Source organism: Cavia porcellus, unplaced genomic scaffold (assembly GCF_034190915.1).
Source record: "Cavia porcellus strain 051 isolate PalLab524CR breed Dunkin Hartley unplaced genomic scaffold, mCavPor4.1 scaffold_3, whole genome shotgun sequence".
Classification (NCBI taxonomy): Eukaryota; Metazoa; Chordata; class Mammalia; order Rodentia; family Caviidae; genus Cavia; species Cavia porcellus.
This window is the reverse complement of record NW_026947486.1, coordinates 62,667,480-62,739,568: the sequence shown is the minus strand read 5'-3', so window position 1 is coordinate 62,739,568 and position 72,089 is coordinate 62,667,480. Positions and strand designations below refer to the sequence as shown.

The 72,089-nt window shown below is 39.3% G+C and overlaps 2 protein-coding genes and 1 long non-coding RNA gene across 5 annotated transcripts; 2 read left to right on the top strand and 1 right to left on the bottom strand.

Annotated features, from left to right (window-relative positions):
- Window positions 1-16,012: 16,012 nt before the first annotated feature.
- Window positions 16,013-43,963, top strand: LOC100723095 (glycine receptor subunit alpha-4). 3 transcript variants are annotated; one of them, XM_063246225.1, is made up of 9 exons: window positions 16,016-16,531; window positions 20,127-20,257; window positions 20,495-20,562; window positions 21,157-21,380; window positions 21,498-21,580; window positions 23,094-23,234; window positions 26,703-26,917; window positions 31,836-31,985; window positions 40,931-43,963. In XM_063246225.1, exons 1-9 carry the CDS (start codon window positions 16,461-16,463, stop codon window positions 41,096-41,098), a joined length of 1,251 nt encoding a protein of 416 aa, XP_063102295.1. In that variant the 5' UTR covers window positions 16,016-16,460; the 3' UTR covers window positions 41,099-43,963. The 3 variants fall into 3 exon arrangements, with proteins under 3 accessions (XP_063102294.1, XP_063102295.1, XP_003471021.1); XM_003470973.5 differs by lacking the exon at window positions 40,931-43,963 and adding an exon at window positions 38,409-40,530 and having other exon boundaries at window positions 16,017-16,531; XM_063246224.1 differs by lacking the exon at window positions 40,931-43,963 and adding an exon at window positions 38,409-40,530 and having other exon boundaries at window positions 16,013-16,531; window positions 21,157-21,580.
- LOC106027936 (uncharacterized) lies at window positions 32,476-56,299 on the bottom strand. Its single transcript, XR_001201513.2, has 3 exons — window positions 56,064-56,299; window positions 51,516-51,682; window positions 32,476-32,593 (listed from the first exon to the last, which is right to left on the bottom strand). It is a non-coding gene; the product is annotated as an uncharacterized LOC106027936 (long non-coding RNA).
- Window positions 56,300-56,603: 304 nt separating this feature from the next.
- Morf4l2 (mortality factor 4 like 2) lies at window positions 56,604-68,543 on the top strand. Its single transcript, XM_003470976.5, has 4 exons — window positions 56,604-56,754; window positions 58,056-58,146; window positions 65,371-65,468; window positions 66,915-68,543. Exon 4 carries the CDS (start codon window positions 66,939-66,941, stop codon window positions 67,803-67,805), a length of 867 nt encoding a protein of 288 aa, XP_003471024.1. The 5' UTR covers window positions 56,604-56,754; window positions 58,056-58,146; window positions 65,371-65,468; window positions 66,915-66,938; the 3' UTR covers window positions 67,806-68,543.
- The last annotated feature ends 3,546 nt before the right edge of the window (window positions 68,544-72,089 follow it).

Genomic DNA, 72,089 nt, shown 5'->3' with positions numbered 1-72,089 from the left:
AGAATTTTTTTTTAAAAAATTAAATTTTTTTTAAATTAAACCTATTGTGTGTTTAATCTCAGAGTTTGTTAATCATGTGAAATATTAAAAGCATATACAGCCCTTATTTATTAAAAAACTATTACACGCCTGGGCACATATTAAGTAGATTATATCCAAAATCTAACTTAAAATTTAGAACAACCATGAGAGATAGCAATGATGATCAATTTCATTCTACAGATGAGAATGATGACTCTCAAGGATGCTAATTTTTCCAAACTCACATAGATAACAAATGGCATAGTCTGGTGCTAAACTCAGATCACTTGGACTCCAAAGTCTCCCTCAGCTATACATCTGGAGATAATGAAAGTGTCACTGAGACTAAGGTCACTATTTGGCTTCCTGAAAACCAGTTAAATTTGCACAGATACAGTTCCTTGAGCACATTCTTTGCTCACAACATTAACAAATTAGTTTTCCAAAGGGGCCTACATGAGTGCTTGTGGGTTGATGATTATATCTTTCTGCTTATAAATATCCCTGATATAAGTACATTTTTATAGTGTACAAAATCATATGAAGTGCTGTTACCTAGTACTCATTTTTCAAATAAGAACACTGAGGTTCAGAAAGATTATACCAATTGCCCTGGATGACTCAAACAGTAGTAGAGCTGGTGCTAGAATTCTAGAATACCAGATTCTAGTACATCAACTTCCAAGCCCCTGGATACCTATTCATATAAAGCACTGGAAACTTTGCTTTGTGTAATATGGTAACTCTAGCTAAGAGACTGGGATGTGCTAGGGCAACAGTGGTGTGTCTCCAATTCTCAATTGAAAAGAAGGCTTACATCTTCCATTATATGAGAATGAGAAATATCTCATCTCGCAGGAAAGACTCTTATATGCCTTTTCCTCAAATATGGTATCTAGGGGGCTGGGGATTTAGCTCAGCGGCATAAGTACCTGCCTTGCAAGCAGGCGGTTGTGAGTTCGATCCCCGGTACCTATAAAAATGAAAAAGACAAAAAAATACTGTATCTAATAATTACCCCGTACATTACGACTGTCCACTGACAACAGCAGAAAGACATATGCTCATATGCAGTATAAATTGGAAAATAGTTTCTGGGATGTTTCCCCCTCTTAACACCTAGATGAGCATTAATGATACAAGTTATTCTTTCCTTCCATCTGCACTATTACCTCTTGTAGCACTCTTAATCATTTTCCAAGTCCAGTTAATAAAGAAGACAGACCACCACTCTTAGATATGACAATGTTACTTTTTGAGTAGGTACGGGTCATGAAGAGATCACTCGTTCATGGGGTAAAAGGCACTAAATTACTGAGTATTTTGCTCTAGCATAAGTAGGTTTAACTCCTAAGTGGCAAAGAAGTTTTAACAAGGATCCTTTAGAGTTCTGCTAGGGATTACATGTGGTCTTCCTCCTGCTGCTGACCTCTTCTGCTAGCACATCACTCCTCTCCATATTCCTCCCATAATCACCTTCAGTGGCTGTCTGGCTCTCCCACTTCAAGGGACACTTCTTGAAAGAATAATATTTCCCTGACTTTCTTCACTGAATTATTCATATTTGTTGCCTGGGCATGACAGACTTCTCATTAAAAGCCTGGGGTGGGAATAACCTACCTGACACAGTCCCCAAAGCTAGCCAGAGGTATAGAATGACAGGTGTGGGAGCTGCCTGCAGTGGGCATGTGAGGGGCAGCCCTGAGGCCACAGCCTCAGGACAGAGGACAGAACCTCTAGAGTGTCAAGGCCATTTAAAGACCACAGTATTGATTTGGACTGTCATCCTCCACCAAAGCTGTGGTCCAACCCCAGAAAGCCTACTCCCTTCCATTGCTTCCTGATCCTAGGACCTTCTTAGTGCTGAGTAGTCAGAGAAAATCCAGCCATAAAATTGAAGAGACCTCAGCCTTCTGTCTGAGCCACTTTGACTCTGCATGACCAGCACTATGGGACAAGTTATCCCTACCTGTAGCTAGAGGGCCCAGAGCCACATAGGGAGGAGAGCCTGAAGGGGGAGAGGAAATGGAGCTGCAGGTGCCAGGCCTGTCAGTAAAAGACTGGCAGGTCCACGGCACTGTCAGCATTCCCTTCACTGGAGTCCTCCCTGTAGGAGGCAGGTGGCCCTCTAGAGTACAGGCTGTAGGCCTAGACCATGGGATTCACTCCCAGCTGTGCTTCCTCCAGGGTGTCAGACAATGACCACCATTTAGCCTGACAAAGCTTCAGACTCGTTATCTCTAAAACAGGAACAACAATATTGCCTACCTCAAACCACCACCTAAAACACAAGTAAAATTGTTAACAGTTGGCCCAAATGAGAAATAAACATTGGGTATTGGTCTCAACAGATACCCTTGTTCTCCAAAACTTTGACCTGCTAAGCAATGCACCTTTGGGCCTATCCTCAGGTAGAACATGACATTTTCTTGCAGTTTTCCTGAGATAACACTTCAGAATATATGTAGATCCATACCTGACCTGTAAGATTTCATGCAAATGCACATGAGACCACTCATGCCCTAGGCAACCTTAGAAACTGCCAATGTTTCCACCAATGTCTCCACCACTTACCCAGGCTCTGCACACAGCAAGTGCAGACAAGGTCTGAAGACCCCATCAAGGATGCAGGAAAGCTGGGAAGCCAGGCCAAGAGAAGCAGACAAAACCAGGGGCTCTCCTTCCCCTTAGCCTTGGATATCCAGCTAGCCAGCTGGCGGCATGGCCCTTCTCCTGGCCATTGACCCAAGACCTGGCTGCTTTAGCTTTGATGTTTGCTGTGCACTTTTAGAGTGACTTAAGATCCTGCCTAAACATTGCAACCTATGGAGATGGAGCCCAGTCCCTCACTTAGTCTGCTCTCAAGCCACTAGGGGTTGATATGACCTGAATGTTTTTGAAATTCCTGTGTTGAACCCCAGACCCCCAAGACCCACCATGATGCCATTCGAAGATGGGACACTTGAGAGGTACTTAGGTTCACATGAAGTCATGAATGTGGTGACCCCACAATGGGTCCCCATAGCAACCAGAAGGTACTAGAGTACTTGAACTTATATTCTCTCTCTCTCTCTCTCTCTCTCTCTCTCCCTCTCCCTCTCCCCCTCTGCCCCGTCCCCCTCTCCCCCTCCCCCCGTCTCTGAAACAGTGAGCTGGTAGCCATCTACCAGCAAGAAGAGGAGGGACTCACCAGGACCCAATAATACCCATATCCTTGATCTCAGGTGTGATAAATGCTAGAACTGTAAGGAAAATTTTGCTGTGATAGTGACCTTGCCAACTGAGCACTTAGCACTGGCTCCATGGAGGCACAGCCACTCAGCCATTGTCAGGTAGTGGTGGGCACTAGCACCTGCCATACATTCTTCTTTTGTGCATTCATTCAACAGTACTTAGCCACCATGTGCCCTGTGCCCAACCCTGTGCTAGATGCTATAGGGTACACAGCAATGAGATGAGCAGACCCAGCCTCCATCTCATAGAAGTTCAAGTCTAGTAGGAAAGGGCATCTATGAAGAACCATTCACAGGAATGTGAGATTACAAATTGTGTGAAACACAAGAAAATGAAGAAATTGAGTGCTGTGAGTACCTGATGTGATTGGCTAGGAGGCAAGGAAAGAACTCAAAGGTGGTGGTGTTTAAGCTTCAACCTCAAGAGAGAAAAAAACATCAGCCAGGCTGCAGTGCAGGAGAGATTGGTGTAGGTAGAAGTGAGGTTTATCCCTGCCAGAAGTGGGTTTCTGTCCCAGGCTTGGATATTTGGAAACTTCTTTTGTTTTGGCAGAGCCACAGTCTCTGAGGTCTGGATGCCTATTAGGTTTCACTCATTTATCAAATTCTCTGCTGCCACGTAGACCTTTTCAATCCCTGACCCTTGGGCCACAAGTGTCACAGTCACTACAAAGACTTCAGGAGGAATTGGTGCCTGAAATGCACTGCCCTAGAGTCAGTGACTAAGCAGATCTGGGTGGGGGCCACTAATGGACTTGCTTTTTCGTCAAGGTCCCCATGCGGTTCTGCTATTGCATAAAGTTGAACATTTCCTTTACTTACTACATACATGTTGGGGAAGACAATTTGGTGACAAAATCCTAGGTGGTAAATCAGGGCCTATGTTTTGGATTCTGAGTTCATAGTGACTTTCTCATATATGCAATCTTTACTCTGTGCACATCAGTTTTTAAGATATCAGGCTCTGAAGAGCATGGATCCTCTTCAGTTTGAAATTTTTGAGCACTTTTCTTTAGGTTGATTCATGATACTAGTATGCCTTGTACCTTCTGAGTTTCAGCATCAAAAGTTCCCAGGAAAACCATCAGTTCTGAGATAACCAAGATTATTGATCACCTTAGCTTCTCCCAGAAGTAGGCCAAGAAGCTCTGCACCTGCTGATATCCCCTTGTCTTTCACCTACAGAGAGGTGCACAGAAGGCTTCTGCCTCCAGCTAACTAGTATGTACTCTCTCTTTCTCTATTTTCTTCCTCCACAGGTATAATATCAAAAAGGAGCTGTGGCAACAACCTAGTAGATCCCAGAACATAATCAAAGTCCTGGAAGTGCAGTCACAAATGCTTCACCAAGCACTAAGACCTGGTCTCAGAAACTCAGCTGGCAGATTGACAGGGTAATAGAAAAGAAGACATACAGCATCACCATGGCAATCAGCCTCCTCAGGTCTCCAGCACCTGCCTCTTTCTACATCAGATTTTCCCAAACATAGATATTTCTTACTTTCTTCTTTTTCTTTTCAATAAACATTCTAATTTTATTTTGCCTCATTTGTGCTTAATGTACCATGAATAATTTAGCTTCTCCTCAGCAATTCTAGCTCCTAACTCTCTCTTTAAACCTTTCTTTCTGTCTCCTTATCTGTCTTTTTCCCTAATGTCTCTCCATTTTTTCTCCTTGTTCCCACACTTTCTTCCTTTCTCCCATCAGTATTTCTATTTTTTTGAATAGCTAAGCCCTCATCATGGATGCCCCAGCAGCTGCAGGTCTAATGACCGAGTACTAACACATTACTTTTCACTCTGGGCATGCTTTAGTGCCCACATCCTCTGTTCTGGTATCCCATTCACTCACAAGCTGGACAACACAGTGCATTTGTCGCTTAGCCCACAGAGCAAATGAAGGTAAAGAAGAGATCTGGTTTCAAGAATATTAATAGAACTAATGTGCTTTCATTGTTTGATCATTTTTTCATGCCTCTATCTTATAATTTGAGCAACTACTTTGAGGATAACAATATGCAATATGTTAACCATTGCTAATCTCCCATTATGTTGATTTGAAATTAGGTATCATTGGGTTTACTTATTTTAAAAATTTAAAAAAATTAAACAAAGCAGTCTATCCTGCCCATTTATGACTACTTTCAAAAGAGATTTCAGGAGGAAGATCTTCTGTGACTCATTGGATGAGAAGAATGGGGCTCAGAAAAGCCCTATGCTCAGCATTATATAAAGTGTGTTTGGTCAGTAAAGAGGCCCTTGTGAAAGCACATACAAATGTGTGTGTGCGCGTGTATCTTCTGCTTGAGTCCACAGGAGTAGTGGAGCAGAAAATGAAATGAAGTGGTGAAGAAGTCCTCACTGTGAGTCTTTCAAATATTCAGATGTTAATCCCATTCATATTTAGCCAACATTTTTTTATTTATTTGTTTGTTTTTTATTTTAAGGAGAATAAAACAAAACAAAACAGATCAAAGCAGATCAGAACAAAACAATGCACTCAACACAGGACTTCAAAACAAGACAATAGGAATTCAACAGTGGTTACCATGTTAGCCAAAATTTCTTCTAAGAGTCTCTGTTCAGCTTATCCAGAGGCCTTGAAATATTTAAGAGAAACTGTTAGAAGTAAATAACCTTGTCCATGAAGCCTAGCTCTTCATTTGCTACTCTGAGCCTGATTCTGGAAATAATACTTATGAATTGACCAAAAATAAGTCCACAGAAGTAGTGAATGTGATGCCTGTCACAGAAGGGTCAAGTTTGTAGAAGCTAAACATTTCTACATGGCAAAGATTCATTAACACAAATGCGAAGTGCTAAATTTTTCCAGCAGTAAGATGAGTATGGAGATACTGAGTCCAGTTTCCTTAGGGTGGGTTTTTAAGGCTGGGGGACCCAAGGATGCCCACACCATGTCTCTTTTTGTCTACTGGAGAAGGTAGTCTGTGCTTTCCAGATCATTTATCTCTTGTGCTAAAAGTGACCATCCCGCTGTTAATAAATAAAGTACAGCATTTGATTCTAAATCAGTCTTCCAGGCTAACAAGGTCACTGGTTAAGATGCTAGGACATTATTGTCATTATACTGAGACAATGCCCAAGTTTACAAGTGAAAGTGGTTCCACCACTATAAAGAAACAGTTTGATTTAGGGGACAGAATACCAAAATAATTGCCCAGAAGTCTGACCATTTCTATTTTTCTTACCTATCCTCTCTTCATTTCCATCTTTTGGAGAATGAGCTAGTGAGTAAACAGTAAGAGAAACAGCCTGAATGTATATAATTTACCTGACTCTGGATTTATATAAAGAGACTTTCCTGACCTTACTGCTGAACCTTTACTGCAAAGTGACAACTTGGGAAGACTAGATTGCCTAATCAGTGTACCACCAAGAAGAGCTCATGGCTACAAGGTACAGTGCAGAGTATAGGTGTGCAAAGGTATGTCTTGTGGGAAAGGGAACAGGGGGAATATTATAGTCCATAAAGCAAAGGACCAGTTTAGACTAGCAGGGAACAATGTGACAGCTTTCTTGGGAGCCAAAGTTTCTGAGATCTAATCTGAGCTCTGTACCAAGACTCTGGATAACAGTGAGCCTTTCATTTCACTCTTCTGGTCCCTGTTACAGCCTTCAGAAGGAGGAGCTTATGCATGATCTACGATATACAATCATTTCTACATCTTGGTGGTTTCACATGAAATTTTGAGGGCTACAAAGGATTCTAGCCTTTCTTCTTCTATCCCACTCAATCCTCTCCTCTCAAATTTCAGTTCTATACCAATTCCTTACTAAATCAATATGTTCCAGGTACTAAGTAGAAGCCATAAGGTACTTTTAAGTCACTTAAGAGTATAGTTAAGGCTGATGCCATGTCTCCTCATTGTAGAGGTAGGCCAAGCTACAGAGCAGGGTTCAAAAGAACTGGTGCCAAGGGGCAGGAGGCTGTGGAGCAAAAAAGAAGGCTTTTATTTAAAAAGAAGAACTCCCCTCCCGCAAAAAAGGGGGAAAAACCCCTTGTGTTCACTTCATGTGTGATTAGAGGGATAGATAAAAAGATTCCCTCACTGGGATGAAGACGATTTCATTAAGTGACCATAGCAGTTTGATTTGGAAAGAGGTATTGATAATTATCCACTATCCTTTAATCTCAAGGAAATTTAAAGATCTAGTTTGTTCTCTCTTGACAGGACAGAGTTAGTTGGAGCTTACCTTCCATTTTCTCCTAAATTGATGGCCAGCTTGTTTGATCTTTGGGGAATAGGCCTATTCCTGGAAAAACTTCATGGAATGCAGGCTATAGAAAGCACAGTTTCTTGCCATAAAAGCCCCCAGACTATCTTTTGATTTTTAAGAATACTTGTCCCTCCTCCACTTTGTACTCTGCTCCTGAGACTAGGGAGAGCTGCACAGGAGAAATCAAATCTGACAATGAACCAGTCACTCTGTACTTCTTATTATCCTTTTCCTCTTAAAATGAAGAGATCAACTTTTGACCCTCTCTGGGTGTAAGGAGACCTGAGTTCATATCTAGAAGATGACACTGTGAACATGGTGGTTAGAATACTAGTATAATTTCTGCTCTAGTCTACCTTGATTTTCACCAACTTATAAACGTGATATAGTTGTGTTTAGAAAAACGAAGGTAAGATGAGAGTGAAAATACAAGATGACAAGTAGACAATACAGAGATAATGCAGTGTTATGGGTCTCACTTCTCTCATCTGTAAAGTGGATCTAGGAAACACCAAATATATTAGATCAGGTTGAAACAAGAAACTCAGCATGCTGAAATGGATCAAATCAAAGTTCTGCCTCCCACTAACGTAACAAATTATCTTCCCTATTTCTGACAAGTTAAATACTCTCCAATGCCAGAAATTTCTTTCTCATAGTATCTAGAATGCCTTTCTAGTTTGCACAGGGATGGGAAAATTTCCGTAGGGCAAAAACGTAGCGATGACCTTTTGGTGTCATTAGAATATGTGGCAGACTCAGGTCTATACCAGTATTCAGTCAACACAATGAAGATGACCTAAGACTCCCAAGGCTCTGATCTTTTCATTATGGATTAATATCTTCTCCTAGATTTGTTCTCTGATAACTTATCTCTAACATATCTCTATTTTATCTTTAACTTTCACTTCTGACTGCAGCTGATCTTAAATGCTTGTTGCTTGATTTTGAATTGAATCACAACAAATGTTTTGTCAGAATCGGAGCCATTAAAAAACAAGAGGCCAACTCAAATTCTCTTCCTTAAGTAACTCAAGATGAACTAAGCTCTGCTGTTTTCACTCTGGTTTCCTTCTGGATGCTTTGCTGACATGCCAAAATATCCACCCCTACTCTTTGAATCTAGTAAATGGTCCTCTACTCCATTCTACCCTGTCACGGACCTGATTCTTTACATGGAGAAAATATAACCTCCCAAGTACTTTTACCTAGGTGGTAAAAAAATGAGCAGATTTCTTGGCTCTGTGCTACTGCTTGCCTTAAAATGTTAAGAGTTTAGCATCCTATTTGCCTCTCTGAACCTGGACCACAATTGAGGCTAGTTGTACTAGGTTTGTAGTTGTGAAATAACATCTGTCTTTGACTTAGCAGTGGATACAATGCTGTGGAAAGTGAGGGGATTATAGAAGACCTGGGATACAATGTATGGCATAAAGGCAATGTAAAGGTTGCAGAAAGAATCTGACAATGGGCAGAAGAGACAAGTCACATTTCTCAGAGCAACACTCCATGTCTGATGATGATGTTGCTGACAGTGCAAGAGTGAGTGGGAGCAAAAGCTGCTGTATGTGATCTGCTGATGTTTGGTGTAGCCTGTTGTCTGATTAGCAGCTCTGGTGCCTTTTTAGGAGTATCTGTCATTGATTAGAATTTGTCATTTTTATCAATATAGAGCATAACTTTATAAAATGAAATCCTTCCATACAAAAAGAAGTGGTTCAACTTGGTACCATACATAAAGATTACAATTATTCTGGGTAAGTGACTGGCTAGAAGGGCTTTGTTGTTACAACACATGTAGAAGTCACAAACACAAATCAAAAGGACTACTCATCACACCCAAGTTTTTTCAACCATAATCACACTCTTGGACAATAATTGCTAGCAGCATGGGCATCATCTTCAGATTATGAAGGTGAGTTTTCTTCTATGTATGTGTTTGTCTGCAGTCAAACATATGAGAATACTCAGACGATGAACCCTACAGCAGTACAAGGTTAGGTTAATGCATTGTTCATAATATTAACATTGTAATTCTAAGTATATAAAGTTTTCAGAGTTAACTATATCTATATTGTTAGTATAGTTAATGCAAATTCAGCTTTCCATGTAATTCTGTTACTTTTCACTACTTTAGTATCCACTGTCCTACTGCAGCAGATTTTGAATTTATTCAAGTTAAAACCAAAAAAGAAAAAAAAAACAGAAGATAATACAGGAGACTAGGCAGACAGAAAGAAGAACTAAAAAAAAAATTTATGGAAATGAGTAGAAGAAGTAATAAAAAAGAGACAGAAGGAGACTCATAAATAATTGGAGACCACTTAGTAAAGCCCCAAAGCTAAGAGGATTGTTAATTCCACATAACTCTACAGTGAAGAAGGTGTTTATTAGCAGTATGTACCACCAGAGTCTGAATCATGATTCAGACTTATGTGTTCTATAGGTTTGGATTAATAGAGGCTAAATTTCTTGAGAGGGTATGGATTTTGTGATGGATAGAAATGCAACTCATTTCTGACTGCTGAAAATTATTATGTTTTTTAGGCCATAGAGTAAATGCCTTGTTCAAATGCTGTGAGAGACACTCAGGTCCTGGAGGTGACAACCCATGCAGAAATCTTCTTTGAGAAGGAAACAAGTGCATTACAAATCTACTAGATCGGTGGGGCTTCACAACAAGATGATAGTAAATCAGCACTAGCTATTATGATGACTTATTGGTTTTATCATGATGAGTCTTGCTGGATTTTATTATATGTGAGGGTATAAACAAAAATTGTTATAGGCAAAGAGATAAAATAGAAGCCATTGTTCATTTTCTGTTGGTTGGTTCTAAAAACCCTGCAATGCTTTCATCCACTTGAATGGTTTTACACTGACTTGATATGTTTGAAGCTATAGTATATGAAGTTATATTCAAATATTATTTTTTATGACTTTTTTAATTAAGGGGAAAAACCAAAAAATTAGCAGAATATATTATAGTAACTTATTTGATTTCCTATTAACTTGATTTGAAGTCCTGTAATACTCCCACTATCTTGTTTTGACTGATTAGACGCTGTTCCGTTCTGTATGATAGTATTAAGTTTGAGAGTATAGGGCAACTACTTTGAAGGCAATAAGATTCACTATGATGCCCATTCTGGTTTGACTGTTATCTTCTTTGGAAGTCCTGTAGTGTTTACAAGGTTTAGGTTTTATTGGTCTTGTTCTCTACTGTTTTGTTCAACTTTATAATACCTTATGAGATAGACAATTCTTTTTAAGGAAGCAAGAGGCATTATGGTAACCATTGTTGATAACCTTGTACTCTGTTTGTACATCATGTGCTATGTCTACCCTAGGTTTTGACTGACAGCTTTGTTTTGCCATATTTGACTTTATTCTCTTCCAAAAAAAAGTAATAAGAGCTAAGGAGTAATAAAACCCAAAATGTGTAAATTTTGTTGTAAAAAAGAGAGGGAAAAAAGTGCTCTAAAGTATATAACTGCAAGTATGTTTAGGGGTGTTAAATAGATGACCATATTAATGTTTTTGGTTGGATCATTGAACACAACTGTTTGCAGTCTCACTGTTTGAATGTCCATTTTGTATGTTTTGATACTGTGACTTAAGCAACTATCTCTAAGATGATAACTATAATCTATTAACTGGTGATTTCTTACTGTTTTTTTGTAGCTCTGATTAATTGTATCCTTACACTGCTTTGTTTTGTTTTTTTTTTCTTTTTCCTTTTAAATAAAATTAAAAAAACAAATCTACTAGAATATAAGCTAACTGAGGCACTGACTTCTGCTCTGTTCACTATTGTATCTCTGGCACCTAGAAAAACTTAGCATTTTATTTTCACTTACTACATATTTATTGAATGCATGCATGAATTAGTGGAAATTAAATCCATCCCATACAGTAAATGTTATTCATTTTTCCTAGTCCTCTTGGTTTTGTTATATAAGGGCTTAGGGTGGATTATCACAATCCCCAAATGAGTGAAATAAGATATTCATGGACATGATAACAATCAAAAGCCAATTTACCTTTGAGGAGAGGCATGACATGGTCCTACCATCCTCAAAGAAGAAAAATGCAAAGTTACAAGACTAAGAGACAAAAAGACACAGTGTAAACTCTGTGGAAACCTTGATAAAAAATATTCTGCATAGCTAGTGAATTGTTCTAACGTGGCTAATGGGATAGGTGATGATTCTGAAAGTCCAGCAGGGGAAAAATGATTCATACATAGATGCTAGTTGACACAAATTTCCTAACTGGACCACCCTCACTCTGTTGTGCTCTGGACATTGAACAAAGAAGCCAGCAACAAAGGCAACAAGGCCTTGCTCACAGGTGCTAATACTGGTTTGTCTTTGAGGAGGTGGAGGAGCTCAGTTAACCCCTCCACTGCCTCCCCCTTTCAGACAACCCAGGTTTTGTCTGTAAAACCCAAAACCCTGAAATAATCCATAAAAAGAATGAGGTCAAGTCTTTGAGGCATCAAACTTGAACTTGTCACTCTCCAAAAGTCAAGACAGTGTTAATGTCTCTAACACATGTTTGATTTTGTTTTTTCTTACTCCAGCTGAGTCTTGGACTGTGAACCCAACCCCACCCCCCACTGCTCTCCTAAAACACTCTGCCCCAGCTCCTGAAGTCTAGGGGACTAAAGAGCTTCCTACTTCTGCCAATAATCATCCTGAGTACCAGAGGTTGAACTTTCATTTTCAGGTAAACTGTCATATATTTAGAAGTTGAAAATGGCCCTGAAAATGATGCACTCTTGTTCCTTAGAAGTCCAACTGATAGGCCTCAGTAATCATTGGCAAATATTTTAAAGGGTATCAGTCTTATTTCAAAACCTCTTCAAATTCTTTATCCAGTGATTTTGAGCTAAAGCTCTTAGAGATTCCTCAGACTAGGGACATGGTTCCTCTTAGCCTATTTTATACCTCAATAAGTGAGACAGACATTATAGAGACTATGACATCTGAGTAACTGAAGTTGGATCAGGGTGATATGCCAAATGATTCTCCAACATTGTCCTTCAAAAGTGCATCCCTAATGTTGGGCCCAGTGGTATATCCCTATAATCTCTGAGGAAAAAAGACCACAAATTCCAGGTCAGCGTGGGTAATTAGGCAAAAACCTATTTCGAAATTAAAAAATAAAAGGGATGTGGATATATTCAGTGATACAGCATTTGTGCAGCATATACAAAGTCCTGGGTTCAGTCCTCAATATTAAAAAAAACAACAACAAAAATAATTCAACCCTAGAAGTTACTGGACTTACAAATAATGTCCATTTCAACCCAGGCATGCTGTTATTCAGATAGTGTTTAGAAGGTCTGCTTACTAGCAGGGACAGTTGCAATTTTCCCTGCATAGGGCTGAAATATGATGGATGCGTTCCTAGAAAATATTTATGAAAATGTGTTTAATCCACTTTTAGAGTTCAGTAGTTTTTCATGACAAAATAACATATTTCATCCTGAAAAAAATATGCTGCCTAGTGTTGCTTCTATACCACCTCAGTACTGCCATGAAATCAGTTTTCAGACCAGTGAGGCAGCCAATTCCAAATAGGAAACACTATAATAGATTTTGGTATATGGAGATTCATATACACCATACTTTTATAGAGAAGGAAAAAAGGTTATATGACAAAGTTGTACATAGCATTACACCCTTCTCTAGCAGAAGGGTCTTCCTGTTAACATAGGAAACTCTTTGAGGTATGGCAGTTCCTAGCAGCAGCTTACCTAGTTCTTTGTCCCCTTTCCTCTCTTCTTCACCTAAACAGTCTACTCTTAGTAGTACCCTAGGAAAACTGTATTCATTCATCATACCAGCCAAATATTTGCTTATTTCTATAGCCTCTCACAAGAAGGGATCTGTCTACCCAGAATGCTGACTCTGCCATGCTCTCAGCACTCAAGGATTCCACAGAGCACAAAGGAGGTGAGATCTGAGATAACAGACTAGTCGCCAAGACCAATCCTTTCCATCACCCAAGAATTCCAGATGACTGTTAGCCACAAACCAAGGGGCAATGAAATAAAAACTACTTCCTTATTTCTCTTTATTACTGATACCTCAGGCTGGTCTTCAAACTTACTATTCTTGTTTCACAATGGGATGCAGAAGCAGTGAGCTTAGGGAAGTGTTAATGGGTGTTAGGATGCATCTATTAACAAATGTTACTTAACTGCTTATAGTATATGGGGATTTTGTGGACATGTGTCTTGGCTCTCAGGGAGCTCTTGATATAGTAGAGGAGAGAAACATGTAAGCTGGCAACTGTAACTGGTAGAGTGTGACTATGCTAAGGAAGTGAGATGGAAAGTGTCCTGGGAAAATGGAACAGGAGGTCTTTTAACTCTACCCTGAAGGTAGTGAGGGGAGTTCAAAGTCTTCCTTGGCAAAATACCCAGGACTAGAAAAACAGAATAGTCAATTTTAGATAAGTCAGTGGAATGGGCAGAGTGAGCAAGTTATTCAAGATCTTGAATCACAGCCTGAGAGCAGTGGGGAACTACTGAGGCAGGGAAAGTGACATGATCAAGGTTGTCGGAGAGATGTTACACAGAGGAGACAGTGTAGCTCTTGGAATCTGGGCCTGAGCTTTGCCCTGAGAAGTCCTGTAAGGCTTGGTTCCTTCCCAAAGAGTAGGTAAGGACTGTGATACTTAGAGGAAACAAGGAGAAAAGGTAAGGAGGTAAAGGTGCAGCCAAAGATGTCTCTTGGATACTTAGTATTTTGCTTCCATGCATCATATAGGCATTAATTAAGGCTTGTAATACTCTTAGCCCCAAATCCAAAAGCTCAGCTCACTCATCAATACTTCAGCAAGAAAGGACTAGGGATACAGCTCAGCAGCACAATGCCTACCTGGCGGGCATGAGACTGTGAGTTCAATCCCCAGTACCAGATGAAAGAAAAAAAAAGAATACTTCAGTAAGTATCGATGAAAATTCTCTTCTTTCTTTTTCACTATGATTTGAAAATTCCTCTTCCTTGATAACTCAGCCAAAAAGGACATGCTGCACAAATTTCACATGTTGATACCTCCTTACTAATCTTTCTATATAGTGAGTGGGCTTCCAGATAAGAGCTTTCAATCCTCACAAACCCCTCTTGCAAGGTTGGGGACGTCCCAGTCACCTTAGGACTAATTCATGAAAAGTGGCACTCACCTCTCCCCTGTTCCCCAGTATACACTCAAATTCAGGACAGCTTGTGGGAGAATGACACTGAAGAACTGAAAACCATTTGGCTTCTCACTGCCATAATTTAGAAGACAGTGGGACACACAGTAGATATAGACGAGCTAAAGAGAAAACAGCCAGGCATGATGCACACCTATAATCTCAGCACTTCAGAGACAGGCAGGAGGATTGCCTCGAGTTTGAGGCCAGCCTGGGCTACTTAATAAGTTCAAGGACAGCCTGGACTACAAAGCATGAGATGCTATCTCAGAAAAAAAAAACAGAGAGAGACAGACAGACAGAGACAGAGAGACAATGAGATAGAGAGAAAGAGAGAGATAAAGTGATGGAGACAAGAGAGAGAAACAGACTCAGAGGGTGAGGCACAGAAAAGAAACAGAGACTGAGGACAAATGAAGGAAAACTTCAATGGGAGAGGCAGTCACAGAGAAGGAGAGGAGAAACAAAGAGGGCAGAAAAGTCACTCAGTCCCAGAGCTGTTTAGATGATGCACAGGAAACTTTGAGGAAGAGTCAGACATAAAAATAAATAGAGCTGACAAAGCCCCTTGATGCCGTAAGGAAATGTGCAGAAGACAAAGGAGGATGCCATCAGCTTCCTCTCTCCTCCATTTATGCCTGCAGCACCTAGGTCCTTGTTGCTTTTACCCCACAATTCCTCTGAAGCCAGCAAAAACTATTGTATCCAACCTTGCTCTGTTCTCCCTCTGCTCAGGATAGCAGTCTCTTCTCAGGAGCAGGACTGGGGAAGGGTTTGGAGGAAAAAGGATTTTGAGAACTACAAAGGGCCCCAATTTTCCCAGAGATGAACTGAGGGAGGGAAGCATTTAGGAATAAGAATACACAACTAGGAGGATGAAGGCGCTTGGAGGCAAGTAGATAGACTGACAGGCAGGCTGACCACATAGGAGAAGGGATTCAAAGTTCTTCTACATCATCTATGTCTGTACCTCCATCCAGAGGGTAGTGAAAAGCTGCGTCTGCTCTCAGCCTTCTGCCTACTTTCCCTCTTAAACCTGAAGCTGTAAGCTTAGGAAAAACTAGTGGCTCTGCCAAACCTGTGAGGTCTTTTTCCTTCCTTATAAAAATCATTAGGACTTTACTACTGGGCCCCAGCTTGGCTCTAGGCTAGTAGGAAAGCTGTTAGTTGGGGGACAGCAGGACTGCCTACGTGCTCTCCTCCAGCTGGAGAGTTGGAGGCTGGACAGAACACCTCAGGCAGGCTCTCCCCAAGCAGCAGCGGCAGCCCAAGCTCCTCCCTGGCACGTGGCACACAGACAGGCTCTGAACCACACTCTAGCCGCTGGCGACTGTGCCTTTAAATTGCTGCTTTTGGAGGGCGCATCTAGGGGGAGGTGGGAGGGAAGGAAACATCTTATTACTGGCCTCCCTCCTCCCTCCCTCCAAGACTCTCCAGGGTTTGGAGAGTGATTGCTGCCCAAAGAGAATCTTTTCTAGCTCCCTGGCGACAGGCCTTTTGTAGCCCAAGGCGAGCCTGAGCTGGAGCCGCTAGGGTTATCTGTGTCAGGATCATTTCCAGGGGAATAGTTCTGGCCCCTGACTGGTAAAGACAGGGCAGAGGAGAAGAGACAGAAGAGAGAGGGCACAACTTCAGCCCCTTTGCTCACTGTGAGCAGCCCGTGTTGGAGGAAGGCACTGTACTTTTGGCGTTCCCGCAGGGATCCCCCCTCTCACCTTGGCAGTCAGACTGAGAAAGGGCTCCAAGGTCCCCGTGGAATGACAACTCTTGTTCCTGCAACCCTCTCCTTCTTTCTCCTCTGGACTCTGCCAGGGCAGATCCTCCTCAGGTGAGCTGAGCAGGGGTGAGAAGGAGGTGCATGCAAACACTGGTGGGGGTAGGGGACTGGCAGGAGAGCTGGCACAGTTTCCTCTAAGTTTGCAGAAAGAACTCAGTTTGGAGGGCTGCAGGGAAGGACACACTATCCTACAATCAGGACCCAGGAGTTTTCCACTGGAGATGTCAGGGACCCAGTGCTGGTGGGAAGGCTTATGTGTGGGTGAGAGTTTTCTGGGCTTGTGTAGGGGTAGGGATGGGTGCCTTGGGAAGGGGCTGGGTAGCTGAGCCCGAAAATGCAGGCCATCTGTCCTGTGACCCAACTCTCCCTCCCTACCAGTTGGGCCACATACTGCTCAGATCCCCCAAAATGAGAACAACATCTTGTCAGTCAGATAGCATGGGTTTTCCCCAAGATCACATCAGGATGCAGCTGGGTCACCCAAGCCTTAGACTTTTGAAATCACTCTGCTTGTGAACACATGGTTGCTCACTGTCCCCCAAGGGGCAGTACATGGCAATAAAATCCTGGGCTTTCTGTAAAGGAATGATTTGGGCTCATTATAAATGTCCTCCAATTGTTTTTTTCTTATTAGAGAAGGAGTCAGTATAGGCTGACAGGTTGAGCAGATAAAGAAAGATGACTATAGCTTGGGCTGAGCTGGCCATCAGATGAGCAAGTTTTAAGGCAAAACAAGTGAGTGTCACCACAGTATCCTTCTCCTCTTCTTAATCCAAGGAGAACCCCAGAGCTTTTGCCTCTGAGGAGCTTCCTGTCGCACTGCTTGTGAGTTCACTGGCTGACTGTCAGCTAAAGATACAAGGCAGGACAGTAAAAAGAAGTTTAAAGTGGAATGACAGCTCCTGTATGACAGGAAATCAGACACCAAAGAGAGAACCCAGCTAGGTCTTGATGGCTCTCCTGGAGGGGATACTGAGCCAAGGTCCAAGCTCCAATGCTACCATTTCCACTTAGACTTAGGGACTGGAGGCAGTTAGAGGAAGATGGGTCCTTAAAGAATGTTGATTCCAACTTGTTTAATGTATATATGGAAACTAAAAAGGGGAAGTGACCTGTCCAAGGTTGCTCAGGTACCTAACTGAATCAGGGTTTTCCCCTCACCCAACCCCAGGGCTTTGCATAAAAAAAATAACATCCACTGTGGATCCTCCTATGTTCTGCCAGTGTTTGGAACTTTCCAGAAATGAAAGAGGAAGAAATGACTGTACATAGTGATTCCAGTGACAGGTGCTCAGACAAGGTACCCTGGAAGAGGGGGCCACAATAAGAAGCTGAAGACAGCTGAACCTACAGTCTAACTCAGAGTCCTAGGAGAGGTGGGAGAAGTAACCTGAGAGTGAGGCTAAAGACAGTGGAGAGGTCTGGTTTCTCCATGCACAAGGCCATGTGACCTCCAATCAGGCAGGTGGCTGGTGGCCAACAGCAGCAGCAGCACCTGGCTAGCATAGACGTCCTCTGTTGAAACTGCAAACTTCTGCTTGGTCCAACTTCCTGAGATTTTCACAGATGGTTTAGGCCACCTGCTCTCATCACTTGCTGAGATCTGGGGTGGCCTCTGTGCCTAGTGTAGGGCTTCTTCTTGCTTAGGAAATTCAAGGAGGCAGGACTCAAAGAGGTCAGAATGAGGCTGCCATTGGTCTTCCTCTACTCTGGTTCTTTGAATGGTCACCCTAGGCTGCTTGCATCATGTACTGTGGTACATAGATTCAGTCTTGAAGTAAATAACTCTAAGTTTGAAGTTTTGCTTTACCACTTACTGGCTATAGTATCATGAAGTCATTTTACCTCACTGATCCTCAACTACATACGTCAATTTTTCCATATCTATGGATTCTACATCTTTGGATTCAACCAATTACAGATCAAGAATATACATTTTTTAAAAAAAAATCATTGCTAAACTGAACACAGTCATGCATGCCTATAACCCAGTTACTTGGAAGACAGGCAGGATGACTGCAAGTTTGAGGCCAACCTAGGGAACTCAGTGAGATCTTGTCTCAAAATAAAATTTTCAAAGGACTGGAAGTGTAGTTCAGTGACAGAGCACTTACCTAGCATGTGCAAAATCCTGAATTCAGTCTCCAACACCATAAAACAAAATTGCACAAATGATAAATATCTACATACTTTTCTTGCCATTATTCCCTAAATGATACACTATAACAAGTATCTGTATAACATTTACATTGCATATGTTTCAAGTAATCCAGAGATGATTTCAGTACATGGGAGGATATATGTAGGTTATTTGCAAATACTATCTATTTTATATAAGATACTTGAGCAGCCATGAATTTTGGTATACATATGGGAGTCCTGGAATCAATCTTACTGGGACAACTATAATAGGGATAATCAGGACCTTGGTGAGAACTAAATAAGATAAGCTATGTGAAATGTTTAGTATGATGTTTTTCATTATTCCATTAGTTACTGCTTAATCCACAGACTTTCTAGGAAACAAAGAGCCACTAACTCAAAGGAAACCAGGACCCACAAAAATAGCAGTTACTGTGCTATCCAGCCCTACAGTGCAATAACAGAGCTGGCCATCATGCTTGACTCAGTTAGAACAGCAGGATAGAAGAGAATGAAGAAGTCCAGGAGTCCAGCCCGGGCTTGGTCCTGAGCTCTGTTCTTGCTCCCAAAGCTTTGTTTAGCTCCTGGTCCCTGGTCTATCTGTTAGCTGGTAAGCTAGTAAGCAGACATATGGAAGGAGCTTTCCCACTCTTAGAGGAAAACTCATCAGGAAAGAAGGCATCTATCTGGCTTACAGATCAGGCCAAATCATACTGGCACCTGCCTCAAAATCAAACTGTTAGCAGGGAAAAGGTGGGAGTTAATATTCTCAGTATTATGTGCCTACTGAGAGACTCTTGCATGTCCACAGAGACCTGCTTCCTTATATAGTTGAGTTCACCTGTCTGCAGTGGCCACAGCCCAGAATTAAATCATATCTCAACAGATAGTTTTCTGCTACAAATGCCAAGAGCCAAGCCTCTCTCTTTTCAGAAGCTGGATTCTAGATTCTAAGGAGTCTCACATGAAGCCAATTAACACCAAATCTCAGAGATGCAAGTTGTCCCTGATCCCTTTCCATCCTTGGCAAGGAGTGTAGGACACATGAACAAACCACTACAGTGAAATGTCACTTTTAAAGTGCTGTTTTGTTGGGTGCTTCTAAAGCACCTTCAGGAAGAGAACACTAGATGAAACTTTGGCCCAATACTTTAAATCCTAACACTGTCACTCACTAGCTCCGACATTTTGTACAAATCACTCATTTTTAAATCTCAGTTTTTCATCTGTAAAATGGAAATAACAGTCTACACTTCCATTTTACTGAAAATTGTGATAAAAAGATCTAATGTATGTGAAAGTCTTTTCCTAGGATAATTGGTGAGTTATCATGTTAGCTATGGTGCTTTTGTTTGTTCTCATTTTGCACATCAGCACCCAGAGGGTCATTCTTTCTTATCCTGCTACCTGATGCAGAGACCAGCCAGAGGTGGATGGGGAGGAGAAAGTCTGTGATAAATTCAAAATATAACTGGTGTCAGATCTCTTTGTCTCTCCTGTCCAGGGTGGCTTTGGCAAAGGAGGATGTCAGATCTGGGACCAAGGATTCGCAGCCCATGTCACCCTCTGATTTCCTAGACAAGCTTATGGGGCGAACATCTGGATATGATGCCAGGATTCGGCCCAATTTTAAAGGTAAGACACATTCATCCCACATACACCTTGACACTTTGGCAGCATACTATGCAGTCCTGCTCCCATAGTTTGCCCTGATGAAGGAGGCTGGAGGTTCAGGGCTAGTTCTTACATCTCTTTGTTGCCCATGAGTCTGTGTAGCTGGCACTGTCTTCTCCCACCAGTGCCCTCATATAAAACTCAGGGATCCCAGCTTCCTGGAATGCCCTGCCAATGAGTTGTGCTTTGCTACCATAGGCCCACCAGTGAATGTGACCTGCAACATCTTCATCAACAGTTTTGGCTCCGTCACTGAGACTACCATGGTAAGGGGTCTTCTATTTCCCCACTAATACTCCAGTGTGAATGGGGTAAGCTCATAAGACAGTAAGCATTTCCTCCCCAGCTAGTCTCTTCTTCTCTCAAGGTCTCAGCTAAAGTCATAGGATATCTGAAGTTAGGAATGAGAGACCATTTTTCCCCAGTTCCAGACTTCCATGGCTCAAGACAGACTAGTTTTAGTACCAGAGATCAAATGTGTAGTAGCTTGATGCAGAGAATAGACTTTGGAATCAGCAAAACCTGGGGTCAAATTCTGACTCTGCCATCTAATAGTTGTATTATGCAGATTTATTTGAGTCTCAGTTACTCATTCATGATAGCTGCATTCTCACAATATTGATGTGAGATTTAAATGAGATACAATAAAGCACTTATCAGAGCTGTCACACATTTGGTGCTTAAATAGATGCCTTTTCCTTTCCCATCTTTGCTATATCAGCCCATGGTAGGCTCCTTTTTCAGAAGAAAATTACTACTTCCAACATGTGGCTTCTAGTATGTCCTCCTCACTGCTCTGTTACCCATGTAGAGTTGTAATAGCGTTCTCTGTGACAGAGCCCATCTCTGCACCTTCCCAGGACTACCGAGTAAATGTCTTCTTGAGGCAGCAGTGGAACGACCCACGCCTGGCCTACCAAGAATATCCTGATGACTCACTAGACCTTGATCCCTCCATGCTGGACTCTATCTGGAAGCCAGACCTGTTCTTTGCTAATGAGAAAGGGGCCAATTTCCATGAGGTGACCACAGACAACAAGTTGCTGCGCATCTTCAAGAATGGCAATGTGCTCTACAGCATCAGGTACACCTGGTGGATGATCAGAGTTTCTATCAAAAGGAAGAAGCCAGATGGAGGCCGAAGGGTGGGAAGTCCCGAGTGCAGTAAGCTGATGTCATTTTTTCTTACTGTTCTTACCAGATTGACTCTTATTTTGTCCTGCCCGATGGACCTCAAGAACTTCCCCATGGACATCCAGACCTGCACAATGCAACTGGAAAGCTGTAAGTGTCTGTAGATTCACAGAACAAGTCCTAGAAAAACAGCTAGTTAGTCCTATCCCTTGATACTCTAGACAGGAGAAGGGTCACTGAGAGTGGGAAGGATTTATCCAAGCACACACACTCAATTATTGGCAGAGATGAGAGTAAAAGCCAAGGTTTCCCGACACACAACCTAGTATGTCCTTTTATTCCCATACTGTTTGCTAGTCTGGCTGTTTCACAAGGCTGAGGCATGGGAAGTACTAAATATGCTTGTGCTGTCTGTGAGGGATAGTTTGAAGAACTCCTTTCTCAAAGTTTATTTTCTCTCTTATAGTGCCTGAAGTAGTTTTGCCTTTCTTCCCCTGAGTTAGGACATTAAATATATCCATAAAATGACAGTGTTGTATAGGGCAGGAAGATTGAACACTAATTTCCAACAAACACAGATAAACATTATACGGAAGTAAGAAATAACAATTCCAAGGAGAGGACTGTGCCTAGAGAGAAGTCAGCCAAGGGATCCTCTGTGACAGAGGGTCAACCTATATGGACAGTCCAAATTGCACAATAGCCAAAGGATGGCAAGCTTGGGCTATCATCTATTTTTGTTCCTTCTCCATCCCCTGGATGTGGTGAGACTTCAAGATCAGGAGACATTCATAAGGTCTTCATAAAAGAATGCTTTTAAGACTGCTCTAGTATATATTAACAGTGATACACAGAACATGTCCTGTGGTCATCTTCTTAAAGTTCATAAACCACTTTCACATTCAGGTTCCCATTATCTATCCTTTATAACCCTTCAAAACCGCTTTGAGATAATGGTAGAGGAACTACTATTATTTTACAGAAGGGACTGTGACTTACCCATAGTTATACAGCTCCTTTGAGTCAAGGCCCTAAAGTGCATTCTTCAACCATGGTGATTCTGCTCCTATCTCTCCTGTGAATGTTTCCACATTCAGCATGAGTCTTCATAAACTTCTAGCTAACTTGGAGCCACTTGACATGTTCATATAATAACTATTGGATTATCCCAAATTAAGGTACTGGCTAGGAGTCTGTGGTATTTGCATTGTCCCATGCATGACTGCCAGGATATAAATAGCTCTCTCTTCCCTGAGGTAAAGAGACAGAATCCCTGGCTCTGAGGCTGATTCAGCTCTAGATATGTGGTCAGTACACATGCTTACTCCATTGGGGTTTAGCTATGTTTCCTGCTGGGGTCCTTGACATCTTTCCAACTCTCTTGGCCTATCTTCTAGGTCTGTCAGAATAATTTCTTTTTAAAACCTGTCTTAAGCCTGAAAACTGGATAGAAAATGAGTCTGGAGTCATCCCTCTTAGGATAGGCTCATTAGACAATTGACCAAGCACCCTCGTCAGAAGTTTCCCTTTTCAGGATGAGAATGCAGTCCCTAAGCCCCAGGCCTTACTCCTTATCAAGTCTTCTTCTGCCAGTTCTAACTCTACCTTTACCGCCACCCAACATCCACACTCTGCAGTTCTCTGCAATCTCTGTCATTTGCAGTTGGCTATACCATGAATGACCTCGTCTTTGAGTGGCTGGAAGATGCTCCAGCTGTCCAAGTAGCTGAGGGGCTGACTCTGCCCCAGTTTATTTTGCGGGATGAAAAGGATCTAGGCTATTGTACCAAGAACTACAACACAGGTAAGAACCAAGCTCTTTACTGGCTTTGAGGCACGGAAGGGCCTCCAGATAAGAGGCAAAGAAACAAGGCAGCTATTCTCTATTAGTCCTAACCTAGGCAGGATATGATGCTACATACTTCGTACACTTTATCTCATAACTTATGGCAATAGTGATCATCACCACCACTTTTTAGAAAGACAGGATCGAGATTCCAAGAGGTTAAGTCAGTTGTCCAAGTCATATAGCTAATATCTGGCAAATTTGGAATTTAATTGTAGATCCAACTCCACAGCCTATGGTTTTGTCCCTTTCACATTCTGCAGAGAAAATAGTCCTGCACAATGAGTGGCAGAAGTTCTACACTTCCTAGGGCCAAATTTGTTTGTGAGATGAGAAATTCACTTCTAAGAGTAGTAAATGGCTGTGCTGAACTGGGAAGGAGCAGGCCTGAAGGCAATAGCCAGCTTACCTTGCACTGCTACCAATGTCCAACTCTCCTAAACTGCTTGTTTTCCCAACCTGAAACTTGGCTAGCAAGTTGAGCAAGGCTGCTTTTTTACCATGAGCACCTGCCCTCTGCAGCTTCCCTAAGAGTTGTTACCCCAAACAATTTGAATGTGAGGAGGTGGGAGCCTAAGACAGACACAGCCTAAAGAGAGAGAGAGCCTGAGTCTCTCCTATGGGGTGCTGATATACTTTGGGTTCTTCTTATGCACATGTGCATGTGGGGGTGTAAGGGGTACGGGGAGTGGGGCAGAAGGACAGTTTGTTGCATTTAGAAAATGCAGCTGGGGATAGAAATTGGAATAGCCTTACGGAAATAAAATTGACAATTTGGATATAGGTCAGTCAGTGGTTTTCAAACTTTGGTATGCAATATATCCCCCTAGCGAGTCTGTTAAAACTGTCAATTCTACCTCTCAGAAAGTACAAGTACACATGCCAGGAGTAATGCCCATAAATTTGGATGTTAACAGACATCCTGATAGTTCTGATGTAGGTGGTCTAGGAGACATAGTTCTGGAAGAGACTTTAGTCTAAAAGCTTCATTTACCCTTCTATTTTCTCGTATCTACCAGCTCCTCAGAATGTATAATAAGTACATTAAATATTCCAAACTATCACATTGACTTTAGACCTCGAGGGCTGCTGGGTCACTATTTACATTACCAAACTTAAAATTATTTCAAACATCTACCAGTAGGGTGGAGGTTAAGTAAATTAGATAGTATTCTTCCTTGGTGTAATAGTGTGCAGATTTTAAAAAAGGATGCTAGGAAGGCACACAGATCCACATGGGTAAAAACGAATGAAAAAAGGTAAGGTTCAAAGTTGTAACACAGAATGATTATATTATGATGGAAGAATAAACCAAATAAATGTGCATTTAAAAATCCTTGGGGGCGTACTTTACCTGATTTATCCTCATTTACTAGACACAAGCATATTCTACAGAGCTAGTTTCTCCCTCATTCTTCGTTTCCACTTTTTCAAATAAACTTTGTCACTGCTTAAAAAAATCCTGGAAGGGAAATACTATCACTAAATATTTCTAAAGTTATGTGATACAAGGGATAAGAGCAAGAACTTTGGAGTCAAATAAACTCGTTTGGATTCTGGCTGCACTGTTTACTAGTTGTGGGCCCTTGAGAAACATAGCTTAATCCTTAATCTCTTCATGCTTTAATACTCTTATCTTTGAAATAGGAGATCATGACATTATCTGCCCAAAGAGTTGCTATAGGATTAAATGAGATAAAGTATATAAGGTCAGGGCACTTAATAGAGATTTGATAAATGTAAGTTTATGATATTATTCCTTATTTCGTTTTTTTCTATACTATGCAAGGGTTAATTTTGTAACTAAAACTAAAGCTTCAAAAAAAGGGACGAAGGCATGGAGGGAGGGAGGAAGGAAGAAAGAAAGGAAGAGAAGAAAAGAAGGAGGAAAAAGATAATATGCATACTTAGTAAAAGCAGGCCATAGTGAGAAGCGTGTGGTGGTATGAGGTGGGGTATACTTGGAACACTAGAAGGTAATAGTGTCATATAGCATGTCAGAACCTTAATCAGGTATTGATAAAATCACTGGCCTTGAGGAATTTGGTAGCCCTAATAAGGGTAAACCGAGACAAAAATAAAAATAACAACACACAGTCAACTCTCAATGTCCACAAGTTCTGCATCCAAAGAATTAATTAACTATAGAACAAATCTATTCATGAAAATAATTGTACCTGTGCTGAATATAAGCAGACTTTTCCTCTTGTAATTATTTTTTGTTTATTGTTTGTTTGTTTGTTTGGGACAGGGGGTCTCACTATCATTTACAGCTGCCTCAGCCTCCCTGCTTCAGCCTCCCATGTGCTGGCATTATAGGCATGTGCCACACCACCCGGCTGCAATTATTCCATCAACAATATACTATAACAAGTATTTACACACAGCATTAATATTTTTGTTAGGTATTATAACATAGAGAGTATTTAAAGTATACAAGAGGATGTACATAAGTTATATGCAAATACTATCCCCATTTTAAGAGACTTGACCATCCAGATTTTGGTATTTGCAGAAAGGTCCTGCAACAAACCCCTCACAGATACTAAGAGATGACTACATATATTCTCTCTTTTATTATGCCTCTGCTTCTGAGGGGAGCTGTGCACTACTGTTTTCTTAGGCTTAGAGCCATGGGAAGCATAGAAAAGTGAAGACTGCTGGCAGAGGAGGCAGGGCATTCATGCATGGCCCCATGCACTTTTTATTGATGGATTAGAATGCTGCTTCCTAATGCTCTATAGGAACCCACTGCTCACGGTCCAGAGCTGATCTCTGTTGAGTGTTGTTTGCAGAGGTTTTCTATGTGACTCTGCTCACTTGTTTAAGACACAGCAATGTTTACCACAACGCTGTTGTTAGAGAACTTCTGGGGTACTAGTAAGAGCAAGCAAGGCTGCTAAAATCTGAGTGGAGTCTGATTTTACCACTAATAACAATATAAAATATTAACAGCTACCTATGTATTCAATACCTCAAATTTATTGTCTCCTTCAATTTTTTCAAGATCTGGGTGATGGAGTTGATATTGCTATTACTGTTTTACAGGCAAGGAAACTGAAATTCAAAAGGCTTGGGTGTTTTGCTCAGTGTCACACAGCTAATAAATGAAAGGCTAGGATTCAGATTCAGACAGTCTTACTCTGGAGACCTCTTGCTCTTTATCTTTTTGCTGTGCTATCACTTATAGACCTTCTACTGAAAGCTAAACTGCCAGAAGAAAAGAGAAAGTCCTTTAAGGCTTCCCTGAGAGCTTTCTTACTACATACATTCCACTACTTGGGGTCATTTTGAAAGACATTTTTATTAGCCTCAATGAAGTGCCCAAAGGTCATCCAACAGAGATAGAGCTGCTCTGCTCCTTCCCCTTAGGTTCAGCTGCCAAGTGAGGGCCTGAGGCCTCATACTTCACCTCTTTCTTTGCAGGGAAATTCACATGCATCGAGGTAAAGTTTCATCTGGAACGGCAGATGGGCTACTATCTGATTCAGATGTACATCCCTAGCCTACTCATCGTTATCCTGTCCTGGGTCTCCTTCTGGATCAACATGGATGCTGCCCCTGCCCGTGTAGGCCTTGGCATCACCACCGTGCTCACCATGACAACCCAGAGCTCTGGCTCCCGGGCCTCTTTACCAAAGGTGAAGAGACATACAAGGGAACCTGTTTGCCACTGAGCTCCCAATTTCCCTCTCATCCCATGCTCCTTCTTGCTCACCATTTGATTTAGATTTACAGTTGAGAAGAGACACTGAGCAAGAGCAGGTGTGTGACATTTCCTCTTCTCCAACAACGTACTGCTAAGAACATTGCCAACAATGTGGAAGCGAAGGTTAGGGATGCTATCTGGCTAGGGAATAAGTAGAGGCCATGCCTTACTTACTTGACAGTCTGTAGGAAATGCTAGCATCTCCAAAATGAAAAGGCCCTTATCAAGTAGAAAGTCATATTCCCTCATGCACAGTTTAGAATACAGTCCAGAGAGGTAAAATGACCTTCTCAAAGCCATGTTCCACCAGAAATAACCAAAGAAATGTCAGGATTTTGAGCCAACTTCTGTCCTCTTGCTATGTCAGAAATAAGATACTATTGCAAAGCACTCTAGATATAGTATCTATTCTTTGGGGATGCAAAAATTTTGAGGTAGCAAATAGCAATTAAAGAAAGTAGACTCTGATCATCTGGACACTGCAATGTTTTGATTATGCAGAAAGATTTGTGCTGATGAGACTAGTAACAGTTCTCCCAGCCTCAGGTCATGTGGGGAATTTGGAGGTTACTTCAAAGTCCTTAGAGTCAGCAAGGATTGGAGGAAATCAGGGAGTGAGACTAATAATTTCATTCAACAAATATTTATTGAGTATGTACTATGTACCAGATACTGTACTTATTTATAGAGGAATAATGAGAAGCAAAGCAATTAGTTTCTTGTGAATCTCACAGTGGACATGTTTTCTCTTGCTCTGATTTGTTTGGAACCAGGTCTCCATCTTTTGTTTCTTGTCCCTAAATAAGACTTCTTACTAGGAACTTAAGCAAGAGGTAGTCTGCAATATCCATGATGAATTTATGAATTTTCTATATGAGGGAAGCAGTGGTTAAATGTAGAAAAATAAGTCAGACATATTTGGGTTTAAATGCTGGCCTCATATTGTGACCCTAAGTAAATTCCTTAACATCTCAATTTCCTTGCCTATAGCGTGGGAATAAGAATGCTCCCTCAATCATAGGGTAATAATGAAAAATATACAATATAAAATGCACAGGACAATATTCGGTACATAATAACCACTCAATAAATATCATTTTTTTTTTTTTTGTCTTTTTCCTTTTTACCGGTACCAAGGATCGAACTCACGACTGCCTGCTTGCAAGGCAGGCACTTATGCCGCTGAGCTAAATCCCCAGCCCCCAATAAATATCATTTTAATGATCAGGCATCAGAGGTGAAAATCATGAGTAATGCATCTGGGATTAAAGCAACTGGTATTGTTCCCAGTTATTTTTGATTTGGGGTATTTCAAATTCCTTTAGGGTAAAACAGTGACAAAGCTCAGATGAGGATCAAGTGTCCAAGGAGTTACACATCACTTTCTGCAAATATGGTTTATAGGTGAATTGACAAGGCTCTGATGAGGCAAGACTGATTTAGGCAGGGTCAGACAGAGATGTGATATCTCTGTTTTGATAACAGCCTTGAATGGAGACTAGAGGTAGAAAACTAATTTTGCACTAAGAACCCTGTCCCAGTTTATTGCCACTGCAATGTGAGGAGAGTCTTCTGTAACTCAAGGACATATAATGAACAATTTATCTTCCTTTTCTATTCTCCTCCTGTGAGTTAGCACAATCTATGTGCCTCTAGGAATCACCTACTTCCCTCATTTGGGAAAAATGGACTTTGCTGGATAGTTGTTTGTAACACTGACATCTCCTCATCAGATTTTTAATGACATTTTTGTGGGCTTATTGGCCAGTAAGCAAAATACCCAGGCATGTACCCCAAACTAAATGTCCTTATTAGCCACCTCCACACAGATTCAGTAAGCCAAGGAGATTCTGCTCACTCAAATTTGTACAATATCAGGTTTGGTAGGAACCTCAAGGAAAGACACAGGAAGAAGCCAGGGTATTTTGAAAGTTACATCAGTTCCATTCCTAATACTTTATTGTCCAGGATGAGAGTGCCAGGACCTGCTTTATAAGAGAACTCAAATGGGGTGGTCATTCCACATGTTCCCAAGAAACCACTCTTCTTTGCTCTTATAAGGGACTCCAAAGGCATTGATCACCCTCTCTTTGCAGGCCCATGATCTCCACAACTGTAAGCAAAATGTAAGGGCCAAATGGAAATTTCTACCTGAAACTATTGAATTAGACCTAAAGTTTCAGCATGGAGGAAAGACCTAATTCTCTCCAGATGCTATAAATTCTTGAGATAGGTAGTGATAAAAAGGGTAGAGAGAGGTAGAATCCAGTACTGACAAACAAATTACTAAACCATGCACCTTTTCACTCATTCAAAGAATATTTACTATGTGTCAGGCACTTAGCTTAGTATTGACAATAGAACAATGAGCAATATAGAGTCCCTGTCATGGAAGAGCTCATAGGCTAGTGGAGGGAAAGTCAGGTAGGTGGTAGATACTAGGAAGGTATAGGTAGCCTGTATACATATAGCAGGACAACCAGTACAGACTGGGATGATCAGAGAAACGAAGGCTTTCCAGAAAATGTGGCATCTAAAGAAAAAGCTGATAGATAAGTAAAAACTACCCAAGGAAAGGATGAAAAGGGGAAGGGAGATGGGCTTCCTGGGAAACTGCTGAAGTAGCTCATCATCAACAGGGCCATAGATTGTAAGGGGCATGATGAGGCAAGAAGTAGGCCAAGGCTAGATGTCACAGTAAGTGGAACATCGATTAAATAATAAGGATAATGGAGAAAAACTGAAGGGTTGTAAGCAGGGAATTAATATGTTCAGACTTTCATTTTGAAAACAAAACTCTGGCTGCTCTTTGGAGAACAGATTAGGGTTAGCAAGAATAGATGCTGGGAAACCATTTAAAAAAACTGTTGCAGTCCTTTAAATGAAGTAGGATAGTGAGTAGATGGATTCTGGAGATATTTTTAATGTATTACTGACATATTAATTATTAACAAGGCTTTCTTCCTGGTATTTAAGGTATCCTTTCCATTGATGGTCCAAAGCCCATTACGATTCTCTTGTCATTAACTCATTGATCTTCACTGCATTGTTTGACATCCTTGGGGGCACAGTGGGACTGGGAAATTGAGCATAAAATAGGATGCTGTCTTAGCAGGTGGCAAAGTAGAGACACCAGGGAATGTCTAATCAAAGCTCCCAACCAACCCACTATTATGCTTTTAATGGAATTGCTCGAAAAGGAGTAGAGTAAGATTTCTCAGTCTTGGCACTCTATGTATCACAAATTATGTGGATAATCTGTGCATGTGCATGCATATGTGTGTGTGTGTGTGTCTCTGTCTGTGTTGGAGGGAGGGGTTATGCACCGTAGGACGTTTAGCAGCATCCCTGTTTTATATGTATGTATTAAATGCCAGTAGATTCGACTACCCCAAAATTGTATGGTCAAAAATGTCTCAAAATATTGCCAAATGGAGTAGGACAAAGTTTTTCCTTGTTATGAACCACTAAGGTGGGGGGTGGTATAGCTCAGTAGTATACTGCTTACCAAGCATATGTGAGGCCCTAGGTTGGTATTACAGTACCAAGAAAAAAAAAAGACTAAGAATATTTATCCAGTGAAACTTTCTCCTTACCTAGGATCAGCAACACCACCTCCAACCCTGCCCAGCATAGCCGAAGCTACGAAAAAAAGTCATGCTTCATGTATGCATCCTACTCCTGCTAGGGAACCTTATATAGTAAGCTCAAAGTTATGCAGGGAGTCAATAAGGAAGGAAAGACTCTCATAAATCTGAGCTTTGTCCCTTCTTCTTGACCAATCTATCTTCCTGACCAATCTATCTGCAACCCTGTTCCAAGAAAGGTTACTGTTCAACTTTCACAAGGAAAGTGCGGGAAAAAACTACTTAATAGCTGCAAAAGCAGGTAATGAGAGGAGAGTACTACGGACTAGATAATGTGGACGTCAAGAGTGCCTTGCAACTAGTGAGTATCCTGATACTTCTTAGGTGGTATTCCTTCAGGATTATGATCTATTCTCCCCTCTAGAGAATAGAGGGGAGAGGTGATATCCAGCTTACTGCTGAGTTCTATAACTTAACTGGTACTCTTGCAAAGAACAGCAAGAAAAGTCACAGGGTCAAGGGAAGAACAGAGGTGGAAAAAGAAAAGGAAGGAGCTCCTACTCTGTCAGTGAGGCTGTAGTCTACATAAATGACAAAGGCATTGAACTGAGAACTCAGAACCTCCAAGTCCTACTGCCACCTTCTTATGTGGTAATCTAATACAATTCTTTCTCTTTGAGCCCTGAGTATCTTCATGTGTCTCAGTGGGAACCATGAACCCTATCTAATTGCTACGATGACTGTGAAGACCTGAGGGAGTAACAGAAAACAAACAAAGCAACGTTATGATCATTGCTATTTATTGAAAGAAAAGTATCAGAAGAAGACGAGGTTAAAAAGAATAGTAAGAATAAGAAGCAGAAGGAGAAATGCAAGAAGAATAAAGGAAGAAAGGAGAGGAACTGTAGGGAGGAACGGCAGATAGAAGTGGAAGGGAGAGCGTGCAGAGAGTTGAAGGATGATGGGTAGCCAGATCTTTATGACATTAGCTTTCAGATAATGAGACAAATCATGGAAAGCTTCTTTAAAAATGAGGAAATAGGGGCTGGAGATTTAGCTCAGCAGCATAAGTTCCTGCCTTGCAAGCAGGCAGTCATGAGTTCGATCCCCGCTACCGATAAGAAGGAAAAAGAAAAAAAAAAATGAGGAAATATTCAGGATAAAACTGAATAATAGCAGGCAATTGACATGGGCTGGATATCCACTCGACTGGCCATGCAAGGACTCCAAGAAGGCTGACTGCACTGTTGATGGGTGTTGCAGGTGTCCTATGTGAAGGCAATCGACATCTGGATGGCTGTGTGTCTGCTCTTCGTGTTCGCTGCTCTGCTGGAGTATGCTGCTGTCAATTTTGTCTCACGTCAGCATAAGGAATTCATGCGACTTCGAAGAAGGCAGAGGCGCCAACGCATAGTGAGTCTAACAGGGTGGGGAAGCTTCCTTTTTTCTTTGGGCTACTTATTCCCTACTAATTCTCCCACAAACCAGGACCCAAGCCAAGGGTGCAAGGACTTTAAGGAACCTCAAATTATAGTTCTAGGCTGGTCACAGTTAACTAAGTAGTTTAACCTCTTTAGCTCTATTTCCTCATCTCTCCAATGGGACATTAGCCTCTATGGGTGGGGTAGTAGAGTGGTAAAGAGTGTAGGTCCAGTGTATGACACATAGTAGGCACTGAAAATATGTTACTCAGTATTAGAACATTATCATGATCATTCATATGACATTGCTTCAATAAGTAGTAATTGCTGCATTTTGGTGTTTCCACACACAGAAGGAAGGTACCTTAATTTGTCCTACACTAATGTGTGATTAAGAATTCAAATCAGACACTTGGGTGCCTTTCTAGGGAAATATTATAAGAGGATCCCCATAAGATAGAATCAAAAGACTTCTACTTGCCTCTTCTGGTTGTTGGATTTCTTGATCTCCATTGGGAATATCAGAGTTGTTTTGGTTAAGCTGTTGTTCTCCCTCACTCTTGTTGGATAACCCCACTTCTTCTGCAATAGAGTGACCACCTGGGGAAATATAAGAGGAAGTATATTATCATGACAACAGACCCAGTTTACTCTCAGTTGCCTAGGCAAAGGTGTTAGGTAAGTTGTCATGACAACAGAGCTGCCTGTGCTACCCTCGCAGAAGCAAGCCTCCAAGTATAAGCTAAGCAGAAAGTCTTTACTGAGCTAAATACTAGTTGCTTACTCTTCAGAGATGCAGTTCTGATCTGTCTTGAGCTCTGACTCTATGTTTTCTTCCTAATCCAGAGGCTTTAAAATCAAAGGGGAAGCACATAATGAACTCTGGGGGATAGAAAAGCCATTGTTAAAATCCTGCTTCTAGGGGCTGGGATGTAGTTCAATGGCAGAGCACTTGCCTGGCATACACATAGGTCCAGGATTAGATCCCTGGTATCACAGGGGAAAAAAATCCTGGCTGTATCCTGTGTGAGCCACATCAGGACATGGATTCTTCTTTTCCCTAAAACTCCACCTTCCACCTCAACTACCGTTTTATCTGCATGGTTTCATGTTCCTTTTAAGGTCCTTCTGCAGAGAGTAAGGCTGCTGTCTCATGTAGACATTTATCGGAATTCATCAACTCTTGCTTTGTTTTAGTCTAGTTGGGCCCTAGGTGGCAAGCCCTCTAGTGGATTTATCTCCAACTGCATCTTCTTAAGTATTAAAAAATGAATAATCATTCCTTAAGAGATCTGAAAGGTTTTCTTATCCTACATTGAGAGTTGGGGAAAGTATACAGAGGAAATTGGCAGTGGAAAAGAAAAGAGGCTTCTCTCTTTTCTAAGCTAACCCAACTTTTATTTTAGTTGAATAAAATATGCCTGCAATTAGAAAAACCTTGTCATTATAGGGATTTTGATCTTAGTGCCTTCTCAATGCCTACCTTAGAAAAGAAGAGCAGGCTGCAAACCTGTCCAAGATCCTTTTTCGCTTCAACTGCCTATATGGATGTCCCACCAACAAAAGACTTTAGAGCTGCTCCAGGGTGACACTAATGCCACCTCCTTCCCTACACTCACCCAACCCTCAACTGCCTATAGCCTGTCATCTCCTGCTCAGACATAGGTTGATCCTGAGCTCATAACGGAGCCCATCATAACCAGTGCTCAATTATTACAAAATCAAAACAGCAGCCCGAGCCTTGCTTAGGACTTTGGGCTACATGAAAATGGATTGAAGCTCATTATTAATGTGAATAAAACCTGAAAATCAAACCTCTGCCATTAATGATATTCCCTGTCCAGTCTCCTCAAACATGCTGCCATCCCAGTGAAACTGCAACAAGAATCCCAGAGGCACCAAGGAGACTAAATAAGTTAATATGTAGTTCATCTATTACCTGAACCTCTCTCTCTCAGTGTTCTAGCTAGAGAAGCAGAAATCGTCAGTCTGAGAGGAGCCCATGGCATGGGGGTCGGCCAATTTTCAGGGAACCCTTAGCTAAGAGCAAGATAGGAGTCAGCTAGCTACTCAATCAGGCCCAGGTTTAATCTTTTTCTTCTGTAACCTCTCCTCAACCACCCTTCTTTATATTACATGGTGGCCTCCTTCCATGTCACTGTTTAAAATGTTCGCATTTTTTGTCTATGTGCTTATGTTTTTTCTTCCCAGCTAGTCTATAAAATTCACAGAGTAAAGCTCTCTTTTGTACCACTTCAGCAGGGTCTTAACATTAGTCTCAAAACATAGCAGCCATGTAATGCAGCTTACCAACTTTGACTGATTGGTAAGGGCTCTCTATCAGACTGGACCAAGAGAAAACCTTGTTGTTATCAAGAGGAAAAAAACCTGAAAACTAGGAAAAATTTCAAAATATTGTCACATATTCTTGGTGGCTTGGTCCCAGAATCCTACTCACCTTTCTCTATCTTTCACCTAGCTCTTTCTCTCATTTCTACTGTTTTCTTCCTGCTACTCTCACTTATACATGTGTTACTCTTTCCCATCTCCACACCTCACTCCCTGTTATGACTTCTCTCTAGTTTGGTTTTGGAATATATTTCCCTCCCAGCTTTTCAGTTTTCCTCCTCTATACATAGAAAAAAAATAAAGCTATATTTCCTAGCTCTGGAAGTTACAAAGTTGCATTTAAGGCTCAGTTGTGACTTTTTAACTTACATACCTACACACACACACACACACACACACACACAAACACACACCTACATACAAAAGAACACAGAATTTGGTCTATATAGGTGACACTGAAATCCAGTATCCCCCACCCTTGAGTTTCAGGTGACTCACCTTTGCTCTCCCAAGTACAAGAGACTGCTACTAAAATGAAAGAGCCTAGAGCAGTAGCTTACTCTATTGGCTATATTTTCTCTCCTGTTTGAAACAGCTTTTTCTAGCCCAGGAAATGTTTCCAAATCATTCCCTTCAGATTTACTGTGAGGGGAGAAACGGGGAAATAATTGGATCTATAGAAATAGACATAGCAATAAAATTCAACTTTCCCTTTCAGAGTTTTTTTTTTTTCAAATATGTACTGTATATTCTGTTCCAGAGGACAGGTGAACAATAGGAAACAAATAAGCTGAGAGAAGCTAAACTGAAAAGCAAGAGGGATTCCTTGGAAGATATTTTGCTTGCCTCTGTTTCTTTATCTCTATAATGGGCCCAGAAAACCTCTCCGTAGGAACTGTGTAAAAATGAAGCCCTTTGGTACAAGAAGCTATGAGAATAACTTTAAGCAAAGGGCTAAATTTGTCCAACTACTACAACAACTCAGGTTCAAAGGTACAACCACAATAATTAATTGCCTCACCTGGATGCATACAATTCTCTGTACAAAAACTATTAACAAATCAAAGATATGGCAGCAAAGCCATCTGGTGAGCAAACATAGATTCTTTTCTGTACCAAAAGTGTCGCTCCCTTTCTAGAGGCCAAAGGGTGTCATAACATAGTGCAGAGTGGGTGAAGGAGTAATTCTGTTTTCCTACCAAGTGGTTTGTAATTCAGTGAAATTCTCTTCTGAAGACACTCTTCTGTTTGAGACCCCCAAGAGGATGCTGGCTTCACAAAACCAAAAAGCCATTCCTTTTCCTATATTCAGAAGCTCATGATTCATTAATTCATTCACTCATTCAACAGATACTATCTACTGAACACCTGTCAGGTTCTAGGTACAGTGCTAGGCACTGCAGAGACAGCAGTGAATTAGACCAGTGTTCAAGTTTGTATTGTAAGTCCACAAACAAGAAAGAGGGATAGAATCTGCTGGTGAAATTCTGTCCTGAGTTTGCCTGTCCCTGGTACCCATTACCAGGCAATCTTTATGATAGGTCAACTTCTGGTGATATATTAATCAAATTTTTCAAGGATGTACCATGCCAATACCTAATCTATGAAGCTACTTTTCAATGTGCTACCATAGCTACAAAAGCCTCAATATAAACATCCTAAGATACACAGTTTAAAAATGTCATATTCATACAATATACATATATTTTGTTGTCATCCTTTATAGTAACTATCTAAGTTAGGGTAACTAACTGGTTTGTTTTGGAATTCACCAGTTTCAGCACTGAAAGACTCAAAAAGTTCCTTGATTCTGGGTAAACCAGGACATGTTACAGGGGGATATTTTATTTGAATTAAAATATTAGCATAAGCTTTTTTAAAAAATTATTTAAGGAGAAAAAGAAAAAAAAAAGCAGAAAAAGGGTACAAGTTATACAGAATTTCAGAAAAAAATAAACAGTAGGAAATCACTAGTTAATGGATTACATATTGTCATCTTAGAAATATTTGTTCAAGTTACAAAATTAAAGCATATAAAGTGGACATTCAAACAGTGAGACTGCAAACAGTTCTGTTCAAAATCTTCAGTAACTCAAAAATTGTAACCATCTTTGAAATCATATTTTAACTATGTCCTATAGAGGGGGATAAAATTAGGCATGTTTGTATCTTTAAAAATTTTATTAGTATATTTTTGCAACACATAATAAATGTATTTATTGTGAGGTATTGGTCTTAAATAAAATAAGAGTAAATAGGTTCTGAATGGGAGGGAGGGTCCAGTGACCTTCTGTATAAGTAAAACTCTACTGATCACTCAGAGGCTTTGGTTTTCCCCTCCTCTTTTGTAAGTGTCTTTAGAAGGTGTGATTAAAATTTACAGTGAATGCTGCTGCCAAGTGCCACCCAATAGAAAGGCAGGGTCATAAAAACATTACAATATGTCCTTTTCCACCTTATTCACTGGATCTGGAACTGTAAGACTTCTGGATCTTCCACAAATTCAAAATGACCATGAAAGGTAAGTGTTTTGAATCAAGACATCAGGGTAACCCCAACAATGTAAGTAAACACACTCAGGAAAGAGAGCTTTCCAGAACTACTTCAAAAAGGTACAAGAATGATGAGATTAGTGTATTCAAATATAGGTAGAATATTTTAAAGGGGATTAGTAACAATGTGTCTTTTATTGTAATTATTTTTATCTCATTCACTGTATTTTTTCAACTTTTTATTAGTGCATGTTTGCAATACATATTGATTATATTTCTCATAGGAACTGACACATGTATATAACACATTTTAATTACTTTTTCATTTCTTTTCCCTCTTCCACACTCCATCTCTTGGTTTCCTTCCCTTTGCAAAATATTCCTATTATCTGTTTTTAATTTTTCTTTTTATTTATATTTTGGGTTTCTTATATAAGAGAAACCATGTGATATTTAAGCTTATGTGTTTGATTTATTTCACTTACCATTATGATCTCAAGGTGCATCCATTTTCCTACAAATAACTCAAGTTTAATGAAATGGCAGAGTAGTATTTCATTGCATATAAGTACTACATGTTCTTTTCTGATGGTAGTATAGAGTACTGGGGGGGGGGCGCGGTATTGTCCTTGGGGTCTTTGCATTGAGTTATAATCCCCAGTTCTTTTTTACTTTGAGACAGGGTCTCACGAAATCACTAAATTCCCAGGTGGGGTTTGAACTTGTGATCTTGGCTTAGACACCTGGAGGGCTACGATTATAGCCATGAACCACCATGTTTGACCTCTATCTCTTTTATCAGTATCATTTTGTCCTTACTTCCTGGCTCCTCGCTGTGTTATAGTTGTGTTAATCTGTCAGATGACTATTAGATAAACAGATTTTTTGTAGTTTGCTACATAACTCAGTGCTTATATAAAATGTATTCTACATTTGTGTTAATGTGTTTATTACAATGCATGTGGGGTACATACACAGAATGCTTTTTAGATCATAAATGTACAGACCCCTATGACAAAGTTGCTGACCTGCAGCACTTATATCTGCAGGAGCAGATCAACTTCATTTATTCTACTTTCAATAGGCCATTAGGTTATTTAAAATTTTTAGAATTTTAAGCATGAAGTTAATTTTTAAAACATATTTTATATATAAGGAAATCTAATTCTTAAGATTTTAAAATTCATTAAATTTCACTACATCTAAACAGCTTTAGTGTCTGCTCATTTTGTTTTTCTGTTTATTACTAACCAGAGATAACTTGGTATTGACATGCCTTCTCATGATAGTTGACACTTGATTGGGTTTCAGATGGACCTAAATGATATTATGCATTTTTAAAAAGCAGCTGGGGACCTATCTGCAAGTGGAATCATGACATATACCATAATTACCACATGTAGGTGCTCAGCATATGATTACCTCATGAGTAGTTTTGTGGCCATCAAAGATGTGAGCCTATGTACTCAGTCACCTTGTCTGCACTGCATCATCTATGAGATATTTATGTGTGGTCTTATCTCCCTGCCTTACAGTTTTAACTTCAAATTCTGCCTTTTTTTCCATAATTTCAGGAGGAAGACATCATTCGAGAAAGCCGTTTCTACTTCCGTGGCTATGGCCTGGGCCACTGCTTACAGGGAAAGGATAGAGGTCCAATGAAAGGTTCTACTATTTATAGCCCTCAACCTCCAGCTCCTCTTCTAAAAGAGGGAGAAATCATGCGGAAACTCTACGTGGACCGAGCTAAGAGAATTGATACCATCTCTAGGGCTGTCTTCCCTTTTACTTTTCTCATCTTTAATATCTTTTACTGGGTTGTCTATAAAGTGCTACGGTCAGAAGATATCCACCAGGCGCTGTGAAATGGGTGGGAGCTACAGAATCCAGCTGCTGGCTTTCTGCTTTCTCCTGGGTGGGCTTTCCCACTCCATTAGATCCTACCAAGGACTTGGATAATTTCTTCCTGATCTTTCTCCCTCCCAGAACAACTACCAGTCCCAAAACTATATGGGTCTATACCGCATGGTGCCAGTGGTGGCTGTACTTATAGTAAGATGGCTCATCTACCGGAATCGAAACTTTCTTCATACTCTCCCATTTCTCATGAAACTAAAACTTGGGCATGTTCCTACAGCCAAGACGACTTCCTGCCCTTGCCAGGCACCTTCTGTTTTCCACTATTCCAGTGCAGAATATTTAGACCACTGTTATTAGATCCATGTATTTCTCATTTTAATATGCACCACTCCTCTCCAGGCAACCATCTACCCAAGGCCTGGCCTTTATTGAGCCCTGTGTTTCTTCTACTGCATGCTCAGATAGAAGCCTTTTGTTTTCACAAGCGCTGCCCTATGTGATCTAGTCAGGTTTTCTTACAGTGAGAGGAAGGCAAAGGCAGATGTTCCCTTTCTCATAACAAGAATGAGCAGTCATAGGCTACACTAGGCTAAGGCACTATTATATGGCTCAACAACAAATGTTTAAATTTCCTGAGAAGCCCAGCATCATCAGAATTACAGAAAGAATCTTGGACCCTCAGGAATATGGCATTTTCAGATACACCCAAACTTCCTGCTCTCAGAAATGTTCATTCTAGTCCCTAATTAGCATGCTGACAGGAAGTACTGCGCTCCTGTGTAGCAGAAAGAGAAAAAATACTTATTCTTTAAATAAATTACTTGATGTTAGAAAGCTCAAGAAAAAATAAGATCTGGTTGGACATGGTGGCATATGACTATAATCCCAGCTACTAGGGAGGCTGAGGCAGCAGTATCACAAGCTCAAAGCCAGCCTGGGCAACTTGGAAAGATCCTGTCTCAAAACATACACACACATACACATACACACACACACTTTGTAAAATGAAAAAGGGCCGGGGATGTGTCTCGGTGGTAGAGTACTTGCCTAGCATATGTGAGACCCTGAGTTTAGTCTCCAGTAGTACAAAAAAAGAAGGGAAGGGGGAGATAAGAAGGTAGGGAGAGAGAAAAAAGTAAAGTGAGATCCTCAGTCTGCTGTAGGTTGTTTTCACTTATTTCTTCTTTTTCTCCAAAGTATCTTTACTTTTTAGAACCTTTCATTCCAATTTGCTCTTTCAGCTTCTTTTGGTTAGCAAATGGTGCCAAGAAACTTTGTGCAGGCTAGAATAGGCTTCAACGTTCCTGGGGAGGAACTAGGTGTATAGAGGACCCATATACTGGAAAAACAATGACTCTACCAACATTAGGGTAGAAGCTATAGAAGTTAGAAGGCCATAATCAGAGTTATTTTTCACCCTTCTCTTGTACCTGTTTTTCCTTCTATAGTAAAGAGCTCTGAAGAGATGTGGCAGTCACATAACACTACCAGAAATGTCAGAATACAGAGGGTTGGTATGGGAGAGCCTATTTCAGCCCTAATATATCACTGGAATATGGGGAAGCACTGGTCTGCTACACTGAGTCCTTTGAGGTGACCCAACTATGCTAGGCACATGGGACAGACTGAAGTGCGGGGCTAACACACAAAGAGATAATCAAATAATCTCTTTGATATCTTGCTCTTTTCTATGGATATATTATAATTAACTATGTAAATTCAACCTCTCTTTATCTCTTTCTCCCTCCTTCTCCCTTCCCACCCCTCAATTCAGGATGTTCCAAATTGAAAGTCAATAGAACAATGGTCAAAATAGATCCTATTATCAAACCAAAAGCTCAGCTTTCTTTTTCCCTTTTCCTACTGTTTGTTCTTTCTTGTTCACTGAGATAGTCTTCTTTTTCTCCTGGTTTTGAGAAGAGGATTCAAAGAAGGTCTAGAAATTATTTTTATTGGTGATAATTATCATACTAGCGCCAAAATTAAAATTTTAAAACTGGCTTAAAGGAGATTAAATTGAGAAGGGCAGAGAGCTCCTGTTTTCCCATTTCTGCCCAGGTAGTGCCAATCAATAAGAGGCCACACTAGCAATACCCCTTTGAAAAGAGGAGAGAGTGTCTCTTTGATACTCTCTATAGTGGAGCTGGGGTGTCAGGCTGCTGCAGCCCGAACAGGGTGAGTAAAGGGGGGTGGACTATGGAGATGAGCTTATTGCACAGAGCTCTTCTTGTTATAGATCTTGTCCAGATGGACCAACTGCACAAATCTGCCCTGTTGGAAGTCTCAAGAACAATGCCCTGGAGACAGCTACATAACTGAGCAATACAGCCTGCCCAACTGGGACTCAGATAAGGGCATCAGCTGGTGCTGGGAAGCAAAGAAGCCAAAGTACCAACCAACATAATAGCCAAAGGAATTCACAAAGCTACTCAGAGGCAATGCCAGGTGGAATCTACTATCCCTTCCATTAAAGCCCCTGGGTAGGGAAGGGAGATGCATGGTGTCAGAATCAGGTATAAATGGCTTTCATTTTCCTTATTCTTGCCACATACATAAAGGAGCATGGGGAGTGCTAGGTCTCACTGAGGCATCTGACATAAAGCAAAACATTCAATCACAGAATTCTTAAACTTAGACCCTTCTTACCACAATGAATTGGCAACGGGCGATATAAGAGAACCTTACTGTTTGGAGGTAACTTCCATTTATCATCATTCTTACGGTTCTCAGCTCTGCAGACACCCACATTATTTCCTGCCTGTATCTTACAAGAAATGATTTTAAGATTTAAAACAGCATTTTAAAAGGGAGAAATATCCCTACATAAAGTGTTATAAGTGTTTTCATTAATTTGTTATTAAAATTTAATGTGAGTTACATTTTTTAGACATTTTTTTTTCAAGAGAAAGGGCTTCATTTCCTTGGTTGTTGTTAAGGCGATTAGCACCTCCGTCTTCCTTCAGCTTGCCCTGCTCTTTGAAAAACTGCTGTTCTGTCTTCCTGTTTCCCCTTAATACACTAGCAGAGCCTCTTATTCTCCCCAGAATTTACAGGCAAAGCAAAAAGAGATTTCTCTGTGGAAGAAGAGTAGTAAATAAAATTTATTTCTCTAACTTTCCCCCATAAGCACTTTCCTTACCTATCACCAAAGAACAGGCCCTCTTCTATTTAAAATGTTAAGTTGATTTAAAGTTATTTTTTTCTTTTCATTGAGTGATGGTAATATCTAAACTTCTTCCAGAATCTGGGAATATTTATATGTGCCCTCACTTGTGCTCACTTTGGCACTTGCCTCCCTCCTCTCTCAATTTATTATCAGTATATTTGGATTAACAATTTCTTTAGACTGCTCTGTTAATGTGAACAAATCAATCAAGCATGGGAACCATTCAGCAATTATGAAGTTAGGTAGTATTATCATTGGATCAATGGAAGAAATGTGGAATAGCCTCTTTGGGGGAAGGTACTGCAATTTTTATAACTTGGCTTCTGGTATCTAGCAATGCTCAATATATGTGTGTAGAATAAAAGCATGGCCTCCCAATTGCATTATCTGCATTGCATTACCACTTTTCTGCTCATTTCTTTTTCTTTTCTTTTTGAGACAGGGTCTCATTATACAGTCCAGGCTGGCCTTGAGCTCACTTTGTAGCCCAGGCTGGTCTCCAACTAGCAACAATCCTCCTCCCTCAGCCTCCCAAGTGCTGGGATTACAGATGTGAGCCACCATGCCTGGATTTCTGTTCATTTCTTTATATTAGTGTTTTGATTGCAGAAAAACAGACCTAGAAGGCAGCTTATAAAATCACACAGAATTTACACACACACACACACATACAGAGCGAGTGCATGTCTTTGAGTGGGACAGAAACAAAGTGAAGAAGATAAGAAAACTTTGTTATTGCATCACTGAATTAAGAATCATACTATTCTGACTGAACATTCAAAATAATCCACATATGAAGACTAGTGTCAGGCTTATTTCAAAAATCAATCACCAGATGAAAACTGGTTGTGATAAGTGCATACAGTATTGGAGATTTTAGGATTTTAGCAGTACAACTATCTGCCACTCACTCCTACTCCACACACTGTTCCTGGTAGAAAGACAGCCCTCTCTGAAGGGACAGCAAGCAAGCTGTTCTTCCTAGCCTGACTCTTTGTTATAATACACTTCACAACAAGAATAATGTTTATATTCTATAAATATAGGCTGATGGCATCAGAAGTGTTTGCTAGCAAACTTAGGCAAGAGGAAGAAAGGTATCTGAGCCACTGCACTCTCACGTTCTCTCCATGAAAGTATGACAAAGTCTGCTGTCAAGAAGCCATATGAAGAAGTCATATAAGAACTCAACAATTGCTACCCCTCTTGGGTAGCTCTGTTTTTTGCAACCTCTGCTTTTATCATGAAACTTCCTACAAATCCCATGCTGTATTATACTTTATGGTGTATTACAACAGAAGTATGTGCTTCAAGTGGCACAAGTGCCTGCCTGGCAAGCACAAGGTCCTGAGCTTGATTCTCAATCAAAAAAAAAAAAAAAAAAAAAAATGGAAAAACAGAAGTACATGCTTTCAGTATCAGTTACCTAGTATAAAGGCAAATTCTTACTAGCACCTAAATTCAGAAAGTATGTTGCCTTCTAGAGCTGGATCTAGGAAAACAGATAACATGCAGGCTTTGGTACCAGACAGAGCCTGCATTTAAATTATAATTCTAGCACTAGATATAGGTTCTTGGAAAAATTACTTCACCCCATCAGGAGCCTAAGTTTCCTCATTTGAAGGCTCAAACATCCAACTTGCAATAACTTTGCAGCCTTAAGCAAATTATTAAACTCTTTTGTGCTTCAGTTTTCACATCTATTAAATGAAAGTAGTAACAGAACCTACCTCAAAGGGTTGCTGTGTGAAATAAATTAGACAATGCTGGCAAAGTGCCTAACTTAAAACTTCAAACATAGTAAGTACTCAATACAAATTAGCTATTACATGAGCAAACTACATCATCATAGTCCCTCTTCTACACCTATCAAATTTCTAATACATGGTCTTCTTTGGAACTTCAAATTTGCAATTTCCAAGTCAACTTTATTCAAAAGAAAGCTTAGGCTAAAATAACTTCTCATATATTGTCATCCTATCACTGGCACTGAATTGTTTCTATCAACATATAATATGCTTTGAAAACTATGAAACCTTGGAAAATTGTATAATGTCTCCATGCTTGTTTTCATCCAAAATGAAAAATAAAAAATAAAAAGCACTCTATGTGATCTCAAAATTCTCTCTAGCTATTGATCTACAGTCTTTTTTCTGTTCACCATCAAGTTACTTAAAAGATACATGCTTATTAGTCATTTCTACATCCTTACTTTTATTATTTATACCTCAGTGAATTGCAGTGTACCTTTTTTCTTCGCCATGCTAATTCTCCAAATGCTTTCTCTATGTTCCCCATAGTACTTTTTAATTGCTATGTTATCAACACCTTTCTGTCCTTTCTCTCGTAACTTCTCGTAACATGTTAAAATGTCATAGCTGCTTTGAAATTCTTTTCTCCCCTGACTTTCATTCACTGATTTCTTCTCTTGTCCCTCTGGCCATTTCTTACTCTCTAGGATTTTGACTCTGGACTTCAAGGCTCTTCACTCTACACCTCCTGCTTGGCTGTTCTCAACTATTTCAGTGGCTAGGATAACCTGCATGCTGATACTTCTCAAATGACTGCCTCCATTCACTCAACAAGTTCAGGGACAAACAAAAAATAAAATCTTTCAAACTTTATTTCCCATTCCATTCTACAATCTTTCAAACCTTGATGAGTGGTGCTTCTACCTATGTAGTCAGATGCATGGGAGTCAACCTTGACAACTTCCACAGTGCTCAGAATTAATCACTAATTCTCGTTGAGTATACTTTCCAGATATTTCTGAAATCTCTCCCTCTTTCCTTATCCTTCCTGATTTCATGTGGTTTCCTATCCTCCACACTAGTACCAATTCGATCATAAATAGACTGCTATAAAACAGTCTGTTTATGTCACTTCTTCATTTTTAGTCTTTCAATATCCTCCTTCCATGTCTAGGGGAAAGTCCAAATTCTTTAAACTGGCCTCCAAGAGATTTTCTTCTCTGGCTCCTGCTGGCACTCCCAGCCTCTTCTCTCATACCCCCTTCACTTCTCTAAATGCATCCTGCACTTGGGCATGATAATCCACCCACAGAATCCAGAGCTTAGTAATTGATTCTAATATTTTGTATTTTTGTATGAATTGTTCCCTAGCCTTTAAATGTCTTCCACTGACCTCTCCACCTGAGGTACTTCTATTTGTCTGGAAAACTAGCCACTGTAAAACATTCTCAAATCCCTGCAACTCCAACATACAGACAAATTTAGGCCTTCCAGTGATATTCTATGAATATGAAGTACAGCTGAAAAATAAAGTAAATGTGTAAATTTTGTTTACAGTGAAAACACATTACCATTACAGTCAAAAAATCATTACCATTATTACAGTCAAAGACATTATCCTGCCCTCAAAACACTCTCCTAGATTTGAACACACTTATCCCATCAATCTTGCCAATTTCTCAAACAGTTCTAGAAGTCCTTTTCTATGAGTGTTTTCATTTTCACTCTTGTGGCTGTCCTAATGTCCTGACTCAGTTAAAAATATCTTTCATGGTCATTTTGACTTTCAGGAAGACCCAGAATTCACCTGGTGCTAGGTCTGGTGATACTGTGGATGAGCACACATTGTAATACTTTTACAAGCCTGCGTATCCACTGGCTGGTACTCAGCAACAGCATTCACCACAGTTTTGTAAAGACATGGAGATGGACTTCCAGCATGGCTTTAGAAAGCAGCAAGAATGATGGGATAAGTGTATTATAAGTGAGGGGGTAGCCTGTGGGAGATTAACGCAACATGTATTTTACTTTAATAACTTTTTTAAAAATTTAAACTTTCAGTAAATATATTGATTATATCTCATAATCTATATTTATACTTGCAAGATTATTTATAGTTATGCTTCAATTCATGAACACCTCTGTTTGCAAATGATTTGGTTTGCATACAAAAGTGTTCCAAAAATTTGCTTCCATTTGCAAATTTCACACTGAATGACAAATATGATCATGGCCATCTTCCCTACACAAAAACAGCCATCTTTACCAAAATCATAAAACAAATTAAATTTGTAAACAGAGGTATACTGTAGTTGTCTTTTGAATACATTACATATTATATATGAGTTTTGGTCATGTGCATAAAACTACTTTGAGGCCAGTGTTTACCAAGCCCATAGCATGAAATAAATTAGTGTTTACCACATAATTTTTAAAGCAACGAGCATTGCAGATCTTCAAAAAATTTTTTCAACTAGCCAGTTGCAGTGTTAGTTCTTATCAACTGTACTTTCTTTGAAAAGGATATGTCATGAAAGGCCATACAATTTTAGGTGACCTTGTACTTTTTTCATTTTGCAAAGCATTTAATTACCATGTCATCTTGAAAACAACATTTGAGGTAAGATAATCGTAAATTCATATAAGAAGTGAAGAAATGAGGCTCAGAGAGATTAAATGACTTACCTAAGCCTTACAATAGAAGCAAATTCCAAGTTATAAAAATAGCCCTATCAGTAGGGCAAGAATGCTTGGAGCCATGGTCATAATAACATATTTACTGTATTTACTACTTATACCTCTTCCCACACAGAGAAAAAAGGTCAGCTTTATTTAAAAACCAATGTCTTGTGGGATTTCACATGAGATAATTGGCTCAACAGATCAAAATGTCTTAGAATTTTAAAAACTGGCACAACAGAACTGGAAAGGCCTGCCTGAGACCATGTAATCCTATCTCTTCATCATACAACACAGGACTATTGAAGGTTTAATGACGCAAAGCACAGATCCTAACTGTAACCCCTTTTTTTCTCAACTTACTCACAACTGTGAAAGAATAAAATAGGAAGTAAACTGGGCATGGTGACGTACTCCTGTAATCCTAGCACTCGAGAGGCTGAGGTAGGAGGATTGTTATAAGTTTGAAACCAGCCTTGGCTACAAAGTGAAGCCAAGTGCAACCTGAACTGCGTAGCAAGACCCTGTCTCAAATAGACAAAAAAAGTAAAATGTTCAAATGTACTATCATTTATTAGCCACAGAATCCCACTTCTGGAACTACTTTGACTTAGGGACTACAACAGATTTATGTAAAAGGTAATTTGTAAAAGAGGAAATTGTTCCTGGTATGACCTCTGCCTTGCTCACCACTGATTGATAGCCATATTAGATGTTTACAGTTTCCATAGAAAAGGGGATAACACAAACCTTGGCAACAGTTAGGATAATATTACAGATGTAAAAAATGTCATGTTGAGCTCCAATTCTAGAAAGTCAGCGTCTTCCTTACCAAAATTTCTTTATTAATTCCTTAGATTTATATTTATTTTATACTTCCATAGTAGAAAAATAAACTGTTATAATTATTTGGCTGGTCTAAGCTTCGGGAGTCTTTTAAGGAAGGAGACGATGTAGTTTTTCCTTAATATATCATTAGGTTTCTCAGAAATGTACTTCATTGATTTTGGCTATGATTTGGTTTTGTTTTAACTCTATTTATTTTGTAATTAACACTTCCTGTCCCATCTCACTAGGAGATTTATATACCCTCTTCATCCAAGGTCACTTAACAGAAAACAATGAATTATGGAAATTAATCTTGTTCTTTTCTATATGCTGCTTACATGGTTCTCCTTCCTAATATCCTCCTGGTGGAGTCATGTTCAAGATAATGGATTCAAGGGAGAGAGAGATTAAAGCTAATGAAACACATCTTCAAAGCATCACAGATAATATGTCTGATATATTAATCAATAGATATCCAGTTATTATTATAAGTATAAATAGTATACATATCTTCATTTTATCCTTCCTTGAAGCAAGGAAGCAAGGGGAGGTGCCAGGGATGCATGTGTACCACCTCTCTGACATCTTATTTTGCTAGTTTCCTAGCCAACTGAAACCTAAATTAAAGATGAAACCGAGCCCCTGGCACTAACATGGGTCCTAGTATGAGGACTATGCTCTCTCTTTGGAAGATTTCTTAGACCTACATTCTAGTTTCAGCTCTCCTCCGGGATATAAGGTAGCTCTCCGTTTTATTGGGAAATCAGATTCCTTTTGCTGTAGTTCCTTTAGTTTCTTCACTCTGGTTTACATAACACATTCACCTTGTGTCCTATTTGCATTACTGGTCTCAGTCTAGTTAAGTGTTAAGGGATGTCAACTCCCTGAAGCCCTTCCAGATATTTTCTACCCTGACATTTAACCTCTACATGAAAGAGGAAAAAGTATGGGGAGATTGGTGTAAGTATTCACTCCTTGAGTGTGACTGAGTCACCTGTTGTACAGAGGGTCTACTCCTGAAATTGAAGTTCTTTGTAGGTTCTAATGCCCAGAAAATTCTCCCTTACTATAATATTGTAAGGTAAAGTCCTACCAAAATATTGAAGGTATCAAATGAGTGATCAGTATAAAATTTTCACTCAATTGTGAGCATCATTTAAGCAAGGAAAAGTACTGTTCTTGGAACAGTGGAGATGAGCAATGAATGGCAGATGAATGAACAAATGCACATGTGGAAGTAAATACATTTGACCATACTGCCAAATCTCTCAGGTTAGGAGGACGAATTAAGTAAGATTTCTCGTGCTTTTCAAAGCATAAGAGGAAAAGCGAGGGAGTGAAAATGAGACTGCAAGAGTTGGGGGTAAGCTGAGGCTGGCATTTTCTGTGTTTTGTTTGATTGCTTTTTTATTTTGTTTTGTTTTGTTCTAATTTTTAAGATCTAGTGATTTCTGAGGGGTTGGGGGTGTAGCTCAATGATACAGTACTTGCCTACCATGTACAAGAACCTGAATTTAATCTCTAGCACCCCAAAAATATTTTTAAAAAGTCAATGATCTCTCATGATTTTTTCCTCCTAGAATTGAAAACTTTTAAAGGTTTCTGTTTGAACATCAGTTTAAGATCAATCCTCTAGTCTGACTTTCACCTACCAGAAAGCACACTAATCTGCCTTAGCCAAAGCTTGCCTCGTTTTTACTATTTAGTCCTTTCCTGGAATGTATGGTACCTTTATTCCCAGCCAAAGAGTGAATGATGTAGTAGAACAGTGGTAGCAAACCTATGGCATGCATGCTGCAGCTGGCAATTTGTTCTTAAAAGCTCTAAAAGGTTCACCATTGCTACCCAAGTGCCTCTGAAGTATTCCTTTAGTAACTCACTTTCTGTGAAGCTGATACAGGGAAGTGGCCTGCTAGCCCCATAAGATATCTACAACTTTCTTCCAGAGATCTAAGATCTGAAATTGACAGCTTCTTCCTATTGGTTGTTCCTTCTCATCCCCTTGCAATTCTGCCCCCCTCCCCTCTTCTATTGTTTCTTCTGTCTCCTGGTTTTCATCCAGGATGAGAAAATGGTCTAGCTGTCCTCAGAGACTTACACCAGCCTGGACTGCTCTGCAGTGCCATGAAGGGCCAGGACTTTTGTTTACAGCTGGGAGCCTGGTGAGGCGGTGAGCACAGCTGAAAGCCCCATTCTGGAGCAAACATCAATCATCCTCTGTCCTCTCAGCCAACTTTCACAGACCAGCTCTATTGAAAGCTGCATGTACCCGCCTGGGTCCCACTGACGTCCCAACTACAACTCTGGCCTGGGAGCAGCGGGTGAATCTCAGCTTTGTACCTTTTAGGAACTGTTCTTGCTCTCATTCTCTGTCCTCAATTTTGAACCATTTTGTCTCAAACTCAGAGCCTTCAAACAACATGTCCTCTGAGGTCTCCATGCTCTAAATAGTGCCCCCATTTCTAACCATATCTGCTCACTCCTGGCAGTGTACAAACATCCCTCATTTACTTAGTCACATAATAAAAACATAAGAACAAAGCAAAAAACCACATAATTTCAATGTGTGCTTATGTAACCTGCCTTTGCAAATGGGTCAGGTTCCATGTCTTTAACTGTATGTGCATGCGTGTGCACACATACATGCATTTTGCTTTTCAGATGGCTTTGTATTGTTTTAAAAACGGCAAATCAGATGGGACGTATCTCCCAAGAATACGTGGAAGGTCTTTCTGGGTGTGGTGGCACACTCTTGTAATCCAAGCACTCAGGAGGCTAAAGCAGCAGAATCACAGCAAGTTTGAGGTCAGTCTGAGATACATAATAAGGTGAAGGCCAGCCTGAACTATACAGTAAGGTCCTGTCTAAAACAAGAAAAGAATATTCAGAAAGTCTTGAGCAAGTCTCTATCACATTTTGAGTTACTCGGTCATTTCCTTCCTCAGCAGCTTTGCCTTCTGCAGTACTTACCTGGGGTCAATACAAAGCCCCATTACAGTCCTAGTTCTGCTCATGTTCTAGTTCTGCCTAGTTCTGCCCCAGATTCCCTTTTCCTGTTCTTCTGCCCACTTGCTAAGATGGTTTTCACCAGTTAACTGAGGCCTGTATCTATGGTTTGCAATGTCTCTACATTCCCAAATGCCAAAGGGATATGAGACACTGCTTTCATTACCAGTAGCGCATTAGACTGGCATTTCCTATGGGTTCTGATGAAGAGGGGATGCAGGCAAGAGGAGATTCCCCTTCTGGCAAATCGGAATTTCTGCCAGTGATGTTTTAAAATCTAAACTTCCCACTTCCCTAATTTTCTCCTAGTCCATCTCTATTGAAGGGCTGTATTTCACCCTGCCCTTAGCTAATAAAGTGTTATTCTAAAGAAAAACCTGAAAGTATTCTTTTCCCTGGGATTGTAAGAAATTTTAATTTTTTTTCTATTTTTAAAGTTGTTTTACTATAGAAATGAAGATATACAAATGTAGGAAAATAGTACAATAAACCCCCATATGCTTTAATGATTTAGACAGAAATTTAAGTATTTCTGTTGTCCTTTTAAGAAATGACAGTTGACATTGGTAATTTTATTTTAGAGAAAAATCAAGAAGCAAACAAACCTAATTTTATTTTAGAGAAAAAAGAAAAACAGAAAAATCAAGAAGCAAACAAACCTAATAACAACAACAACAAAAAGAATCAACAACAAAAGCAAAATGACAACAACTATAAAACAACAATAGTTACACAGGTTTTCAAACAAAATGATAGGAATTTAGCAATTGTTGTTATACTGTATATTATTATCTTCAAAATAGTTTCTCAGGTTACCAGATATAGGACTAAAACAAAATAGTAAAACAGAACAAAACATTGGACTTCAAAAATAAGACAGAATGCTAGGGATTTAGCTCAGCAGCCTAAGTGCCCGCCTGGCAAGCGTGAGGTCATGAGTTCGATCCCGGTACCAAAAAAAAAAAAAAGACAAAAAAATAAGACAGAAGGAAATCCCCCACAGTTGCCACAGTGCACAGTGCCATCCCCTAATAGATGCCCAGACTACCAGCCCCAGGCCTTCAAAGCGAATCAAACAATACAAGAATGAAGTTATTCCTTTCACCCCAATTGCTATCACCCTGAGTCCTCTGAATCAGCCAGTTGCATACCAGGGTGGTGGGGGGTGGGAAGGTTGTGTTTCTGGTTTCCCAGCCCACACACCAGCTGGCTCATGGGAAGACATAGTTTGTCTTCTCGCTGAGTCTCTTCCCAATCCACATGACAGAGCCTGGCTCACAGGAAGGTATAGTTTGACTTCTTCAACAGTTGACATTTTTAAAAGCCATAATGTTTATTATTTCCAGTGAACTGGGACCACAGGTAGAAGTTATAAGCATAAATAAACTTACCTCTGGAAAAAGGCTGAAAGCATCCTCTTGAGGCAAACTTAAATTATAGGCATCAACAAACACAGGTAGAAATCAGTCTTCATCTCTTGGTTGATATGTAACATGGACAACTTCACATGATAGTTCCAAGTGAAATGTGTCATTCACATAACCATGAAGTCAGCCAGCTGTATCAAGGGGAAAATAAAAGAAAATGTTCAGGTCTGGCATCCCAATATTATCCAAGAACTTCAATAATTAGGTTTGGTTTTTCAGTGTTTTTACACACTTGAAAAAACCTTTCTATCAAATGGATGGGTCAGTCATGGGGCAGAGGTTAATTGGAGGAAATAGATACCCCTAAAAAAGATAAAAAAATTTTCTATGATCTTTTCCAATTCTTGCTCTACCTGTTATGTACTAGCAAACTAGCCTAACCCAGACTAATATTCTGGACTGGTTTTATGAAATTCCTATGATGTGAAGCAAGTATAAATACAGCCTCATTATAGAAATACCATTTTAACATTTTACATTAAGCAAACACTGTTTTAGAAATATCTCATTTGTTAGAAACAAAATGTATTTTGGTACTGGGAATTGAACTCAGGACCTTGCACTTGCCAGGCAGGTGCTGTGCCACTGAGCTATATCCCTGGCACCTTAAGGTATGTTTTGGTAGTGCTGGGGACCAAACCCTGGGCCTTACACATGCTAGGCAGGCATCTTACCAACTGACCTATATCCCCAGCAGAAACAAATTTTTAAAATATCAAATAAACCTTACAATACCCAATTTTACCCACTACTCAAAAGCCATGGGAGGACACTAGTGTCTCTCCTCATCCTCTAAAACAGACTAAGTACTACATTCCAGACCTGGGATAGCTCATAGCCACAAGGTAAGACAAGGCCAGCCAATAAGATCTGGTAGGTTGCACCCTACACAACAGTACTCAACTAAGAGAGCGCAAATCCGAGCTGAAATTTATTTTCCAATTGCCCTGGTGAGATTGCAGCAGCCCAGAGGCAGGGCGGGGGAACCATCGTTCTCATTGTTCCACTCAGTGAATATTTCTTAACAATTTGTCTGCCCCTAGGTGCCATGTATTTTTAACTAGCACTGAAGCATTTTACGAGCTAATGGAAACCTTGCAAATTAACACAGGGTTCTTGGAGCCATTAGGTGTTTGGGGAAGGCAGGGGCCAAAGTTTCTATTTGGCTTTGGGCCTTGGAACCAAACAAATCTAAACTATTTTTGCCTTCCAGTTGAAGCAGATTGTGAAGACAGTTGCTCGGCTGCAAAGTCAAAGAATAATTCACATTTTCAGAGAACTCACTTTAAATCAGGAATCTGCTGAAGTCTTATCCCATCAGTAAGTATAGACAGCAGGAGAATATTCACAGCTATTCATATTGAAGGGATAGGGTGATGTTAAGAGGAAAAAGCCTGGGCATTAGAGTGAGAGAAAAAAAATATTTTGCTCTGCCATTTACTTGCTGAGCAATTTGGTGTTAGTATTCAACATCTCTGTACTTCAGTGAGGATTTTGAGAGGTAACAAATGTAAAGGGCTGAGCGCTTTGCTGCCTGGCACACATGGAGCACTCAGTTCCTATGCCTTTATCTGCTACCTCTTGGACTCTAAAACTAATAGTCTTAAAATCTCGGTACCATAAGAATAGGTCTCCTGCTGGGCACGGGTGGGTGTAATCCCAGCACTTGGGAGGTTGAGGAAGGAGGATCACTGCTTGCTGGAGGCCAGCGTGGGCTACAAAATGAGTACAAGGCCAGCCTGAACTGTACAGTGAAACCTTGTTTCAAAAAGACCAAAAAAACAATATGTCTCTTAGAATGTTGGAAGAACAGTCAGATGTGGACAGCTTGTTATAACACCTTGGGTTAATTACTTGAAACCTTCTGTATCTCTACTATTAGAGTAGGTGCTAGCCACAAGAACCATAGCTGCCAAGCCCTTGATATGTGGTTGGTACAACTAAGAACTGAATGTTTTTAAAACTTACTTAATTTTAATTAAAACTTAAAATCCACATGTTCTAGAGGCTACTGTGTTGGACAGTATAGCTCTAAATTGTAAAGCATAAATACCTGTTTTCATTTAATACATATAGTGTATGGAACTGAGGCTTGGAAAAACTTGAGAACTTGTTAAAAGTCACTTAAATAGCAAAAGGCTCACTGAATTCAAAACAGTGTTCTTGAAAGTTTAGTATAATAATATGAGCTATACAGAATTATTCAAGCTCCATTACTTATAAGTCATATGCCCAAACAAAAATTAGACTCTATTCACATATAAAATAACTGTCACCTAATTTGTGGGCCTATTAGGATTAATTGGTATACAGCAACATAGTATAGCCCACAATAGGATTTCAACAAGTCTGTTTCCTTACCACCCTGATTCACCCATTATACATAAGATTCAAATGTAAATGAAAAAAAGCTCAAGAGTAGACTATTGGAAAATAAAAAAAGCAAAAAAAGAAACACTCATGTGACACTGTATTATAGAATGGAGAGGAGGAAGGCTATGAAAATCAACATATTACCACTTACATGGTTTGTTTTTCTTCCCTTTCCTTGATACTACAATAGCCAACGCAGGGTGGGATACCTTTAAATGTAGTGTTTTGAGGCTCTGAAAACCATTACAGTTGAACAAGTAAGTACTAATCCCGGTCCCCATACTCGTTGTTTGCATTTGGAAAAATAACTTGACACCCCTAAACATTTGTACAACAGGACCGATACTACGTACTATCATCTGTACAACAGGACCGATAGTATGTTGGGTGTCTCAGAATTGATACATCAATTATTCTTTTGCTTTATATTCTGTGGCACCCTCTAGTGGTACGTATAAAAATAACCACAGCATTTCTGCTCTTATTTAAAAGTTTTTTCTACACTTTTTTCTGTTTTGCTTTTTCTTCTCTTAAAAAAAAAAACAGTGGTTTTCAAGTCTCAGCGTGGATTAGATTCACTGGGAGTAGTTTGTATCAAAACAGATTGCCAATCCCCACTTCAGGAATTTATGATTCATTAGGTTTGAGGTGGGACCTGAGAATCTGAATTTCTGACAACTTCTCAGATGATGCTGATGCTTTTGGTCTGTTTCGAAAAACACTGAGGAGCTACTACTCTAAAACTTCTTCATCTTCTATGTAGAAATAGGTATGATTTATAACGGAAAGGTTTCATTTCTATTATTTATTTCATTTTAATACAGTAGTACCAATCTAGTAGAATTTTTGTGAAGAAAATAGGAATAGTTGCGTAATGGATTAACACAGCATGTAAAATACAGTAAGCATGCAAAAAGTGAGAATCACAACATAAATTTGCCCAGGATCACAGGTGAAATAGGGTTTACAATTAAGTTTCTGACGCTAGAGACACAATAAAATTTAGCAGTACATTGTAGAAAATAGGGTGCAAATAAACATATCTGATAAAATATTTTAAAGGAAAGAAATATCAGTTTTCAAGACCAGAGATCTTTTACCTCTGCATTATCTACCTTTACTGAATGACTAATCATCTTTACTGTACTTTCTTTTGGGGAAATTCTATTTGAGAAGAAAATATTCAAAAAAGGGTTAAGATTTTCATCAGTTGAGTATTTAGAGCCATTCATCAAACCTGTTACTATAAAATGCAGGAAAAAAGAAGAGAGGGATGCTGGGGAATATATTTTTAAGGAAAAAAAGGAAGTAAAAATATTTGAGTTGTATTGTTATAAGCTTCCGCCTAATAGGGATAGTTTGCAGAAGTCAGTTTTATTTTTCCTTAGGAATGAAAAGATAACATCTGGAGTTTGGCAAATGGGGAGGGTGGCAAAATGCCGTAATTCCAAGAACAAACAGCTAATCCTTTGCTGGGATTTGGCGGCATCTAGTGGTAAATTCCAGATATATAAACCTCATGCAGAGAACTTTCTGGAAAATCAACAGTGCATATTTGCATAATACTTGGAGATCAGGACTGAAAGTAAGAGAAAGCTTCTGCAAAAATCGGGGGCGTCCCTAGAGGAGAGTAAGTCTGTATTCTCATTAGAAAATATTTCTGTGAGAATTGGAAAGGGGGCGGGGACAAAGAAGGTTAAGATCTTGAAAGCCATCGCCTCCTTAGAATTGCTAATGTGGGAATGAATTGCTAATGTGGGTGGCTTTTAAGCACTGAAGGACTATAATTTAGAACAGGATTTTGGCATAGAAATAAAAGTGGAAAAAATTATATTGGGACTAAAATCAGTAGGGAAGGCTGATATAATTCTAACAAAAGTCCTTTATTTCTATTGTGGTAATTTTGCCTTATTTTCCTTTTCAGTAAAATTTTCAAACACACAAAAGTAAAAAAAAAAAAACAATTTAGAACAGGTCTCCGCACACGCACACCCTGAAGCTAGAAGCGCACGCCTGCGCACACCCACCACCTCCGGCGCCACAAGGGCTGACGCGCGTTTACACTCCAAACCGACAGCCGCGCGAGATTACCCGCGCACAGACACCCTGGCCCTAACGCCATTCTCCCGCGACACTCACCACCCCCACTAGCACACACATCAAAACCTCCATTGGGCCTTTTTCGTCCTTCTCCGAGAGTTGCGCAACAGCCTCGGGGGCGTGGCCCTAGATTTGACCTCGCGCTTCCCCACTCGCGGGAACCTTAGCTCATTTCCGCCTATCCTATTTCAGTAGGCCACGTAGACACTTCCTTTCCCCGTGGGGTGGGGGAACCCAGAAACCCATAATCCCTCCCTGCAGAAGAGAGAGCAGGAAAAAAAAAGTCCCTCTGGTCAGGGGAACTCTGGGTCGTGAAACTAGGCCACGTGAAACACTCTGCCCTATAGACTTATGACCCAACGGCTGTCGCGCTTTGGGAGGACGGGCTAAGAACCTAAAAGGACAAACGTCATTGGACAGAGTCTGCAGCAAAGAAGGAAGCTGATTGGTTTGCCGTGCCTTAACCATGAAGAAGCAAGTTGCTAGCACCCGCCTTTACTGCGGCGCAGTGTCACTGCTGACGTAAGGTTAGTAATCCAATCGTTTGGTTATGGAACATTCTAAAACTCAGAGAAGACGATTATGATTGGCTGGAGGGTATAAGCCCGCCTCCAGGGTGACGTGTCTGCCTATGGATATCAGTTGCCAGAGAAACCTGGATTTACTATGGCGGTTGGAGGGACGGCGGTGATCACACGTCCTGCTGGAAAGAACTGGATTCTCGTTTCAGGTTTCGGGGTGGGGGTGGGGAGAAGAGTCGATGATTTCCTCTTTTCGTCGGGTTTAGAGACAGGATTCTCTTGTGGTTTTACAGTCAGCCAGAGGCGGATTTGAATTCCTGCTCGCCAACGCCCAGCTCGGGCAAGGCTCCTGTTCTTTCTGTGTCTCGGTTTCCATGTTTGTAAAATGGTGATAATAGTATTTACCTCAGAGACGTGTACTGTATAATTGTACGTGTAAGGCACTTAAAATGAAGCCTGGCTTCTACAGATACGAGCTATCGTTAAGGGGGGAAATGTTTGTATAGCAGAATGAGAAAATTTATAAATTGCGTAAATACGCTCATTATAGTGTCTTTTTTGTATATCAACTTGCCTAGAAGAAATTAGTGATAAAAATATTATCCTTTGCCGATGAAGTAATTTGAAACCTGAGAATCACCTCAAAATAGTGAGGATTGGAATTTCCCTAAATTGAAAAGTTAAAAAAAATACAGGAGGGAGATGGAGAGCGAGCTGGAGATGAACCACATGCTATGAGTAGGCCTTGTTTGGATCGTGCTTCGAACGCAGCAACTGTAAAAATCTTAAAATGCATCGGGAAAATTGAACGCGGATTCTCTATTTGATGATATTTAAGAAATTGATCTCATTTTTTTAGAGGTTGTAGTGATACTATGGTTACGATTTCAAATTGATTTTTATTTTGTAGAAATGCATAAAATTCCTGTGTATTAAATAATGCCTGGAATTGGCATCAAAATACGCTGAAGACTAGGATTTCCTTCAAAATAATTTTAGCGATAGGGAGAAATGGTGAGGGGTGTAAATGAAATACAATTAGGGCCTTAAATTAATCATTTATGCTGAACGATAGGCAGATGAGGTTTCTTATAGTCATATGTTTTCTTTGGTATATGTTAGAAATTTTCCATAATATAGAATTCGACTATTTGGTGAGCTTAAAAAATCCGGGAGGGGGGGAGCAAGTGGGTGGGGTTACAGATGAAACAAGATGGCCTTCAGTTGGTAATTGTTGAAGCTGGTTGATGGATTCCTGTGGGTTTGTAATACTATTCCCTCTACAGTTTTATCTATTTGAAATTATCCTTAATAAAAGTATTTTTCAAAAATTAAATGTATTTACAATAAAGTAAATTTGAAACTATGACAAGAAAGAAAAAACACTTGTATATTATTAATCAGCTCTGGCACCCTTTGTGTGTGATAAAATTGCTTTGACTGATGGAGAAGAAAACCATTATTTCATAATTTTTTATGTTCTTTTCTGTCCTTTTGTTTGACCTTTTAGATCACCATCAGAAAAACTAAGTTTGAGATACAGTAAGGATCAGAAGATCTGATCCTGATTGCAGAACCATCCTTGATTACAGAAATCTTGGGTAAGTGCCTTCTTCCTCCAGGCCTTATTTCTCAAATGAAATAATACCAAATAGCCTTCCTAACGTGAAGATTAATAAGCTCCTATCTGGGAAAGTACTCTAAATTCTGAGAAGGGAAAGATGGAGCTAAATCCGTTGATGCTGCCAGTATAGAATATAAATAAACAACAGGGGCTGTGTAATCATACAACCCTTAATAAAAATACTGAAATTGATCTCCTATAGTAGTTCCACAAATCTAAATATTATGTTTGTTTTCCTTTGGGACATTGAATGTGCAGCATAGTTCAGTGATTGAGAGTAACACTGATATGCAAATTTAAATCCTAGCTCTGGCATTTACTGTGTGATCCTGGGCATGACACTTACTTTATACCTAAGTTTTCTTTTTCTAAAATAAAATTGATAGTAATAGCAGTTCCTTCCTTATAGGATCATTGAAGGGGTTACACTGGACAGTGCCTAGCATATATATAAATGTTTACTTTAATAATTAAGGCTATTCATTCTGACTCATGCTGGTTTATATGGTGTCTGCCAAAAAATGTATATATGCTTCAGGAAAAGAAAAGACTTGTATAAATATTTTAATACTAAATTTATTGAGGCATCATAAGATTAACACAAGTTATCTTTGCCCTCTACAATTACAAGAGGTGCTCAAAGTGATAACCATTATTTTGTAGACATTTATTAGTACAGCAAACTGCTGCTTCGCTAACCTTGTTCATTGAGATTGGTGCACATGCATTTTCAGTTTCATCTCTAAGGACCAGGAGTTTAGTGGGTTTTCCACAGTGTAGGACATCCTCTGGTCTTCCATGTGAGGGTAACACCATATATATCATACTATTTTTCATTCCTAAAGTGTGTATACATTTTTTGGTGGACTCTGTACACTTGTACTTCTGTTTGAAATTGTAAAAAAATTAATATTGTTGGTTTTTCTCCTCGTTTTCCAGAAGCAGCAGTTACTACTAGAACTGAATTCTGAAATTATGACTTCTGGCTTGTCCTAACAATCTAGAAAGGCTTTAAGTATATTATCATATTTATAAGGAAATTTCTAGGAGCTATTAATATTAACTAGCAGATCACGCCATACTCGGTCTGCTTATAGTTTTTATGATTCTTTGTTTGTTCAGACTACAAAAGTCTGTTAAAGGTGATACTCCAAGATCTAAAAGAGAAAATTGATGTTGACCAATTTAAGGTTTATTCCAACAAACTGTAGGAATTCTTATTCACACTCATTTGTGATAGACACCTGCATGTACAAAAGATGTTAATATTTGGAATCTGGATATCAAATGACCCATTGCTTGCCATGAAGAGGTAAAAGCATTTTTCAGTCTTTTGACAGCTGTGTTTTCTCGTGGAATCCCTATGTTTTTCTTATTTTTCTCCCTTCTGAAAGCTGGGTTTCAGAGCAAGACACTTCCCTGGTGGAAGAGAAATTAAAAGGGTAGACACAAAACCCATTTACATGAGGCCATTTAGAGAATGTTTAAGGGCTAAAGGTAGGGAGCTATGCTTTTTGGTCAGTTGGAGCTCAGAGAAAGCATGGGCCAGGATGACCAGAAATAGAAAAGGCCTCAGAGAGGAAAAAGACCTGAACCTTGAAGGATGGGCAAAACCTAAGAAAAGGGAGCCAGGGGTGTAAGTGCCTGCCTAGCAAGCTCAAAGTTGAGTTCGATGCCCAGTACCAAAAAGAACCTAGAAAAAGGGAGGGAAACAAGTCTGGGTGCTATATCTAATAATTATACAGCTAACTGAAAAATCATGATATGTATATCTTATTATAAATTTGTAGTCACATAATTGAAATGTACATACAACCTTGTAAGCAGTTTATATTATATAGTATATAGTAGGCTCAGTTTTCCTTTTCTTCCTACCTACCCTCAGTTATTTTTCAGTCCCTAATCACTCTTCACAGTTTACATCATTTATATTACTAAGTTACATGACTTAAAAATGTATATGGATATATATATATATATATAGTAATTTGTGGTTTTCTGTGTAAAAAATATGGTAAAAAGATAACATTTGCAACTGGCTCTTTTTATTTAACAAATTGCCTTCAATATCTTTGTATCCATTCATAAAATTTTGATTTCTTTCACAGTGACGTTTTAACTAGTGACACAGTCCACATTACATTTTATTTTGCCAAATGACAATTAGTATGCTTTTAGATCAATTGCAGTGTTTTGCTACTTCAAACAATGCTGCATCAGACATCTTTGGTATCCATTATAAATGTCACCTTAGGCCAATATTTATGCTGTTAAACTGTTGTGCTTAAACCAGTGGAACACTAGAGTAAGAGTATTCAGACATACTACTGTGGCAGAACAAATAGCTTAGAGATACCATGGTGAGACTTTTAAAAATTAAATAACAGAAGTCTTTGGGGAAGAATACTACCTTTAAATGTCATAACTGGGGATTTGAAACATTATAAAACAACATTTCAAATACTGAGGAAAGAATGGACTTTTCAGTAATAAATATTAGCAAGAGATTGTTAGAAATTTGGGGAAAAATATAAAAATACCAAGAAATAATGTAGGAAATACTCTTACATTATTGGTTTAGAAGCATGTTCTCTAAGCATGATATAAAACCAAAGATCACAACATTGACAGATTAGTGTGATATAATATGCATATATATGTATATGAATGTACACAGTATACATAGTAAGGCACCAGTAAACAACACTGAAAACAATTTCAACAAGCAAAATTAAGCATTAGCAAACAACTGATTAGGAAAGGGAAGAAAAATGTAAGAAAAAAGATACATTACCTATACACATGAAATGCTGCTCAGTATTACACAAATTAAAGTGACAATATTTTAGTACATGTTAGAATAACCAAAATGTCATGAAAGTGTCTGGGGCTTTGAGTACAGCACAGTGGTAGAGTGCTTGGCTAGCATTTGTGAGGCTCTTTGCTTCAATCACAAATACCACACATATAACAATATAAAAATGTCAATCTTGCTGAAGTTGTGGAAGAATAAACATCCATGTCTTTGCTGGGAGTACAAATTAAAAAGCTATTTCTGAGGTGAATCTGGCTGTATCTTATCAGAGTTGTAAACACACAAATGCTTTTATTATTTCCTTTCACAATATATCCTTCAGAGATACTTACCTAATGCTCTAATGTAACTGGTCATTGATGTCTATCACAGTATGTAATAAACATTTGGAACATGAGGATAGTTAAATCATGGTATGTAGAGGATTATGGAATGAGGTAGATATTAAAGAGTTAATTATGTATTGAAATGTAAAAGCACCCATGATGTGAGAAAAGCATGATGCAGAGCAATAGGCATCTCAGTTTTGTAAAATTAAATTGATGTTATGTATTCACATACATATATATGTAACATACACATTGAGTTTTAAAGTTTTTTTGTTTATGTAAAAGTATATAAAGAAGTAAAGTTATGCACACCCCTCAGGACTTCTCTATGATTGGGAGATGGTAAAGAAGAATGTTCAGGTGTTTACATAGCTTGGTATAAATAAACAATGCCACAAAATGTAATTACCTGGGGTATAATATGGAAAACTGTATAGGTCATAGTCTTAAAAATAAAGTTCAGATTAATTATTTTAAAAGTTCTATGAGGCTGAGGATATACCTCAGTGATAGAACAATTTCCTAGCATGTGCTCTAGGCGAAGTCCTCAGCAGCAAAACAGTAAAGTATAAAACAAATCTGTAAAAATATCAGTTTGTTCTCTCTTTTTTTTTTTTTGCTTAAACATGGGAGGGAAAACCATATATCTTACATAAAACTAAAATTGACCACACAAGACTAAAAGCACACTAGGGAAAAACGTACCAGAAACATTTAAACTGTGTTATACTTACTGGGAACAATTTCAAAGGGCAGAAGTATAAATGGACAGTAGACACATTAAATGTTAAGACAAAGCTAATGTAATTGAAGACTGGGGATGTAGTTCAGTGGTAGAGCACTAAAGATGTGCAAGGCCATCAGTTATTCCTTGGAAGCATCTTCCAGTAAATGACTGAACAATTAAGGCCATTCCCTTAGCTTACTCACAAATTTTGAGATGATTCTGTCAGTGGGGTGTGGTCAACATGTTATTCACTGTGTGTAAAATTCTTAAGTGGTACAACTTTGGGAAGTAATTGATAACAAGAGCTTCAAGTGCTATAGCTCCAGCTTGGGGTTTAATCTTGAGTGCCACTGAAAAATTTGTACCTTGTCCTAATGAATCTACTAAGAAATAATAGAAGATATAGCCAAAAATGTTTGCGTGAGATACTTCAATGATTTTCAGAATAAATATGTTAGATAGTACAAGGTACATTGATACCTCAGTTCAAAAACTCAGATCGTTGCATGATTCTGGTTGTGAACTGAATCAAATTCAATGGTTAGAGTCAATGTTGACCTTATGAGGAAATTTGGTTTTCCAGAGATAGAGTAACATTAGATTTTATCCATTCAATGGAATAGCAATTCATATTCAGAACTTGCATGTTATATGATTAATGTGGGAAAATTACTAGTTATAGTAACTTTAAAAACAAAAGATGTAAGGTTTACTATCATAAACTTTGTTTAGATGTGCATTTAACTATTTATGAGAGAAAACTTAAGGCAAAGATATAAATTATTTTTCCAACTTCTGGCTTACCTGAGAGCTGACCTATAGGGAACAACTGGGAAAGTAGTGGCTATCAATCTTGATTTGTGAGCCTACTTTTTCCTATGTATTTGATTCATTATTGTATGCCCACTGGGAACCTAAGTGTTGCTGTGAGATAGGTATTGCACAAGTCCTCTGGCAAATTGAAATAAAACAATTAGTTTCATAAGCAAAGCTAACATGTGAAACCCAGAATACTGTAAAGTACATTTGGTATTGGAGACAGGAAAGAAACAGGCTTGAGTAGTTAGCAAAGACTTAAAGAGAGGAGATAGGACTTTCATTATATTGACATGGAGAGAGAAGTGTTTGGAGCAAGAGGTACACTGAATAAACATCAGCTTGCAATTTGAGAGAAAGTGGCAGAACCAAAGTTTTAACAACTTGGAAAATGGATAAAGAGTATATAGCAGTATCCTGGAACCATGCAGCAGTTTTAGGCCTCTGGGAAGAAAGGTGCAAAATGGAGTGACAGTAGCAAAGTTCTCCATAAACTTGTATTAAAACTAGGACCCAGGTGTCAAAAGAAAAGGCCTTTCAGCTGCAAATGGTGGTGTTCCTCTGTATTCCCTGTACTGTAGGAGGCTGAGACAGGAGGATCAAAAATTCAATCCTAGCCTGGGCAATTTAGTGACTTAGATAGTTTCTTTAAAAAATGCTGAGGATGTGGCTAGGTGCAAAGCAATTCCCAATATTGTGTGGCGGGGAGAGAGATATCTGGCCTCTCCTGAGTAGTAGTGGTTGTTAAAATAGGATGCTCCAGGCTTTATTAGCCGAACAACTGTTGGCTAATGCTGCAGGTATATTTTTGTAGCCATATCAGGCATTGTAGAGGATGAATTTTTTTTGTGTGTTTTTTTTTTAAACTTGCAATCAGTACGAAGGATATATACAGTAAGTTAAGCTGGAATTCTCAACTTGGGTAAGGAATTACTGATGAACCTTCTGGCTTCCAAAATAGTCCTTATCTAACACAGCATTATTTTTATGCGTTGTATACAGTTTGCTTTGTAATAAGCAATCTTTATAAGGTGATATTTTAACTGCCATCTGTTGTGTGGGACCTCTATCCTGTACAACTCCCAAGGTGGACTTCTGGATTTTGCTCATATTAAGTTTTCTGATAACCTCAGACACTTTATCTTCTTTGTTCCAGTTGCAACGAATTCCTTTATTAAAAAAATTTAAAAGCATTTGATAATGATGACTTAAAATAGAATGTCATGACACTGTCCACTTTTGCCTTCATAGGATATATTTATCCAGTTTAGCCAGAAGGTTTCTACAGGCTCAGTCTGTATTCATAGATTCTGATGCTCTGCAGGCTGATGTTTCCCTTTACTGTGTGCTCAGTTTGGTGCTCTTTCATATGGAGGATACTGTTTGCTCAGTGAAACTAAATATTAGTAGCACCTAAGTTTCTTCCCTCAAACACTCCTGATTCAGGGCTCCCATTTTTAAGCATGTCTTTGTTTATTTTGTATTATAAGGGATTGAACCCGGGCCTTCACAATGAACTACACCCCAAACCCACTGTTTCTTGAGACAGGGTTTCATTAAGTGACACAGGTTGGGCTTAAACTGAATCTTTCCACCTCAGCCTTTTAAGAGTGTTGAAGTTACAGCCAGATTGTACCACTTCCATCTTCAAGACTCTCATTGCCTCCTTGGGGCTTGTCTTAGACCTTCCCTTCCAATCTTGAAGGATAGTGATTGGTGGGCTGCTGTAGGTTCAGAGTTGCTTAGAGAAACCTGGCTTAAGGTACTCTATCATTCCTTTTGGAAAGTTTACCCTGATTTTAAAATGCTGGAATTAATTTAGCTAGATTTCCCTATACATAAACATGTTTAAAACACAAATGAGATATTGATAAGGAATGTTTTGAGACATGCATATCCCTATTTGAGTTGTCTGTTCCTTTGGGATATTGTGTCTAATGACATACTGAATGTCTTCGTCAGTACATAACTTCTTTACTCATCTGAGTGTTATATGGTGTGCATACATAATTTATATTACTGTGTTCCTATTAAAGAATGTTCAGCTTCCAGTTCTTCAGTGTTACAAGCACCACTGAAGCAAACATCTTTATGTCTTGGTGTACATGTTCAGGTATTCCTGTGAAGTATAGTGCTATCTTTTCACATCAAATTTATGAAATTCTTAAAAGCCTATAAATTCTAGAAATAATTACCCTGTGGGCATGGTGGCACATGCCTAAAACCTCAGCACTCTTGGAGGCTGAGGCAGCCTCCAAGCTAAAGCTTTAGTAAGACCTTATCTCAAAATTTTAAGAAAATCCTGACACTAAAAACTTGCTGTAATCTTAGATAAGAAGAGGCTTAAGAGTATACAGGGCATCATAGCTCATAACTGGGAGAATAATTGGAGTAAAGGTCTGACTGCAAAACAGGAATTGTATTTTCTTTAATGGCTCTATTATAAACTGTAATTTTTTTCCTTTGGTGGTTTTACAAAAGTTCTTCATTGCAGATACCTGCTTTTCATTCTAGGGTTGTACCTCCCACTTGATCCTTCCAGACCATCCTTGAAGACCTATAAGATTCCATTTGGGAAATTACTAGCAGTTCTTGGAAAAAAGGAAGATTGTGTAAGTCAAATGAATTGTTTCTTGTCACATCATAAAATTATAGGCTATTTTTATATCCTTACCTTACTAGCTCTCCCTGTTTCATTTTTTTCAGTGTGAATTATCTCTTTGAGACTCAGTTTGTTTGATTTCCACAACAACAGTTTTTGTAGTCTTCAATGGCTACTCTTAGCATTTTCTTATTTTTGTGGTCTTTCTCTGGTCTCCCCTTAAATATCTATCTTCCTAAGGTTTTCCAGAATTCCAGTCTTTGAAATGCTGCCTCTGTTCTCCCTATATGATTTCATTGGTTATCACAATGTCCATTACCAGCTATATAATAATGATTCTTAGATCTCCATTTCTAGATCTGACCTCTCACCCGAGCTTTTAAAAGTTGTGTGTTTAACTCAACAGCTTACATGCAATAAGTCTAACACTAAACTTCCCCTCTAATCAGTTTCTTTTTGCAAGTGTCCCCTCATTTAGTAATGATACTAAAGAGCTCATCACGATCCTCAAAATTTGAGGATTATCCCTGGCTTCTCCCTCACCAATTTTTTTTTATCTCTTCCAGCAAGCAGTCATTGAAAGTAGTCATCACTTTAGATGTTTGAATCCTTAATATCTACCATAGTATTTGCCCAAAAGCAAATATGCAATAATGTATAATGGCTAACTGAATATGTTAATGAAAGGATACATTGCTTTTGTTCCTTCATTACTGCTGATTTCAAACTAGATTTCAAAACCCAGGCTTTTAGTAATGCATATTATCAGGAAATTATAGACATATCGAACAGTTCTCCATGTCATTACTTCTCCCTCTCCTTTAATTAATATGAACTTCCATATAAGTTTTATTTCTTTTCTCTCTCATCACCCTAGTCCAGACCTATCTGGACTTTTTACACAAACCTTTCCAACCTTTCTGGTATTTCTGCGAATTGTCATTCTTCTTGTTCCAAAGTCTTCAATTTAAATTTCATTGCCTTTTTTTCCCCAGCACTGGGAGATGAATCCAGGGCCTTCACACTGAGCTACATTCCCATCCTATTTTTACATTGTTTATTTTCAAAAGGGTTTCCCTAAGTTACTAAGCTGATCATGTTGGGCCAAATCTTGATGATCCTTCTTCCTCAGCCTCCCAGAGTGCTGGGATTGCATGCATGTTCATACTGCCCAAGTTCCGCTGCCGCCTATGGTTTCTTTTATGTTTAATTCTATTTTTTCTCTTTTAAGTGGCATCAGAAAACTAACTCATGGGCGTATCTGATGAATAGTTGGGTGGGATGCAGGTGGTTATGAAGATCAGAGATTGGGGAACAGGTAGAAAGTTACATGTTCCTGAAATGTGACTTGAAATCCAAATTCTAAGAGTTAATATATATTGTGTTCTCATAGACCTTTATGTAGCATTAAGGTTGCCATTGAAAACAACCAAGTAAAATACTTTATATATTACAGTGTTTGGAATAAAAACAGGGTTGAATGAGTTCCAGAAAGCAGGGTTCTCAAACTCGTGGACAGCAACCTGCCGAAGAAGACAACTTCAAAAAGCCATCCCGAAGCAATATGCAGAGAAGTAAGATGAGAGGGGCCTCTTCAGGAAAGAAGACAGCTGGTCCACAGCCAAAGAATCTTGAGCCAACTCTTCCAGGAAGATGGGGGGGTCGCTCCGTGGAAAACCCCCCTTCAGGATCTATGAGGAAAACAAGGAAGAACAAACAGAAGACTCCTGGGAATGGAGACGGTGGCAGTACCAGTGAGGCACCCCAGCCCCCTCGGAAGAAAAGGGCCCGCGCAGACCCCACTGTTGAAAGCGAGGAAGCATTTAAGAATAGAATGGAAGTTAAAGTGAAGATACCTGAAGAATTAAAACCATGGCTTGTTGAGGACTGGGACTTAGTGACCAGACAAAAGCAGCTGTTTCAGCTTCCTGCTAAGAAAAATGTAGATGCCATTCTGGAAGAGTATGCAAATTGTAAAAAATCACAGGGAAATGTTGATAACAAGGAATATGCTGTTAATGAAGTTGTGGCAGGAATAAAAGAGTATTTCAATGTGATGTTGGGCACTCAGCTGCTCTACAAATTTGAGAGGCCCCAGTATGCTGAAATTCTCTTGGCTCACCCTGATGCGCCAATGTCCCAGGTTTATGGTGCACCACACTTATTGAGATTATTTGTAAGAATAGGAGCGATGTTGGCCTATACACCCCTTGATGAGAAGAGCCTTGCATTATTGTTGGGCTACTTGCATGATTTCCTAAAGTATCTGGCAAAGAATTCTGCATCACTGTTTACTGCCAGTGATTATAAAGTGGCTTCTGCTGACTACCATCGCAAAGCCCTGTGAGGGTCTGCTGACCACTCACTGTTAATGTCTGGTATCTGTAAACATTTTCTGTTCTTAAAGTCTTTTACTTGTATAATTGATGTTCTTTAAAATTGTCAATGTATAACAGGGCTTATGTTCCACTTCATTTTCTGTTGTGATTTAAAATAAAAGGAGTAGAAACTCCTTTCATCATTTCAAAGTTGCTACCAGTGTATGCAGTAATTAGACAAATAAAAACATTCTGTAGACCATTTTATTGAGTAGTTGACAACATTGCTTAAATGCTGGTGGTTCTATCCCTTTGACACTACACAATTTTCTAATATGTGTTAAATGCTATGTGACAAAACGCCCTGATTCCTAGTGCCAAAGGTTCAACTTAATGTATATACCCAAAAATCCATACATTCGTGCTCTTTTTTTTTTTATGGTGCTTGAATGAAGTAAAATAGCCCATCCTCTGCAAATCCACCTATGTTGTTCCTTAGGCATCTCTATGGCTCAAATTGTTGAAGGATGGTGGTTTGTTTTCATGGTTTTGCTCAAATTGTTGAAGGATGGTGGTTTTATGGTTTTGCTCAAATTGTTGAAGGATGGTGGTTTGTTTCATGGTTTTTGTATTTGAGTCTAATGCACGTTCTAACATGATAGAGGCAATGCATATTGTGTAGACACAGTTTTCTGGCAAAGTTGATATTTTAGGAATTGTACTTCAGATCTTAAATAAAATTTGTTTCTAAATTTCAAAGCAAGAAATTTTGCAGTGTGACTTTAATGTTCCTGAAATTGACAAACTCAGCAGGCTCAGGAAAAACATGGGAGGTAGTACCATAAAAGAGTTGTGACTCCCAAGTGGAGAAAAAAATTCTTGCTGGGAGTGGCAGCCACGAGTGTACCCTTTCAGGCCATTTCCCCCTTGTCCCTCAGTGTGTCCTCTTAGGTTATACTGTTTTTTTAGAGCTCCGTGTATGAGCTAGTTTTTTCTTGATGCTTCTTGCCCCATGAATCTGGCTAGTACATTTGACATTTAATGGGCATTCCAACAGGCAGAGTTTTGTTCTCTCCCACCAAAGAAAGCATAAATATCTGTCAAAAATACTTGTAGTGGGTCGGGGATATAGCTCAGTGGTACAGTGCCTGCCTGGCAAGTGAGAGACCGTGAGTTAGATTTCTGGTTACACCCCCCCCCAACAAATTTGTAGTTTTTAGCCAAGAATAGCAGATTTCCCTAGTTCCAGCACAGATATGTTGTGCCCTCTGTTTTTATAATCCTTTGGAATGAAGTACTGGGAATTTTAAGTAAAGGATCTGTGGAGTTGGAGGGTATGTGAAGAAAAGAGTAGTGTTAGATGCCATTGCTTATAAATCCATCTTAACATGCTAATTGCCCAATTCAAATTATTTCATGACTGTTCACGTCTCTACCAAGAGAAGTGTTCCATGGTTATTGTAGAAATTTTGAAATGTATAGTTATGAATGCACATGGAAACATGAGTCATGTATAACCCTATTGGGTCAGTCAGGGTTAAGTGGATTTAAAGAGAACTTTTTCCTAGTTGTCAGTAAAGGGTAGAGTCATAATGTGTATTGGTCAAATCCTGCTGATACAACAAAGTGTCATAGCCTTAGTATCATAAACAAGAGTTTTTGTCATAGTTCTGGAGGCTGGAATTCAGATTACGGAATTGGCAGAGATTTTTAAGGCTTTGGATGGTACATGGCTCTTCTCCCTGTGTCTTAACACTCTTTTTCTCTCTACCTAATTGTGTCTTAATATCTTAAAAGAATACCAGTTGTATTAGGGCCTACCTCAGTGGCCTGATTTTAACATTATTTTCTCTTAAATGGTCTTATTTTCAAGTAACATTCACTTTCTGAGTCACTAAGTGTTAGGGCTTCAATATGTGAATGGGGGTGGGGGGTAATTCAGAGTGTCACATGGGGTTACTACTTCCAGGTAAAGGAATACAGAGAATAGAAGAGGGGAAGCAGGAGAGGTTCTGGAGGAATGGGAGGAGGAGGAACGGGAGAAGTAATGGGAGTGGTCTACATCTGTGTGGAAAGGGCCTCCTGATAGCTATGATCTTCAGGATAGCATTGGCTCACAGCAACCCTGAAGAGAGAAGCAAGGATATGAACAAATAAACATTTCACTATTTTCCACTTCTCTTGATTGCTGGGTATTTCCCTTTGGCCAAATTGGAAACCAGAGGGCAAGGAAGACCTTTGATGTGGTCTGTGGGTAAGCCTATGGTACATAGAACAAGGAGGAAACTCAAAGAGGGGGCAGTGCAAATTGGAGATACTAAGGACACGTGAAAGAACTGTTGTTGCTACTTTGTCATTTATCTGAAGAACTATGCATATGCAAATATATTTAAAATAAAGATCACAGCAATTCATTTTATAAAATTGGGAGCATTATACACACAGTTCTCATGTATTTCCTCACCAAATTGATACAAGAAGCAAATTCAAACCTAATGAAAGCAGTTTATTTTTTAAGTGGTAAATAAATAAATAAATGTAAACATTGGAAGATTCTGAAAAAGCAAAGGTATTATTACAGAATGATACTCTAAAATAGTTTATTTGGGTCACCAAAATAGATCAGAAGAACAGAATGGGAGTATCTATGAGTGTGTATATTTTCTTCATATGTTACAGGGACCATTAGAAGTAGTAGTGAAAGAAGAGTATTGGGAGAAATGTTTGATTCTTTTTTGACATTACTTTTCTACATTCCAAATGGTTTAAAGGTGCATATTTAATAAATGAAACTAAAAGTTGCTTCCCTAAAATGAATATTTTATAATCTTGATTCAGATCTCTTTTCTAAGTATTAGATTATTGAACATATACCACAGGAAAAGTTGGACATATTTGAGTACATACATATTTTAATTAACTTTATGATAAAACAACATGAAGTTGTTAGACATGTGATACATGAGAACAGAATACTTATCTATAAATATATAAAAGATGAGTAGTTAATATCCTTCAAATTTAAAGATTTTTTATAAGTTAGACTAGAATCATCTAACAACTGGGCTGATTTTATTTTTTATTGGTATATACGCAGTATATGCAGTTTATAGTCATCTTGGGTAAGTGGGTGCATGTACATAATACAGCTTAATTTTTTTTTTAAATTCCCCTTCCCACCTCTTTTCCTATAAATCCCCTTTTTCCATTTTCATTTTTGTTGATATTATTAATCTTAGCTCATGTTTATGACATAAAATCTTTATATTCATGTAGGTTATTAGGCCCCTGTACATGGTATATATTTATTTATTTTGCCTTTACTCCCCCCTCTTCACACCCATGTTCTCTTGGACCCTTCCTATTTGCAATGTCTTTGTGTCCTATCCATTCTTTATTGTGCTCTTTTTACTGTACTTTGCATTACCAAAATGAGAGATATACAGTATTAAATTCATGTATCTGTTTTATTTCACTTGACATTGTTTTCCAGGTGCATCCATTTTCCTACAGATGTCTTAAATTTATCATTTATAGCTAAGTAGTATTCCATTATATATAGATACCACATTTTCTTTATCCATTCATCTATTGATGAATATATGGGCTGCTTCCAGAAATTCACTATTATGAATTGTGCTGCTATAAACATCAGTATGCATGTATTGCTATAGTATTGTATGTATCTTTAGATTTTCGGGAAAGATACCTACCTAGAAGGGAGATAGCTGGTAATATGGGATTTTTAATTTTAGTTCTTTGAGGAATTTCTATACTGATTTATGTAATGATTGTTCTAGTTAACATTTCTACCAACAATGTAAGAGGGTTCCTTTTTCATTGCTGTCATGCCACCATTTGTTCTTTTCTGGTTTCTTGTTGATTGCCATTCTTTCTAGTGTAAGGTGGAATTAAAGTGGGGTGGTATTTTTTTATTTTTGCATTTCTCTAATGGCCAGAGATGTTGAGCATTTTTAAAAATATATTCATTGACCATTTGTACTTCTTCCCCTGAGAAGTATCTGTTCATTTCATCCATTTTTTTGGCCTTTTTGAAACAGGGTCTCATTATGTAGTTCGGGCTGGTCTTAAACTCACTTTGTAGCCCAAGCTTGTCTCTAATTTGCAAGGATCCTCCTGCCTCAGCCTCCTGAGTGCTGAGATTGCAGGCTTTTGCTAGCATTCCCAGCTTACCCTTGCCCATTCTTGATTGGATATTTTATTTTAGGTGGTCTAATTTTTTTTCAGTACTTTATATATCTAGATGTTAGTCCTCTATCTGAGGAATAACTTCCAAATTTTTTTTCTCTATA

Bases quoted from the DNA above. Each gene is read 5' to 3' on its own strand.
- LOC100723095 (XM_063246224.1), top strand. From the start codon at position 16,461: ATGACAACTCTTGTTCCTGCAACCCTCTCCTTCTTTCTCCTCTGGACT. The intron at 20,258-20,494 runs GTAAGACACATT...TTGCTACCATAG, and splicing joins GATTCGGCCCAATTTTAAAG to GCCCACCAGTGAATGTGACC. The intron at 26,918-31,835 runs GTGAAGAGACAT...TGGGTGTTGCAG, and splicing joins CCCGGGCCTCTTTACCAAAG to GTGTCCTATGTGAAGGCAAT.
- Morf4l2 (XM_003470976.5), top strand. From the start codon at position 66,939: ATGAGTTCCAGAAAGCAGGGTTCTCAAACTCGTGGACAGCAACCTGCC.